The 72,089-nt window shown below is 45.1% G+C and overlaps 2 protein-coding genes across 4 annotated transcripts; both read right to left on the reverse strand.

The window, feature by feature from the left end:
- Window positions 1–28,306: 28,306 nt before the first annotated feature.
- LOC125519831 lies at window positions 28,307–30,139 on the reverse strand. The gene is made up of 4 exons (XM_048684605.1): window positions 29,714–30,139; window positions 29,217–29,375; window positions 28,890–29,105; window positions 28,307–28,739 (listed from the first exon to the last, which is right to left on the reverse strand). Exons 1-4 carry the CDS (start codon window positions 30,137–30,139, stop codon window positions 28,398–28,400), a joined length of 1,143 nt encoding a protein of 380 aa, XP_048540562.1. The 3' UTR covers window positions 28,307–28,397.
- Window positions 30,099–42,415, reverse strand: LOC125519829. 3 transcript variants are annotated; one of them, XM_048684603.1, is made up of 14 exons: window positions 42,192–42,415; window positions 41,458–41,503; window positions 41,163–41,364; window positions 40,786–40,860; window positions 40,604–40,699; window positions 40,401–40,441; window positions 39,622–39,735; window positions 37,930–38,044; window positions 37,642–37,832; window positions 37,465–37,581; window positions 37,017–37,097; window positions 36,645–36,886; window positions 30,956–30,995; window positions 30,099–30,852 (listed from the first exon to the last, which is right to left on the reverse strand). In XM_048684603.1, coding segments are annotated over exons 1-14 (1,920 nt in total). In that variant the 5' UTR covers window positions 42,194–42,415; the 3' UTR covers window positions 30,099–30,294. The 3 variants fall into 3 exon arrangements, with proteins under 3 accessions (XP_048540560.1, XP_048540559.1, XP_048540561.1); XM_048684602.1 differs by having other exon boundaries at window positions 40,598–40,699; XM_048684604.1 differs by having other exon boundaries at window positions 40,598–40,699; window positions 41,458–41,495; window positions 42,192–42,392.
- Between the last annotated feature and the right edge of the window lie 29,674 nt (window positions 42,416–72,089).

Here is a 72,089-nt window from a genome sequence, read left to right on the forward strand (position 1 = left end):
CGCGCGGTGGTTCGCAGGACGAGGAGAGGGTTTTGACTACAGCGCCCTCTCCCTCTCCCTCGCCCTCGCCCTTGCGGTGGATGTGTAGCAGTTCAATCGGTGTCAGATTGCCAGAAGCATACTGTGTATTGTAGTATCATCATTGTTGGACCTTCCGAAGAGGCGAAGAGCCAAGTGCAAGGTTCACACGAGTACTAACTGTTGAACCTCCTGAAGAGGCAAAGAGCCAAGCACAAGGTTTTATAGGAGTTGTCGTCCTAGTAGGAGCGTACTACAACTATAGCGAACGATGCTACTGTATGATGCCGCCACGTCACGTATATCCAAAGCTGTGCCACCTTTTTTTCTCAAAGAGTGTGTTGGAGCCCGTGCAACAACCACACAAGTTGCACGTACACATAACACATTTACTAGTAATAAATTATAAAGGACAAATGCCAGTATACCACACAAGTTCATCTCCAATTCATGGGATAAATTTGTGCATGACTAGTCCACATATATTCACAGCGCTACCGTTCATAATTTACCGTACTCCACTTACACATTATAGATGGGCTACATGTCCTCCTCCAGGTTCCAGTCCCAGGTGTTCTTCATGGATGGCACAATCCATAGCAGTGGGCAATGGGAATCATTGTCGCAGCTTTCTAGTCCGGTTCCACACAATGGAGACTCATCCAAGCTGAAGCGGCATAAATCAGGGATAGCGTGTCCCAGCATGTCGTTCATCCGGCGGTGCGCACTGAAGACACAACCATGCTTCATGAACGGCAGGCCTTCCATGTCATGCATGGAAGGTGGCATCCGCTTCACAATGGGGTAGTCCCCAATGAAAAGCGAGTACTCTCCAAGAGTGTTCCTCGGCACCCACGTAGCATCACGGGGGTCGAACTCGGCGCCGTTCATCTGGTAAACGCGGCATCTCAGATCTGGACACATGGTGACGTACATAGTCAAGGTCCATGCATAATAATGCTGTGCTCATGGCGGTCAGTAATACTGTGCAGCAAATAGTACTACTCCGGTATAGAGGAAGTAAAATAACCGACTTATTATATATAGCCACTGTTGGCTACATGGATGAGATAGTAAGACATGGAAAAACAAAAATGGTGGCAGCTAGTGGGTTCAAGTCTTCAAGGGCCTAGCTAGCTATACGCGTCCTCCAAGGTAAAAAGCATTCCTACTAGTACGTAAGTAGAGTACTAGTACAACAATGAAAGAGAACGTGAGAGGGTTAAAAAATGGAATACCTGGGTAGATGGTGACGGTCCGATCATGGTAGATTGTGTGACCATGTTGCACATCAGTGGTACCATGGGTAACGACTGCTAAGATAGTTGATCCCAATATGCCAAAGTCAGCTACAAGGTTCCAGGTTAGACCGAATCACGGATGCAAATGCACATCCAGGATCGGCGATCTTATTTTGATCGCGGGATGACTGGTCCCTGCAAAATAATGGAGTACCGTTAGGGATGCAAATGATGGTTTGTGCATTCCGTTTGTAATCTCCCGTACCGTAGGATGGCAACCAGATGAAACAAGTCCCCTGGCTTGTCACCGCGAAGATGCGTCCTAGATGGCGCACGGCGTCTTCGAACATGTAGGGGTACAAATCTGCCGCCGCCAACATGCGCCAGCCTCTGCCGTTACTGCCCCTTGCATTGATGGCAATCCTTATGTCGAACACTGCGATGAGATAGTAATCATCATAGCCGCGTCGCTTTGTCGGCAGGTCCGCAATTGCTATCTTCTTCAATCTCACGTAGGCATCATCATACGTATTCAAGCCCAGCCAGTCCGGAAGGCCAATCCCAATGGTGGAGAAGGGGTCTACCGGAACGGCCGCACTGCTGTGGATGTTGTGCAAAATGATGGTGGTATCTGGTCGGAGGTATGCAAGGCAATCTTCGTTGGCACTGACCCAACCCTATATATAAGATGGTGGGCAGCGGAGAAATTACGGGATGGAAATGGAATAACTAAGTACTACATGATCAAACTCCATTACTGACCTACTCATCGGACAAAATATGACTACCTCTCAACGTCGGCAACTCTAGCGGAGTCAATGTGCAACCATGGCCAGGGAGCGGTGGACTGTTTAAAAGATTGTCCCATAGAAGAACCTTCTCCTCGAGGACGCATGGAAGACCAACAAGCATGGCCTTTTTCCAAGCCATTTTAAGCACTGTCTTGAAATAGTTGGTGCAGGAAGCACCGAGTCTTGCGACGGTGAGGACGTCGGAGCAGCGTGCGATTTCTCCCAGAGGATCGTCGTCCAAGGTCTCCCAGCCCCAACGAGGAGGGGAACCGCCTGGCGAATCCATGGGAGCAGCGACGAACTGTCTTCTCTTTGGGGGGAGGGGAACTGGCGAGGAGGAGATAAGAGCGTAGTAACCGCAGGGCCTCGTCCCTTCCAACTATAGAGCGTAGTAAGAGAAGGGGTGAGGCTATTATTTACTACAAGTACTAGCATTATGGGACGTTATGGGATTGCATTATACTCTAAATAATAGCACTAGTAAGAAATTTTTGGCACTAGCTAGTAGTTTTTGGCATGGATTAAGAAATTTTTGGTATGTTTTTGCTATTTTTTGTACACGCCAACTAGTGTCAAAAAACGTCTTACATTACGTGACAGAGGAGTACGTACTCGTACTGTAGCAGTACTAGTACTACTTTCTCAACTAGTAGTGCGAGGGTACTACTGGTGCTATGTACTGTACTTCTAGTATAGTGCACCAGTTTTGAACTCTTGAATCTCAAGGCCAAGGAGCTACAGTTGGAAGTGGAGGGTACTACTGTTCTTTAGAACCATCGATGTACTATCAATGCAGGGAAAGTACACCTGCGTAGTGGCCTACTGGGTACTATCGGTGCTCTATTCAGCCGCTCCTCTCACGTAGCTGGCCTACTCAGCCGCTCCTCTCACGCACACACTAGCAGCCTGTTTATTAGCAACAGTTACTGCGGGGGCAGAACATTTGAGTTATTTGATACAGCAAGACTAGGCTTTTCGCTTCCATTTGTGGATGTGTATTGGATCTCGTCGAACTTTGTTAGTAGTTCCTTCTTTATGAATGAGATGAAGCAAAGCTTTTGCCTCCGTTTCAAAAAACACGTCAAGAGGAATTTCTTTTATAGTAGAGCCGATAATGGAGTGAAGTACATGCGTGCAATGCCACAAGCTACAGAGTAGTAGTAGAGCACTTTACGTACAAAGCCATATTGCACAGTTCCCAATGCCCCGCCAGGCTTTTCCGGCTCCTCGGGCTTAATTGGGAGGCGCTAGTTTAAATATGCTACTAGATGATGAGGAAGCTGCAAGCAAGGTGCGGCTAGGGCGATCACGCGAGCCACGAGATGCTGGGAAGGAAAACCCATTCACGTGGCTAGGCTATCCAATGCACCCAGATTGTGGTGCCGCACGTCTGTTTGACTTCAAAACTCAAACTACCCGTGTAAAATATTGGCTCACAGCAAAGTTACTATTAAAAAAAGACTGCCGTGCGTTCGACCGGGATCGAACCCACAAAACGAGGTATACACTCCCGCGACCAGTAGTAGTACTCATTGGAGTACAACGCAACCTAGAATCGCCTTTTGTCGCTAGTAGTACATTGTTCCTTAGGCTGGCCATAGTGGGGGTAACATAAGTGGTAACATGCACTTGGGACTAGCAAACATGCTTATGTGGCACATAATTAAAAAAGAGAGAGAGTGTTAGAGTAACATAGGTAGATACCGTATCATGTTAAATGTTATGCTACTTTGTGTCATGCATGGCAATAAATATGATCATCTATGATACTAGTTTATGATACTATGCACTATGGAGGTAGTATCATACACTAGTATCATACACATGTTACTAGCATATGATACTCCCCACTATGAGTAGCCTTACAAGAAACCCCTAATAATGCAAGAAACCACTAATAATGCCAATAAACTACTACCACTTGCATACGTGGCAAACTTAAGATAAGACTACCTTATCAACCATTGTACATGCTCTTACCAACCAGCCCTACCAAGAAACGACTACTCTACAAAGTGCCATTATATGCACGTTTCAACCCATGGCCCTGTTTGGATACATTTGTTGTCAATCTAACCCTGCCATCCAAACACCACTTTGGTTAGAGTTAGTTCAGGGTTAGAATCCAACCTCTGACTTAGAGTATCCAAACAGGGCCCATGTCGCCCATTAAGTCAACGCCTTCTATTCGACCGGGCGTTATAACTTATGGGACCTACATGTCAGTTTGCACAAAAATCCCCGAGTGACCTCCTACCTCCGGCCCGTCCACCTAGTCATCCTCGGCCACGGGACGCAACTACCGCCGCCGACAGAAGGAGAGGTCAAAACCGCTGGTGGTGCGGAGCCCATCTTGTGGTAGCCCAGATGCCAGCTCCGTCCGGCGCTCGCGGCCGCTAGCTAGCCAAGATAGCTTCGTCCAGCTGCTTGTCTGCAAGGTTTGCTAGCTAGATTGGCACGGCGACGCGACGGCTTGCTCGCACGCGCCACTCTAAGGCCAGCCATCTGGCTCGAGCGAAGGCCAGCGCGGCGGCTTGCTCGCTCGTGAGTCACGCTCGGGCCAGCCTGCCAACCCGTGCGGAGGCCAGCGCGGTGTCCGGCCCGTCCGGCAGAGCGGCGGCCAACTCGCTCATCACCGGCGCCACCGACGAACACGCATCGGTACTGTTTGAAGTAATGTTCAGGAAAAATAATGATTTGAGGGGGAATAACATGATAGAAGGTCAGATGTGGGTCCCTCATGTCAATGGTCAAATAAAATGTGTTGGTTTAAGCTGCCCTGTCAGCAGGGATGTGTGGGCCAACCCTGTCATAAATGGGTTTAAACTAACCTAATCGGTAGGTAGTAGTTTTTGGCGTGGATTAAGAAATTTTGGGTATGTTTTTGCTATTTTTTGTACAATAGATTCTTCCTAGGGCTGGTTGAAAGTGGTAGTTTTTTGTTAAATACTCTACATATTGTAAGTAGGAGTGAAAGTTAAGCTTTGGAAGCCAATAAGCAAGGCTAGTTACATAGTGCATATGTGTACATGATTGAAAGTAAATATCAACCATGAGTGACTAATATCTTGATGGAAAACTCGAAACTATGGAATACTAGGGGAAACAATTTGCATGGTTGGAAATACTAGCAATGTTCATGTGCATTGCAACGAATCATAATTAGAATAATACTTATTCACAAACTTGATACAAAACACTCATGTCGTTAGATGTAGATCTAATGGTCACAAATGACGGATGGCAGACACACCATCATCACCAACTTAGTCTTCTGTAGGAGTACTAGTAAGATCCGTGCATTGCACGGAACATCAAGATGCATTTTTTTATAAAAACACTCGTTGTGATTGACCCATGCGGGAGTAATCCCATGTGTAAAAACTAATGATATCTCGAGAAATATGAGATGAGGTGAAGAGGAGTGGGGCGTGGTGGTGATTGGTGGTCGGACTGAGCAAAGGCATGGGGATTGATGATGCCGGCAGCGGCCACCAGGCCAGTTTGTTCCAGAGGCTTCCTTTCTTAATTGCTCAACAATTAGGTTGTTGGAGATAAGGATGAACGAGGGAAGGCCTTGTCTGCAAATGTGGAGAGGGCTGCGGGTATCTTTTAGTTTAATTTCCATCAGTCAGATATAGATCGGACAGTCTATATTGCAAGATGGCACGCGTACCATCATCATCAACTCGGGTTTTTATAAGATAAGAAATATAAGTATGGAGATACAAACGTATTATCGATACTTGTTTCCGTAAACTAGCATCTACATTCTATTCAGCGCCTCGGCATGTGAGGCCTTAGCACAATGACTTCTCGACTGTGTAAAACAAAGGTTTTCCTGTCGCCGATAAGGAGGGGGTGACGGCGGCGCGCTTTTTGGCTTGCTCTAGTCCTAGTAGTCATACTAGGTGGTCTAAGAACATGTAGATTTATTCCTTTTCACGTCTCATGTTCGCCGTACTGCCACGACTGTTGATGAATAGACAGTAAGTTATTCACGGGGAAACCCTTGTTGAGCGTGTTTGCGAGAGAGAGAGAGAGAGTGTGTGCGTGTGTGATATGTCTAGAGACTAAGGCAATGATAACAGATTCTTTGTGTCTATGTGTGTGGAGGATAGAGAGAGACATGTACATGGGGCTTTGTGTTGTGTAACGTGGAGACACATATACATAATTAGAGAGTGAGTGTGCGAGATACACATGCGGACATGGGGAGAGATGAGGATCCAGATTAATGGGTGTTTGTGCGTGTCTGTGTGTGTTTGTGCGCGCGTTTGTGTGTGAGAGGGAGTGTGTGTATGTGGAGTAGAGAGACCACTAATGATGTAAACCTAGTATAAGGGAAGGGGGAATGGTGTGACATGTGTAGTAGCGGGATAGCATGGGTGCAGGCGGGGGCAGCAGACTATTTGGAAGAGACATCGATTGTGTGTGGGAGAGGGCTGTGAGAGCGAGCGAGAGATAGAGAGAGAGCTAGCGACGGAGAGAGAGAGAGGAAGAGAGGGGGCGTTTGTGTCCATAAATGGCGTATAGATAGGGAGACAATGTTGATGTTGTTTGAAATTGGCCTATGTACGGAGATGCAAGGGAAGCGAGTCATCGTGTATGTGATAGGGACTTCATGAGAGATCTAGAATAGATGGTGTAGAGAACAATGTGCGAGATCGAGAACGATGATACATTAGGGAGCTATGGAAAGAGTCACGACATATATGTATACAAGGAGGAGCTGGGGCAGGTCCGCATGTGGGAGAGATAGAAAGAGGAGAGTGGTGCACAAAGAGACAAAGTGTGCTTGTTTTGAAGTGGGGGTGGTGTGTGAGGTTAGTGTGCGAGAACCACATAACTAGGGAGATAGACGTTTGAGGGCGACATTTTGTGTGTATGGGAAAGATACACTCTACATAGTGCATGTGCTTGGGAAAGAGAGATGCCGGGAGACCTAGCTAGAGAGAGGGGGAAGAGATGTGTGCATGCCCAAGAGATAAAGTGATAGAGACCTATATTGGGGTCCGGACTTTAGAAGAGAGAGGGGTGTTAATGTGCTCGTGTGTTGGTGTTTGGGGGAGAGAATGACTTCTCTCTGTGTGTGGGGGGGGGCGACGAGGGGGGGGGTTGCTTCAGATAAAGAGTGAGGTGTCTATATTTGAGGGACTTTAGCGTAATTGAGATATACATGGTCAATAGTGTGTGCACTCAAGGTTGATCAATTTTTTTCATAGTTTGGACTATGAGATAACGATACTTTTGAACATGCGTGATATACTTTGATGTACCAGAATTACAAACCTAAGATTGGAATTTTGGAATTCGACTCCATCATTAGCTTTTGTAATTCATTTAAACGGGGGTACATTTTTAGCCGGGATTTCATGATTTCAAATTCATATATCAAACCTAGAGATATACACATACGAGCATGTTCAAACTTTATAATCATCCACTTTATTCATACACATACACATTTTTGCTTTTGTCATCATATTTAGGATAAACACATTTGGAATTTCATTTGAATTGGACCATATGATGGTATTTGCTTGTAGTAGCTCAATGATCCATATTTGAATTGAATGGACAATCTAAGTTTTGAGTTGGAGACATTGATTTTCAAAACTTGCACTTTTTTTGCGTGCAAAACAAACAAATTCTCGGCCATGATATCATAGTCGATCGTACAAGAGTAGAATATAATTTCAGGCGCCAAAAGCTTTCAAACTTCCCGCTCACATCGAAATATCTCGCGCTCGAAAGTTTAGCCCTGCGATATTCCTGTTTTACCCCTGCCACATGAACGGAAAAGGGCTGCTTTGGTAACTCCATTGTTTTCCCCTCTTTGCCCCCAAAATTCTTCCCCAGAGCCCCTCCCCTTCCCCTCCCCGACCCCCCCAACCACGGCAAGCCGCCGAATCTAGTCCTCCGCCGCAGTGGTGGACCTCATACCCTGACGGATCTACCTTCCGCACCTTGGAACCCCCAACTGCCAACTCACCACTTCACCGGAGCCGCTTCAGCAACTGGCTTGTACACCGCTCCAGATCTCCTTGACCGCCATCATGGTCCACCGCACCAGATCCGCTTAACCGACGCCCTCGTCCACCAAAGTGTAGGCCCTTCACTGACTCCCTCGTCCGTCCCTTCGCTGGCCCTTCATATAAGCCCTCGTCCGCCGAAACAGATCCGCCTCACCGAAAGCACTGTACAACATGCCCGTCGAAGCCTTCGTCCACTACACCGGACCCGCTCCACGGACGCCATATTCAACTCCACCGGCCCTGCTTTACCGACGCCGCAGCCTCATTAGGTTCTTTTGATCTGTACTCCTTCGGTTTTTCTCTTTATCGTGCAACTGATCACTTACCACAGATGAGCTTTCTTGTATGTCGACAAGCGCCGCAACCGTAGCACCGGAACCGCTTCAGCGACGGTGACAACCGGCCCAAACTCAACCGCAACACGAGCACCATCGATGATCCTTAGCTATCAAGTATGCCAACGATACCCATACGCCATCGAGAATCAGGTACTATTATCCAACGGCTGGCGCCTACGTTCACTTTCTTAGCATAAGCACCGCACCTTTGAATTTCTTCAGGGCATCATTCAGTTTTGCATGAGACGCATTATTCTGCTTGCACCTGTAGGGCCATACTTCTGGCAGTGAACATGTTACATGTGCTACATTACATACCAGTGCACATATAGTTAATATGCTTTAGTTTTGTCCTAAGTATTACTGTACTTCCTAGATATTACTGCCTACTATTTTACTTCTTGCATGCTATATTTATGATATGGTGTTGTTCTGATGCCACCTATTGGTTCCATTAGACTGCTTCATGTTCTCTATGCTTAATTACACATCAGCAAACTAGCATGTGGTTCCGCTGGTTTTTGTTCGTTTTACCCTACATTTTTTGATGCTAGCTATTACATCACTGCTACGAGCCTCTGTTCATTACTTTTTTGTGTGTTCTTGATCTTCCCAAGTTGCATGCCTAATTTGATGCTTCTATTAATTATGGAGCTGCCAACCCCATCAAGCAAAATATTTGTTCTTTTGCGGTTGGCACCTCGAACAAGCATAAAAATAGAGGGAAGCAGATATATTGTCGTGTATGCACACACCCTTCTTTCAGTAGTTTAGATGAACCATTGATGATCAATTCGAACCAGTGCATGCGATTAAAATTAATTTTACCTAAATAGAGGGTGCAGAATAAACTACAACAAGTAGATTTTCAACCACGGGATGCTGACGATATCTTCAAAGAACATTGCAACAGCAGCGAGGCTTCATAGCAACATATGGTAAGCCAGTGTGTTTTAGTACATGTGAAATGTAATGCGTGTGGGCTGCTTTCTTGGCTTGTGCCCTCAACCTGTAATCCTACAGAATAACAAATAGTTCAGTTGTCTGCTTTGCTGTATTGCTTGATTCGAATGCTTGTTTATTACTTGTTACGCTATACCTGACTTGGCCAATATGTCAGCAGTGCCTGCTGTACTATCGTAAAGAAATGCATGCCTAGTTCATTTGAGTCCTTAACTTTTCCTCTGAACTTCATCACAAGACTGTCTTCGTAGTTTATATGAGGCCACACTGTTAAGTGTTTTCTCATATTATTTCATCTGCTTAGATGCCTTGGTGAGGGAGTCCTAGATTAGGGGGTCTCCGGACAGCCGGATTATATCCTTTGGCCGGACTGTTGGACTATGAAGATATAAGATTGAAGACTTCGTCTCGTGTACGGATAGGACTCTACTTGGCGTGGAAGGCAAGCTAGGCAATACAGATATGTATATCTCCTCCTTTGTAACCGACCTTGTGTAACCCTAGCCCCCTCCAGTGTCTATATAAACCGAAGGGTTTTAGTCCGTAGGACAACAGACAATCATACCATAGGCTAACTTCTAGGGTTTAGCCTCTTTGATCTCGTGGTAGATCAACTCTTGTAATACTCATATCATCAAGAACAATCAAGCAGGACGTAGGGTATTACCTCCATCAAGAGGGCCCGAACCTGGGTAAACATCATGTCCCCTGCCTCCTGTTACCATCCGCCTTAGACGCACAGTTCGGGACCCCCTACCCGAGATCCACCGGTTTTGACACCGACATTGGTGCTTTCATTGAGAGTTCCACTATGTCGTCATCATAAGGAGGATGGCTCGCCTCGTTGTCAAGAACAACATCACCTTTGGGGAAGCCCTGGCTGTAGGCCAAACTCTCCGACTAGGCGGCTTCGTCATGACCGCCTGCTCGGCCTCGGCGCCGACGATGACTTCTCGGGTCATCGAAAATAGCCTCCACATCGGCTCGAAATTTGCCGAGCAGATGGATCCAATGGAGCTCTCCTCTTTGAACGAGCTCTTGGATCGCATCACCGCTCTGGGAGTCACTACAGACTATGATCGGATCGGGCTTAAACCTGACCAAAGGGAGATTAACTCTCCGCCGGTCACCCATCAGATAGCGGTGGTGGAGGAGCAATGCGGTGATTCTCCCTCTATCCCAAGGACGAACTATGTCCGGATTCCCGAGCTCCCCGAGCCGGATACTCGCTCACGGGAGGACACCGCCCTAACCTTGAATCCAAAATCAGGCCGCATACCGAACCCTTAGGGCAACATCCTAGAGCCCGAACTTCCAAGATCGGAAACTCCCCCGCCCCGGGATCATAGATTGGGTCAAGGTCTGGACTTAAATCCACCCACCCACCCAGATACAAACGATCTTTCCCACATTAGGCAAGCGCCCCAAGAGACAGTACATCACTATTGGGCCAGATTCCTCCTTGTAATGAACAAGGTCAAGGACTGTCGCGAGGAAGATGCAATTTCATTCTTTTGCAACAATTGCACGGACAAGGGAGTCCTCAACGCGATAAGTCACCGTGACGTAGCACACTTCGCTGACTTGGCGGCCATAGTACAGAAATACTATGCGAAGGAAAGTGCCTGGAAAACCCAAACGCAATTTTGGGATAATCTGGCTCTGACAAAACCCCCAGTCTGAACTAAAAGGGTGCACTCTCATAAGTCGCCCGACTCAATTACAAAGAAGCAAAAGCCCACTATAGGGCGTGGAACCATATTGGAGGGATGGCTTAACGGGCCTTGCAAAATCCATAGTACAGCGGATACCATATCAACACACAGCCTTAGAGCATGTTGGGTACTCCAGCAGGTGGCCAAAAGCGGTGAGGATCTTCTCACCCAAAATACCTCAGAGCACCTTCCCACGGATAACAATACAGTATTAACGGTCTTCAAGACCTTCGCCTCAAATAATAGGCGTAAGCGAGCACTCCGCAGCCTTGCCGAAGTCTGCCACGTGGCAGCAATAAATCCATGGAGCGACACGGCTATCACCTTAAATGCCAGTGACGAACCTAAATTCCGAACAGCCCGAGCACCAGCCACTTTGGTCCTCAGCCCAATTGTGGACGGCTTTCGGCTCACTAAGGTGCTCATGGACGGCGGCAGCGGATTAAACCTCATTTATGAGGAAACTCTCCAAAAAATGGAAATAGACAGCAACCGTATTGAGCAAAGCAGTACGACCTTCCGAGGAATCATCCCTAGTCGGGAGGTACGTTGCGCTGGGAAAATCACACTTGATGTGGTATTCGGCACTCCGGAGAATTACAGGTCCGAAGAAATTACATTCCAAGTGGCCCCGTTTAGTAGCGGATACCACGCCCTTCTAGGGCGGGAGGCATTCACGATTTTTCAAGCCATATCCCATTACGGTTACATGAAGCTCAAAATGCATGGACCCAATGGAATCATCACTCTAGTTAGTGATCCGGACATAGCACTCCGCGCCGAGAACAAAACAGTCGCACTAGCCCTCGAGGCATTATCCGAAGCCCTTGTGGCGGAGGAGTTAATCGCGCTGCGCTCCACGGTGGACAGGGACGACGTGATACAAGACAAAAGATCCAAGTCCACCTCCTTTAAACTAGCAGACAAAATAGTTAAATTCCAAGTCCATCCAACAGACCCTACAAAAACAGCATCCATTGGGGCACAGTTAGACCCCGCTGTAGACGCCGCACTACGGGAGTTTCTGCGCGAGAATTGGGATATATTCGCCTGACACCCTTCAGGCATGCCAGGAATCCCATGCAGATTGGCCGAGCATAGCCTTAATATTATAAAAGGATTCAAGCCGGTCAAGCAGACTCTTCGGCGTTTCTCCGAACCTAAGCGACAAGCCATGGGAGAGGAGCTGGCCAAGCTACTAGAAGCCAGATTTATTAAAGACATAAACCATCCGGATTGGCTAGCAAACCTGGTGATGGTACCAAAGAAGGACAAATCCTGGCGCCTATGTGTCGACTTCAAAGACCTTAATAAGGCTTGCCCAAAGGATCCCTTCCCACTCCCTCGCATCGATCAAATCATCAACTCTACCGCAGGACACGAATCATTGTGCTTCCTCGACGCATACTCCGGTTACCACCAGATCAAGATGGCAGAGTCTAATCAAGCCGCAACGACATTTATCACGCCATACGGCCCCTTCTGTTTTAACACAATACCCTTCGGGCTCAAAAACGCCGGCGCAACATATCAGCGCATGATCCAGACATGTCTGGAAAAGCAGATCGGTAAGACTGTAGAGGCATATGTAGACGATGTGGTCATTAAAACCAGATACGTCGACTCTTTAATAGACGACTTGAGGCTCACGTTCACCAATCTCCGAACATACGACATTAAGCTCAATCCGGAGAAATGCGTTTTCGGCGTTCCCGCCGGAAAGCTCCTGGGCTTCATCATCTCTAGTAGAGGAATTGAAGAAAATCCGGCTAAAATCCGAGCTTTGTCGTAGTTGGCTATCCCAACTGACCTCAAGCAAATCCATAAATTGACTGGATGTGTAGCGGCTTTAAGCCGCTTTATCTCCCGATTAGGAGAAAAGGCACTTCCCCTTTATCGCCTTCTTTGGCGCACCAAACACTTCGAGTGGACGGACGCAACCACGGACGGACTGGAAGAAATATAAGCCATCCTAGCCACCAACACAATCTTGGCCGTGCCAACTGCTGGTGAACCAATGCTATTATATATAGCGGCAACTCACCAAGTTGTAAGCGCAGTGCTCGTCGTAGAATGAGAGATGGACGGACATAAATTCCCACTTAAAAAGCCGGTATATTATGTATCCACGGTACCCACATTACCAAAAGATAGCATACGCGGTATTTCTGGCATCCCAGAAATTATGACACCACTTTCAAGAGTGTTCGATTACGGTGGCCTCCGAAGTACCACTCAATGGCATAATAAACAACCGCGATGCCACGGGCCGGATTGCCAAATGGGCCATCGAGCTCCTCCCGTTCATATAAGCCACGACGGGCCATTAAGTCGCAAGTACTGGCCGATTTCGTAGCCGAATGGACAGAAGCCGAACTCCCTAAAGAGTACGACGCATACTCCAATTGGATCATGCACTTCGACGGCTCTAAAATGCTGGCTGGTCTGGGGGCTGGCGTCGTCCTGACGTCCCCCACCGGAGATACGGTGCAATACGTGCTCCAAATACTATATACAGACTCCAACAACGCAGCCGAATACGAGGCCCTATTACACGGCCTCCGGATGGCAGTCTCCATGGGCATCCAACGCCTAGAGGTGCATGGGGACTCGAACCTCGCAATATCCGAAATAAATGGAGACTTCGATGCCAAGGATCCGAAAATGGCGGCATATCGCAACACCGTCCTCAAAATGTCAGCTCGGTTCGAGGGGCTTGATTTCCACCATGTGGCTCGGGAAAACAACCAGGCGACGGACATCCTAGCCCGTATCGGCGCCAAACGCGACCCTATCCCACCAAACATCTTCCTGGAAAGACTGTTTAAACCATCCGTGGTATGGGAAGGGGACACCGGCAAAAATAGTCCGGACCCGGCCACAACCCCAGATACCGAATACTCTGACACAGTCGGAGGCTCTGCCACCAAAATAACACCTTCAGCCCACGTGATAATGGTCGTCATCGCCCCGTGGACAGAACCATTCCTGGCCTACCTAACTAGAAAGGAATTACCCGAGGACCAAAATGAGGCCCGCTGCATAGTGCGGCGATCTAAAGCCTACAAGGTCCATGAGGGAGAGCTTTATAAGAAAAGCACAACCAGAGTCCTTCAAAGGTGCATTTCTGAAGAGGAAGGGCGGAAGCTTTTGGCAAAAATCCATGCCGGACTCGGCGGCCACCACGCCACAGCCCGGGCCCTTGTAAGCAAGGCCTTCCGTACAGGTTTTTATTGGTCGACGGCCCGGGCAGATGCACAACATCTGGTACAACATTGTGTCGGTTGCCAGCTTTTTGCAAACCAAAGCCACATGCCACCTATCGCCCTCCAAACAATCCCATTACTTGGCCCTTTGCGGTCTGGGGGCTCGATATGGTCGGACCCCTCAAAGGGGGAACCCATAAGAAAAAATACTTACTGGTCATGGTGGATAAATTCACCAAATGGATAGAAGCCAAACCTATCAAAACGGCTGAATCCGGACCGGTGATAGACTTCATATCCGGGGTTGTACACCGTTATGGTGTCCCCCACAACATCATCACTGACAACGGCATGAACTTTACAGCCGACGAGGTGAAACTTTGGTGCAGCAACATGGGCATCAAGCTCGATTATGCTTCTGTCTATCATCCGCAAACTAACGGTCAAGTCGAACGAGCGAATGGTCTTATCATGAGCGGCATTAAACCCAGATTAGTCCGATCTTTAAAGGAATCAGACACTCATTGGGTAGAGGAGTTCCACTCCGTACTTTGGGGGCTGCGGACCACGCCGAATCACACTACCAGATACACATCATTTTTTATGGTGTACGGCACTGAGGCGGTGCTGCCTTGCGACATAATTCATGACTCACCTCGAGTGCGCATGTACGAAGAAAGAGAGGCCGAGCTCGATCGGCAGGACAGTTTGGATGCCCTGGAGGAGGAGCGCGACGTGGCAAAAGCCCGTTCCGCATTCTATCAGCAACAGGCTCGAAGGTATCAAAGCAGAGAAGTGCGGGCCAAAACCTATAACGTTGGCGAACTAGTTCTACGCCTACCAGAGAAGAAAAAGAACAAGCTCAAGCCCAAATGGGAAGGTCCCTTCATTATCGACCAGGTTCTGACCGGTGGAGCATACCGTCTGCGGGATGCATCGGATAATCGACTCGAGCCAAACCCATGGAACGCTGCCAGACTACGAAGATTCTACGCCTAGCGCTGGACTCTATGTTCGTCTCCTCACCTCCATCAATTTTTTACACATCTGTTTTTCTCTCTTTCTTTCTCTTTTTTCTCTTTGAGGCCCTAAAGGGCTACACTTGTGTCTTGGTTACACAATCTTGACGCGCTAACCGCGCTCAATATACCTGGGGGATTCTCATACAGAAGCTCAATTTAATTACCCTTCCGGGCTTTATGCCCCGCACATGTGTTATTCTTCCGCATGTACCTTTTTCGCCATTATATGCATCGATATGACTTAAGTTTTGGCCAAGCTGGGTTGCCTGGCTCTTGTATTTATGCCCTACGTTCCCATTAATTCGGCTAGGGCATAAGGGGAGCACCTCTGCGATTGTTACTGCCGGGTCAGCCGGATGTGTACCTCAGACTAGGTGAAGCCGAAAGCTAGCGTTCTTAAGGGAATATTCGGTCGGTGAATAAAAGATGACTTTAATTTAAATTACTACACGCCCCCATATGTTTTTAGCCCGCGTCTTGCAGTTCGGGCATGCACATCAGGGCATGCGTACCCAGGGAAAGGAACCCCTAACGAAACTATTCTCCCTGGAAGATGTTTCTTACTATCCATGTAATATAATATAGCTAGTTGGGTACTTGTCTGTTCAAGCACTTATGACCCCTATGCTTGGTTTCCATGCATACCCCGATTTTTATATAACCGAGTGGGTATTCGGATACACTCCGGACTATCGGGTCTAGAGGTCGAAGCGAAACGGTCCGCCATGACAAATGATTTACAACCCGGCTAGGGACATTACATATGTCACTTGAAGTACACAGTCACTAAGACTGATTAAATTCTTCTTCTATACCATCCAATAGGCTGTCTAGTCTACAATCCTGTTGGGAATACTTTGCGGCTAATTCTACTTGATCATACACTAAACTGATGGGGATCTCTTTCCCATCGGGCCCCACAGGCCCGACCTCGGCCATGTGGTTTGGGTCAGCCTCGGTATATCGTGTCTTCACCATAGCCCAGGCTTCCCTTGCACCTTGTTGGCAGGCTAATATATTCCATAATCGGAAGCGCCGCCGCGCTCCCTTGAGCTTCTCTATAAGCTCCCCCATGCCTCCTGGCGGGGGCGCGGATGGCCACAAGGCTTGAGCAATACTCTGCATCACCTGCCGAACTTGTCCGTGCAGTTGTGAGAGCTCTGGTAGAAGATCGCCCGAAGACCCGGGCATCTCCTCCGCGGGATGACCCGCCAGCATACCTGCAGACATAACGCTGTTAGCAGGCTTCTTTGCCGAACTCCTTTAAGAAGTTCGTTCAAGCACTTACTAAAAATGCCGCGCCGAAGCCGTTTATTCTCCTTCACGGAGTCCGCAAGCTAGGCTCGGACATCCTTCAGTTCCACGCCCAGCCAGATATTGGCGTCTTGGAGATCATTTTTCTCCTGCCTGACTCGCGTCAGCACGCGCTCGCCAGCATTTCGCTGTCGATCATCACGCGCCGTATCCGCCTCCACGGCCTCCGGATTCACTCCGGGGCCACTTGCAACATCTATTGTTAGGTGTGCATACATGCCGCATACTACCCGGTACCGATATTCTTTGCAATAGACAAAAGAGTTACCAGGGGGACCTTTTTTGGACTCCTTCAATGCGGCAACAACGGCCTCCAGCTGGGCCTTGCACTCGTCCAGCTCTTGAGACAATTGGGAATTCTTCTCCGTAAGAACATGCACAAATATTGATCCTTAAATCAGTTGCGTCAACTGTTTCAAGTCTCAGGGGCTACTGATACATATAATCAACAGATTTGCTTACCCGTATATCCCTTACATACTGGTTCGTGGCTCTGGCTAGACCATTTTGAGCAGCACTGATGTACGCATCTCCAGAATTGAAGGCATCAAATGCCTCTGGCGAGAAACAAGCGTCACGGAGTACGGCCTGGCGACGCCTATGATTCATGGTGCTCTCCACTTCTGAATTTGTAGCGGATAGTCTATCCGCATCCTCTGTACGAGGAGCATCCGGCGTCCGCCCCATGTTGGCTTCCGCCTCTATGTCCGGCCCTGGAGCCCGACTGGTGGAGGCGTGATCAGCAGCCTCTCCGGATATAGTCCGGTGAACGTTTTTTCTATTAAAGAAGCATGGACATCATTGCATTTAAAGAAAGACGACAACCACAGAGCGAGGTTTGGTGTCATACCTCTGCGCCAGCGTCTCCGTCCTGACTGCCTTCCTTTTTGGCCTACCCGGCTTCGGTGCCTCTTGCTGGCGAGTTGCTGCGGGTTCGGCACGTCGTCCCGAATGCCTTCCCTGTAAAACACCATATGTATGGTAGGTGAAGTGTCTAAAAGGGGATACTATTTTTGGAATTGGGATTTCGGTTTTTCTTACGTGCGACGCAGGGAGCAGTCCAGGATAGTCGGCCGTTATGGCCACCATGGCGTCATCGCAGCTCAATTGATAGAATTGCATGTCTATCAGCTCCATGAATATGTCCGGATCCTCTTTGAGTCCGAGACCAAGGGCCCGGCCAGGGTCCTATGGTTGTGGAGATGGGTTGTTGACCTCCCTTACAGCTTTTCGCAGTTCCTGCCGTAAAATGGCAAGGTGAGTACCTACGACGAAGAATGCGGGAAGAATGGGAGTAAAGAGGTATAACTCACCCAGCTTGGAGGGTTGTACATGGAGAATCCATCCCGTGGCTTGATACAGATGAACTCCTCTTCCTCTCCCTTGAATAACTCGGACATAATTTTTGCTAAGCAGCTGCCGAGTCCGGTCCCTTATGCCTGCAGCAGGTGGCATCATCTTCCCCGTTAAAACACCACAGGGGGTGCCCTCGATATTGAAGTGGTTGCACTCCCCGCATTATGCATATTGACATAACCTCGACTATTGTCAATCCTGATTGAGCCAGCGCTTTAATCTGGTTCATCAGGTAAAGGACTTCTCCGTTGTCTTCCTCCTGGGGGCTCCGTGGGCGCCAGCTTCGGCGTTTCTTCAGAGGAGCATTGTTGAACTCAGGAAGACCCCGCCGAACAGGGTCTGGAAGGGGGACGTCCTCCATATAAAACCACTCCAAAGGCCAGTCTTCGAACGTCTTCTTCGGAGTACCGGACAGGTATCCGGTTTCGGTGGTGCGCCATATTTCGGCTCCGCCCACTTGATAAAGTGACCCCTTCTGTGTATGGGGCACAAGGCAAAATAACCTTTTCCATAGCTCGAAATGAGCCTCGCAGCCCAGAAATAGCTCGCAAAGGGCAACGTAGCCGGCGATGTGTAATATGGAAGCAGGGGTGAAATTATGCAGTTGGAGGCTGTAAAACTCCAGGAGCCCGCGGAGGAACGGATGAATTGGAAATCCGAGTCCCCTTAGTAATTAAGGAACAAGGAACACCCGCTCCCCCTTAGAGGGGCTGGGGAAGCTCTCCGCTTGCTCCCCGCCATTGTAGGTGGCGAGCCCGGCTCGGACGGGGACCATATACACTGGAGGGAGAAATTCCTGAGTCTGCAGCTCTACTAATTGACTGTGTGGGACGGAACACCTCTCCCAATCACCGGGCTTAGGGCTACGGGAGCGGGAGGAGGAGCTGCGGTGGTCGGCCATGTTGGAGTGGATTTTTCCGAAGCGCGCTCTGATGGATTCTCGCTATGGGAGGATGGTATGGATTGGATCTAAGAATCCCCATCCCTTTAAATAGACAATTTATTTACCTGGCTAGGGGGACGAATGTAAAAATGCCCTGGCTCCTTGTATTCGTTCGACGCGTGGAAAATAACCCTTATTAAGCACAGAAGCCAAGAAGTCCAACATTTATGGGGCCGGACACTACTTAATAGACATTCAAGATGTGGAGAAGAACCCGCCTTGCAATGCCGAAGACAATACTGCGCGCCGGACTCAATGTCATTGAATCCTGGTTCGGGGGCTACTAAGGGAGTCCTGGATTAGGGGGTCTCCGGACAGCCGGATTATATCCTTTGGCCGGACTATTGGACTATGAAGATACAAGATTGAAGACTTCGTCTCGTGTCCGGATAGGACTCTACTTGGCGTGGAAGGCAAGCTAGGCAATACGGATATGTATATCTCCTCCTTTGTAACCGACCTTGTGTAACCCTAGCCCCCTCCGGTGTCTATATAAACCGGAGGGTTTTAGTCCGTAGGACAACAGACAATCATACCATAGGCTAGCTTCTAGGGTTTAGCCTCTTTGATCTCGTGGTAGATCAACTCTTGTAATACTCATATCATCAAGAACAATCAAGCAGGACGTAGGGTATTACCTCCATCAAGAGGGCCTGAACCTGGGTAAACATCGTGTCCCCTGCCTCCTGTTACCATCCGCCTTAGACGCACAGTTCGGGACCCCCTACCCGAGATCCGCCGGTTTTGACACCGACACTTGGAAACTTAAATATAGCGGTGGTACACTCCCTTTCAACTAGGGAGGTCAACTGGGTCCCGTTTAATCCCGATAAAGTCCACTAGTGGTATGATAGTTCAAAAGAGTTTTTGTTTCTTGAGGAAAATGAACGAGGGAGCTAGCAAAAACTAACTAGATGGGATTGGCGGATGTCGTTTATTTGCCACTTACATCCCTAGTTTCATCTTACCATTTTAATTTCTTTTCGGCTGATGCTGCTTCGAACCATTAAAATATAGCTTGCCATGCTCGGCAATAATTCGTATGTCGTTTACCATGTAAGCATGCTGCCTGGATCATGCGATAACTATATCTTACTTATGTCCAGCGGAAACCTTTCAGGATGCCGTTCACACTAGGACACAATGTACAACCCCAGAATCTATTTGTGGAAGCAGTGCGCCATCCATGTTACCAGATGGTAGTACTTCAGAGGCAACACCGCCGGAGAGCAGTCTGAGCACATATATTATAGTTCTTGAGGCTCTACTAGAGGCAGAAAGAGATGGTGTGGCTCCCATGAATGAGATAATCTCGATCTTGAAGCTGGAAATTATGCAATTAGCTGCATGCATTATGCAAGCAACCCAAGAATTGGAGGAAGTAAGAATGTTGCATTTGAAGACGGAGGAGGTCCTGCTGCTTTTGCTATCTGAAGCCCAGGGTAATCCCAGTTCTTCTTTAGATAGCAGTTGAAATTGTCATTAGATTATTGTACTTGCATGTTGTGTCATGTCTCTGAATGGATTATGTTGTAAGACCCCCTATGTTGTCCATGTGTTGTAATGATCCGAATTTTTTAGGCGAGGTAATCCTTAGTACTTGTATGATTGACATAAGGTGAACTGTTTTTTGTGTGAGCATATTGTATTGGATGAAATAAATATTTGACTCAAAGTGTATCCAACCTACTGAATTTGAAGATCACGACATTTCTAAATCATAATCATATATAAAGGTGGGATAAATCTTTGTTGTGGTTTTGAAGAAATAAATAACAAAACGTAGAATTATCTGTGGATATTCGTAATCGAATAAAAATTGGATTTGGATTTAGTTTCCAGGGCCCAGGGAAAACGTGAATGCTAATTCTCCCAAGTTTTGAATGAAGCGACTAAACACCCACTATCATTTGTGGGCTGCCCGAAGCAAGTGTTTGTGAGATGGAAATTACTGTCTACCCCTGACACTTGACATCCTTATCGACCGGATTTACACTGCCGTCGATAGGGGTAGACTAGTAACTTCAATCAGACGTGACACGACGGCCTCTGAGCCCATTCAGACACGATGGGCGCCAAACGTGGGCGGCAAAACACATTTGATCCAAGCTCGTCCGAAAGACATGTGTCTCTCCCTCCATTTCCCCATTCATCCACGGTGGGTGGCAAAACAAACTCTCCTCGTCCGAAATCAATGTAGGCTAATATTTTAAATAAGGGAAGATGTGTAACTTCCCTCAGACGTGACACAACCGCCCTACCTGTCAGCCCCGTTCATACACCGTGGGCGCCAACCGTGGGCGGCAAAACACCCTCTCCTCGCCCGAAATCGTTACCGACAAATATTTGGGAGATGCGAGATTACCGTCCTATCCCCAACCGACGTGATGTCCGAAATTTTTAATGGGGCATAAGTTCGTAACTTTCCCACATTTCAGACAAGTGCGTCCCAAAGTTTGAGATCCCCCTCCCCCTCCATTTCCCCATTCATACACCGTCGGCGCCACGACAACCTCCCCACTGCGGCCAGCCTCCTCCGTCTGCCACCCCATCCTCCACCTTGCCAGAGCCGCTACCCCTACCCCGTCGTCCACTGCAAGAGATGGACGTCTCTCATCCACGCCGCCGGACCAGGATCCTTTCATCGCGTCGTCTCGCTTCATCGGCGCCGTCGTCCACTTTTCTGTTGCCGCTCCTACGACCGCCTCGTCCACGGCAACGTGATTTATCCCCCAACCCGGCCGTCTGCCATCTAAAGTCTTCTTCCCCGCCGCCGACAGCCATCGCACCCGCATCACCCTCAACGTATCAGCAGGGGCCTACACGGCGTCGCAAGAGAGGTGGTACTCTTTAATATGTGCTTAAGTTATTGATCTCACCCGGAAAATAGATCTTAAATTGTTTACTGTACTTTTCTTATCCGCACCAAATCATAGTGGCTAGTTGAATGCAAACATTGGTTGCGAAGTAGCTTTGTCCGGTTTGCACCTTCAAATCCGCCATGTCACGGTCACTATACTCGTAAAGCTTATGGTTTCCCCCCTTTATATTCACTACCATCATCATAGGTGCTTCCCTGCTTTGTGTCGTGCTAGCACTGCTCCTCGAGACCTCAACACATCAAGCGAAACAACATGCCACTCATAATTCCAAAGCTTACGTGTTGAAATACGAATCTGATATGATGCTCATATTACTAAAACAGAGAACATTTAATTGGTCACCTAATGTTCCTATATTTGTTTCAAAAAGCATGTGCGCCACCCACTAGTCCAGCTAGTTCCACTTTCCTTATTTTACTCTTGATGCTTAGGGTTTTCCCCTTTTATCTACTCTACTATGATCTGCGTAGGTGCTTTCTGTCATACTAGCATTACTCCACCCTTCAAGCTAAACAACACAACACTCAAAATTCCAAAGCTTAGTTGTTAAAATATGATTGTGATATGATACTGATATTAGTTAACAGACACATTCAATTGGTTAGCTAAAGGTCCCACTTGACTTTCCAAATGCATGTCGCGACATATAAAGAGACAGCAGAATTGCATTTCTTTGTCACTTGTTGACTGTACTTTCTTGTTCATACCAAATCTTAGTTGTTATTTCAAAGCAAATATCGGTTGCTAACTACCATTTGCGCGGTTTGCAGCTTCAGATCTGCCATCCCACTGCCACGGTCAACACTATACTCATCATGCTTACGGTTTCCCCATTTTATGATGACCACAATCAGCCTACGTGGTTCGTGTCGTAATAGCACTGCTCCACCCATTGAGCTAAACAAGCTTAGTTGTACAAATTCAAATTTGATATTATGCTGATATTAGTAAAGCTGAGAGATGTTTAATTGGTCAGCTAAATGTTCCTACTTTAGCTTCGAAATGCATGTGAGCCACATATGGAGAGACCGGAAGGAATAGTATTTCTCTGTGCGCTCTGGTTCATCATCGGTGGCCAATCAACATTGTATAGAAAGACTTGTAATATCTTAAATCTGCTTGCTCTTCTGCTCTTCTTTAAGATGATCCTCTTCTCTTGCGCTCGACTGGTCAGGTCAAGTTATTATCCCTTAGTATATTTTGAATCTGTCAGGTCAGGTCAACTTGTTCTTCTTTACTATATGTTGAAGCTGTCATCTGCGAAGTATCATCACTTCTGGAGCTCTCATATTTTGAGTAGTAGGCCACATTATATTAATGCACACACCAAATTACAGCATGCATGGCACCTCTTAGAAGAATTGCAGAGATAGCACAAAGGGGTTTACAGGGAGGAAGTATTGGATTAGAATCACTTCTGCATTACAAAGATAATCTCACTTGTTTTTATGTTTTCATGCATGTCAGGTATTGAACATTATCAAAATGAATATGAGAATGGGCGCACGAGAGGAATATTGCGGAATGATCCACTGGCTAACAAACTTGGCATGGTGGAGGATGGCCTATCTTATTCACCCATCAAGGTGCATGCTCTAATTTGGCAAGGTTGTATTGGTCGCACATATTTTGCATCTGACCTCTTGCATTACTTCTACTTTGTTACACCATCTGCTTAGTTTAAGCATCATATATGAGTATATGCCATACCTATCCATTTTCTGTACTTATTCCATGTGTTGTCATACTATGTTTTTCCAGTCAAATGTTGTTCTTTCGTAATAGATGTCCAAAAGGAAAAGGGTGATTACAGATCCTCAAGGAGTACAAACTAGGTATTTGGAAAAGGTAGTGATACCTATTAAATCAGATAGATCAGCAGCCATAGGAAACACAGGCCCAACTGTAACAGACTTTACCCCTACTCTAGTGGCCAAACCCCTATTAGAACTGCTGACAGCCTAGCGTCAGGTACTGTCTATGATATTAATTCAAAATTTGAACTCCTAAATTTCTGCATGTGCCTTACCTTCTCTCTTGTATGAAAACTAATTTCAGATGAATCTCCTTGCTCAAAGGATCATAGGATCTCACGACAATACTGGGCTCTGCATTGCTCTTGTCAGTACCTCTTGCCCTTTGTCAGCATACTTACACTCATTGTTGTTTGATTATGTAGCATCACTGTAAATGTTCGCTTCTTTATCCTCCCTTTGCTTGAAATTATAAGATCTATATTTACTCTTAGATAAATGTAGAATTAACACAATGGTTATGAAGTTTTGGATTGCTCATGTAAGTACCTGTTGTCATGTACTCCCTCTGTATCGTATTAATTAATCAATTGGATGTATTTAGAACTTAATAGTGCTAGATACATCCATTTGAGTGACGGTGGTGGTATTACTGTACATGCATCGCGAGATAGTTGATTGTCTAGCATTACTCTGCATCTTATCTGCCCTGCCCTCCACTTTCTCCAAATTATCATATCTACATTTACTCTTACCAAAATGTTGAATAAAACCAATGCCACTGCACACGTTGATGTCTGCATTCCTCTTGTTAGTACCTTTTGCCTTGTAACGCTGTACTTAATTAATTGCTATTTGATTATGTATCGTCAGTCTGCACCTGAGCTTCATTATCCTCTGTTTCTTCCAATATTATTTGATCTATATTTACTCTTTGCAAAATGTAGAATAATGACAATGCTTATAAAGAATTTTCTTTGGGGAATTTATTGTATTATCTTTCCATCAACATGGAGAAGGGCTTTGTCCAGCCCGTGTTAACATGTAATGTAAGTTCATCCTTCTCAAGCCTTCAAACTTTGTTCTAGTATAGATTTGGATAGGCATCATTTCCTCCACTTCTGTTTACATCTGATTGGATGTTTGCAACAACTACCAGTTTTAAATTATAGTTGTAAAAACATGTTCCTTATGCAGAATAGATCCATTTATTTGCTTATATAATTGTGAAACCTGTTACGTGTTTCCTTGTTTCTCTTTCAGAGTCGTATCTCTTATGCCAGGCAGAACTTTAGGAAAGATAGTGAGCCAAACCATCTTGAGGACAGCGAGATGACCCCAAGGTCCTGTCTTGATGAAGACAGTGAGTTGAAACTACTCACCAGCAGGTGTGATACAACCTCTGTGCAGTCGCTGCCTCAATCAGTTCGACTTCTTCAGTCTCAACTTAAAGCGGAAAGGCTTGCTTCATCTCAGCTCCGACTTGAAGTCAAAGATGTAATGAAGATGTCAGGGGACTGCCTTGCGCACTATGGTGCCATACAGCTAGAGATGAAGCATATATCGTTGACACAACTGAGGTCTCATCAGCTTGTTCGGCTGCTTGCGGGGCCCAAGCTTGCCAGGTCTATTGCCTTCTGAAGTGCTCTCAGTTTTGTATATTCTTTTGTCGGCGCGTTTATATGCACTGGTGGAGACCTTTGATGCCCAGTGTATGTAATCCGCAGTCATGTTGCGCTTTATTATCACCGGGTAGCGAACTTTGATTCCTAATATGCCGTAATTTCTTTGTTGTATAGTCTAGGTTTATTCTTTGGTCGGTATGCTGTAATTTAGGCCGGAAGGTTCAGTGGATCTCAGTGTTGTCGGTCTTCAGGCCGGCTCGTTACTCATATGGGCCAAAACATGGGCCTATAATCATCTTGGGCCATTAGTAGGTCTAAACCTATAGTAGTTTCCCGCCTTTAATAGGCCACGGGCTACATATTTACTGTAGTGACACTAGGCTTCCTATGGGCCGTAGAAACAATGGGCCTTCTACGGGCCATAGAATCAATGGGCCTTCTACGGGCCGTATCATCAATGGGCCTTAGACGGGCCGTATGATCGATTGGCCAAACATGGGCCAAAAACAGACCGCATTATGGCCGTAAACGGGCTAGAGTTGGAGTCATCCGTTCATGGGCCAACCATAATGGGCCGTCGTTAATAGGCCGTATTTGATGACGCTATGAAAACAGCCCAACGTATTAACGGGCCACAAACGGGCCGACTGTAACCACAGGCTGAATTTGGCCCACCAGTAGAAAATGGCAGTAACGGGTCGTAAATAACCGAATGCTGGAAATGAGCCCAAGAATAAATGGGCCCTGAGAAGGCCGAAAGATAACATGGGCTGCAAACAGCCCAATGGATTAATGGGCCGTTAATGGGTATAAAGTGATACACTGTTCATTCCGGGCCAGTTTCACCACGGGCCGTTAATGGGCCAAGAGTTACAAAGGGCCTCATCTGGGCCGAAATACGTCATGGGCCATACATGGGCCGGAACTTAAAATGGGCTAGAATCATATTGGACGGCCCAGATGACGCTACTGGGCCTAATTCGGATAGGTCGTAACGGGCTGTAAATGGGCTATATGCGAACAAGCCGTTAACAGGCTTTCCGTGGGCCGGCCCGCCACCTTTTGACCAAGTCAAATGGGCCGGCCTTTTCACAGGAATGGGCCTCTGTTGGGTCGTGCCACGTGTCGACGTATCATAGGCGCCTTCTGTCCAATGAGTGGATGACATCTGTCCCAACGGTGAGCCGACACGTGTTTCCTCCAGCCAATGATGATTTTACACATGGAATCCACATTGGTCGGGACTGTTAGCGGGTTATCGGATCCAAAACCGGACCCGATAGCTTAACGGCGTTCCGTTACGGTGGATGCCACGTGTCAGTCACCCTTGACGAAAGCACTTCTGTGACGCGCAATTTATCGTCATGGAAGTGGACACTTCCGTGTTGATAATTTTGGTAATGTCATGAAACACTTCTACGACAGCACAAGTATGACTATCTTGATTCTGTCATAAAATTGTCATGGATGTATATGCATGACAAAAAATGCGAACTACTGTGACAAACACACATCATCACGGAAGTGTATTTTTTTGTAGTGGTTGGTGATGACGAAGATCGAAGATCCCCCTCTCCGGAGCCCCAAACGGACTCCAGATCTGCCCTCCCGAGGAAGAACAGGCCTTGGCGGCGGCTCCATCTAGTGGATCGCGATAATTCTTTCTTCTTGATTTTTTTTCTGAAATAATGTGAATTTATAGTATCAGGGGGTCATCAGCGGGGCCATCAGGTGGGTACAAACCACCTGGGCGCGCCAGGAGAGGGGGCCGCGCTCTGGTGGGTTGTGCCCACCCAGGGGCCCCTCTCCGGTGGGTCTTGCCTCCAGAAATTCTTATTTTTGATATAAAAAATCTTCAAAAAGTTTCGTTCCATTCCAACTTTTATTTCTGTATAAAAACAACACCATGGTAGTTCTGCTAAAAACAGCGTCAGTCCGGGGTTAGTTTCATTCAAATCATGCAAATTAGGGTCCAAAACAAGAGGAAAAGCGTGAGAAAAAGTAGATACGTTGGAGATGTATCAGTGCGCATGTGAACCCCTCTTCCCCAAGCTTCCTGGCGAGTGCAAGTTATTGATGTTGAACCACGCCAGGTGCGCACGTGCACCCCATCTCCTTCCGAGCTTCCTAGCGAGTTTAAGTCAGTAATGATGAACCAAGTCAGGTGAGCACGTGCACCCCCGTCCTCCTCAAGCTTCCTGGCTAATGCATGTAATTAATGTTGAACCACGTCAGGTGCACACATTCACCCCCATCTTCCCCAAGCTTCCTAGCGAGTTTAGGTAATTAATGATGAACCAGGCCATAAGCGTATGTGCACCCCATCTTCCTCAAGGTGAGTGCATGTAATTATTGTTGCCCTTTTCTCCTCTATCAATATCTTCTTTGTGTTTCCTTCATCTATGATGTGTAGCCACACCGGGCAAGTAAGCCTATCTGCCATACATGACCACCTATTGGATTACCCCGATTGATTTCTTATTCATCGTCTTCTCTTGGTTAGGAACCCTAAACCATAATAAATACTCCCAACCCCAATAAAAACCTAATAGAAATATTAGCAGACATTGTTTATTGTTTGCTACTTGGCTTGCTACATTGTCACTCCTATTCTTCATCCATGCTTTGATTCAGTTAGACTCTTCTTTTGTGTAGTATAAGATTTATCCCAGACAGTGAAATATGATCGTCTAGATTAGACGCTATTGACCTGAGATGAGATGGCATGTGTGGTGAGGTGGAGTGTGTACATGATGAGATAAAAGTAGTGTGAATCAAATATTGAAGTATCGTATTTGATTATTATATAGTTGTAAAATATTTGTACAATATAAATAGTATTTCTCAGCTCATCCATACCAAGTGAAATACAAGTAGTGTGTTCATCACAAAAATGAATAATAAAAGTAGTGTGTTGATGAAGTGCAATGTGTACATGTAGAAAGAACCCATGCATATTGCAAAGAAATATAATTAAGGGGGTTGATGGTGTTGCATATGTGGTGAGGTGAAATGCGTGCATGTTGAGATAAATGGAAATAGTGGGGATCAACCGGCCAACAAATTTCCGGCAGATTGAGATGGAAGCACTGGTCGATGGTAATCAATTCAAACTTTTAAGATTACGGTAAAAGTGTGGCCAAAGTGTTAATGAACTGTATCCACCTTCCTGACTATCCCCTAAAACACATTCAAGACATCATCGTAGTAAACAATATCACCGCATTGTACAAGCTGTGGATGGTAAATGAAGCAGCCAAAGTTCCAGTCCGGCAATAAGCTAACCCTGTGATGCATCCGACGACAAACAACTGAAAGAAATTTCCCCCCGAGAGGTGTGCTACACTGAACATAACTGAACTTACGACGACAGCGTTCCTCCATTTCATCGAGGAAGATAGGGCTGTTAGAAGAAACCCGCGGTAAATGATTTCTTCTGACAATGGAGCAATCACACAGTACAGAAACCAACAGACTAGCCTAGAGGTTCCACCATCGGAGAGGATTTCCTTTAATATAGGATCGTATGCATCCTGCGATATTTCAGATTGAATGAACACAGAATTAGGTACTTCCAACAGATTATAAAGCTTCAGTCAGGAAGACTAATGCAATGAATAACACAACAGGAGATGTGTGCAATAGTCGAAAAACTGCAATTTAAGTGGTTGGACCATACTGACCTCGGGACCTATCAGTCTGTCAGCTATCAGAGATGTGAGAAAAACAATAGACATCAGAAGTCCCAACCATAATACAGTTTCTTTTACCCAGCTGGGCCTGGACGAGAACTTCCCAGCAAAGAAGGTACCAACTTGACGGCCAGGCTTTGCAGTGTACTGCAACAGTGCTAAACCCAGAGTGAGCTCTCCTAGTTGAAGCATGGCTGTGGAAACGACCTGCATTGACAGGGTAAAATTTTGCAGGTCAACAATGCACGCAACGGATGAACAAACCATTTACTAGATGAGTGCCGGCGAATAATAGATGAATGAGAAGTTAGCACTCACTGTTGTCAGTGGGTCTAGTGAGGAAGAATGTAGCACTTTGGCTACCACACCGAGTCCTCCAAAGCTCAAGGGAATGTGCAAGACAAGGAGGTATGCTGCAAATGTCCTCCATACATCCTCGGGCTCCCATGGAGTATCTGAAGAAAGAAATGGGTATTCCTGCGATCTCATCACAGAAAGACCATATTACAAGGAATGTGTTTATGACGAAGCATATGTCAGTTCCATTTAAGTACAGATAAGTACCTATTATGTTATGGAGCATTTTAATAGTACAAAATAACTGGTTTGCTCGTCGAATAAAAATAACCCTATTTTCAAAGACAATAAACAGGCAGAAACTAATATTTGTGCAGCATGTTGAGGAAGGGAGGCCCCCCACCCAATCAGCCAAAGAAGCAAAGCAGATTTCAAGAGCGAATTCTATCAGAGGCACAAAGAGCCATTTTCCATGAGGTTATGAGCAGGAAGAGAGTGGTGAGCTGCAGAGGCATTACATCGAACAGCTCGCGGTCGCAGTCCTTGTCGCCAGGAGTAGGAGGAGGTGCAGAAGAGCAAGGGCAGATGAAAGCAGAGGAGGACGAGCGCCGCAGCAGGGGCGCGGCGAGAGCTCTGAATTTCGCGGCGCCAGCACGACGGGGTGGAGCTCCAGCTCCGCCTCCGCCGTTGGTTCTACTTCTCACGGGGTGGAGACGAGGAGGCGACGAGCAACAAGCCGCTGTTACTGTCAGCAGCATATCCGAACGCGCGCGCGAGAGAGACCGCTGGTGCGTGCGAGGCTGTCGCTGAGCCTTCCCAGTTATTCGTTTTTCCGTGCGACCGCGGACGCCCGAGATTGACAGACACAGGAGCCTAAAAAACACACCAGATAACACCACCAAATAAGCGGCCAATGATGCCAAATGATTATTAACAGCATACATATATGGTTTGTTTGTTTCATACAACAGGCCTTATTGTTCTGTTCACAGGTCTTATTATCACGTCAACCTTTCTATTTTTCGCAACAACAGTAGATGGTGATTCTAGACATCCCTCCCTCTACACCGGGTGCCGGTGATCTCTCAACTGTCAGTCACTACGGAGGCAGGATGACTTTCCGGCACAGGATGAGATCCGACAGAGTCTTGCCGTGCCGGTCCACCCTTCTGGAGCAGTTCACGCCGCCGTCGAGGATATTCCTCACCACGATGTTCAATGAGCTGATGCCCAGGACATCGTAAATCTCAACTGCGACGCGCTCAAGCAGATTGTTTCGATGCTCGATCGCTCGGTCATCTGAAAATGACGAATGATCAAGCAGGGGCGAAAGAGAGCCCTTCACCCACTCAGGAGTGATCACTGTCCTGAGCCGACCAATGTCATCTGGGAAATGAGGGATGATGGACAGATTCAGATCGTTCCCCTTGTCGCCGGCTCTGCTGTGGGCCACACGGTACAGGGCGATCTCCGACCCGGATGGAGCTGGAGCAGATACAGGAGGTGCTGGTTCGTCCAGCTTTGTATTCAAGCGTTGTTGAATGCCCGCCGCAAAACTTCCCGTGTACCTATTCTTCTTCTTGCCATTTGTAGACAGTGAACCAGGAATGGCTGAGTTCTTCGCATTGGCTTGCCAGAAGATGTTTTCCCTATCAATCTGTACAAATAGAAAAGAAATTAATGCTATATCAAAAAGTATAACATGTGTTTTAACAATCCTCTAAAGGAATCCTCATCAAGTTAAGAGTGGTCATCCGTACCAGCAACTTCTGCAGAGTTAATTCGTTCTTTCGTCCAGTGCTGCCAAATGGAATTGGAAACAAACTTGTCAAATTGTTTTAGCGACTCCATGAACAAGGAGAGAAGAAAAATGCTGACATCTTCTCCATGAATATGGTAATATTAAATTTCGTTTTCAGAATTAATTTCCATGGTTGATCCCCGCGACATAGGTTAGCCATCTATGTACGTCAGTGCATACATAACTATGTTAAGATCAGCCACAATGAGACAGCACCTACAGTAATAGCTCTGCAAACACAGGACTGAGCGAGTCCTGGATTAGGGGGTGTTCGGGTAGCCGGACTATACCTTCAGCCGGACTCCAGGACTATGAAGATACAAGATTGAAGACTTCGTCCCGTGTCCGGATGGGACTTTCCTTGACGTGGAAGGCAAGTTTGGCGATGCGGATATTCAAGATCTCCTACCATTGTAACCGACTCTATGTAACCCTAACCCTATCCGGTGTCTATATAAACCGGAGGGTTGTAGTCCGTAGGCAATCAACTCCATATACAACAATCATACCATAGGCTAGCTTCTAGGGTTTAGCCTCCTTGATCTCGTGGTAGATCTACTCTTGTACTACCCATATCATCAATATTAATCAAGCAGGACGTAGGGTATTACCTCCATCAAGAGGGCCCGAACCTGGGTAAAACATCGTGTTCCCTGCCTCCTGTTACCATCCGGCCTAGACGCACAGTTCAGGACCCACTACCCGAGATCCGCCGGTTTTGACACCGACATTGGTGCTTTCATTGAGAGTTCCTCTGTGCCGTCACAATCAGGAAGGATGCCTCCTCCCGTCTTTAAAGACGGCGCCGTTGCTAAGGGAGCCTTGGCTGTCGGCCAAACCCTCCGGCTAGGTGGTTTCCTCATGACCGCCTGTTCGGCTGTTGCGCCGACGGTGACCTCTCGGGTCATCAAAAGCAACCTACACGTCGGCTCGGAGCTCGTCGAGCAGATAGATCCAATGAAGCTCTCTTCCGTAAACGAGCTCTTAGATCGCATCGCCGCCCTGGGGTCGCTACGGATTATGACCAGGTTGGGCTTAAACCCGATTTAAGAGAAATTAACTCTCCCCAAGTCACCCACCACGTTGCCGTGGTAGAGACGCTGTGCGGCGATCCTTCATCTATTTTAAGGACTAGCGACGTCCGAATTCCCGACCCCTCCAAGCCGGATACCCGCGGAGGGGGAGATATAACTCAAGACCTGAGCTTAGGATCAGGCAACGGGCCAGATTCACTGGACTACATCCAAGAATCCGAACTTCAGAGTTCGGAAACTCTTCGGCCTCCGAATCTTGGATTGGGTGAGGTTTCAGATTCAACGACACCCGCCCACCCAATCATAAGCGATCCCTCCCAAATCAGGCAGAGGCCCGAGGAAACAGTACATCATTACTGGGCCAGATTCCTCCTTATTATGAACAGGATAAAGGATTGCCGCGAGGAAGACGCAATCTCAATTTTTTGCGGTAATTGCACGGACAAGGGAATCCTTAACGCCGTAAGTCGTCGTGATATCACACGCTTCGCTGACTTGGCGTCCATAATACAAAAATACTATACGATGGAAAGCGCCTGGAAAACCGAAATAAATTTTTGGGATAATCCGGCCTTGAATAGTAATCCCCTCCGAACTAAAAGGGTGCATCATCACAGGACACCCGGGATAAACACCAAAAAGCCAAAACCCTCTATAGGGCATGGAACCGTACTGGAAAGATGGCTTGATGGACCCTGTAGAATTCACAGTACAGAGGACGTCACACCAACTCACAGCCTTAGAGCATGTTAGATACTCTGGCAGGTGGCCAAAATCGGCGAGGACCTCTTAATTCCGGAGGCCGCAGAAAGCCAGCCCAAGGACACCAGTACCGTTCTCACAGTCTTCGAGACTTTCGCATCAAACAATGTGCGAAAAAGAACACTCCGCAGCCTCGCCGAAGTCTATCAAGTTGCAACAATAAATCCATGGAGCGACACTGCCATTACCTTCAACGCAAGTGATGAACCTAGATTCCGAACAGCCCGAGCACCAGCCGCATTGGTCCTCAGTCCCATAGTGGACGGCTTTCGCCTCACCAAGGTGCTCATGGATGGAGGCAGCGGACTGAACCTCATTTATGAGGAAACCCTTCAAAAAATGGAAATAGACTGGAACCGCGTCGAGCGAAGCAGCACAACCTTTAGAGGAATAATCCCCAGTCGGGAAGCGCGCTGCACAGGAAAAATCACACTAGATTGGTGTTCGGCACGCCGGATAATTACAGGTCCGAAGAAGTCACGTTTCAGGTGGCCCCGTTTAAGAGCGGATATCACGCTTTACTAGGGCGGGAAGCATTCACAATCTTCCAAGCAATACCCCATTACGGGTACATGAAGCTTAAGATGCCCGGGCCGAATGGAATTATCACTCTAGCTAGTGATCCGGGCATAGCACTCCGCGCCGAAAACAAGTCGACCGCATTAGCCCTTGAGGCGCTATCCGAAGCCTTAGCGGCCGAGGAACTGACTGCGCTGCGCTCCACGGTTAACAGGGATGATGTGATACTCGACAAGAGATCCAAATCCACATCCTTCAAGCCAGCCGACGAAATAGTCAAATTCCAGGTCCATCCAACGAACTCCAATAAAACAGCTTCAATCGGGGCACGACTGAACCCTGATGCAGACGCCGCACTGCGAGAGTTCCTACGAGAGAACTGGGACATCTTCGCCTGGCACCCTTCAGACATGCCAGGGATCCCACGCAGGCTGGCCGAACACAGCTTAAATATCCTAAAAGGATTTAAACCTGTCAAACAAGCCCTTCGGCGTTTTTCCGAACCCAAGAGACAGGCTATGGAAGAGGAGCTAGCCAAGCTATTGGAGGCCGGATTCATCAGAGACATAAAACATCTGGACTGGCTAGCAAACCTGGTGATGGTACCAAAGAAGGACAAATCCTGGCGCCTGTGTGTCGACTTTAAAGACCTTAACAAGGCTTGCCCAAAGGATCCCTTCCCCCTCCCCCACATCGATCAAATTATCGATGCCACCGCAGGACACGGTTTGTTGTGTTTCCTCGATGCATACTCCGGTTACCATCAAATCAAGATGGCAGAATCAGACCAAGCTGCAACAGCATTCATCACACCATACGGCCCATTCTGCTTTAACACAATGCCCTTCGGGCTAAAAAACGCCGGCGCAACATATCAGCGCATGATCCAGACATGTCTGGTAAACCAGATCGGCAAAACAGTGGAAGCGTATGTGGATGATGTGATCGTCAAATCAAGACATGTCGAATCCCTAGTAAACGACTTGAGGCTTACATTCGCTAACCTCCGACAATATGACATCAAGTTCAACACAGAAAAATGCGTCTTCGGCGTTCCAGCCGGAAAGCTCTGGGCTTCATTGTATCCGGTAGAGGAATTGAAGCAAACTCAGCCAAGATCCGAGCTTTGTCACAATTGGATGTCCCAAAGGACCTTAAACAAATACAAAAATTAACCGGGTGCGTGGCGGCTTTAAGCCGCTTCATCTCCCGCTTGGGAGAAAAGACACTACCCCTTTATCGCCTCCTTCGGCGTACCGAACACTTCGAGTGGACGGATGCCGCCACGGCCGAACTTGATGAAATAAAAGCCATATTAGCAACAAACCCAGTCCTGGCCGCGCCAATCACCGGCGAACCAATATTATTGTACATTGCAGCAACACACCAAGTTGTCAGCGCAGTGCTCGTTGTAGAGCGGGAAACGGACGGACACAAATTCCCCCTTCAAAGGCCGGTCTACTACGTGTCCACTGTCCTCACTCCATGCAAATCACGGTACCCGCATTATCAAAAGATTGCATACGCGGTATTCATGGCATCTCGGAAGCTACGACACTACTTTCAAGAGTGTTCCATAACAGTAGCCTCGGAAGTGCCGCTAAACGATATTATCAATAACCGCGATGCAACGGGCCGGATTGCAAAATGGGCCATCAAGCTTCTCCAGTTCGATATAACCTATAAGCCACGGCGAGCTATTAAATCGCAAGTTTTGGCCGACTTCGTCGCAGAATGGACGAAGGCCGAGCCCCCTAAAGAGTACGGCACATATTCAAATTGGATTATGCATTTCGACGGCTCCAAAATGTTGGCCGGACTGGGGGTCGGCGTCGTCCTGACGTCCCCCACAGGAGACACAATCCAATATGTGCTCCAAATCATGTACATGGATTCCAACAATGCAGCCGAATATGAGGCCCTCCTATATGGCCTCCAGTAGCGGGACGTCATCTATATAAAACCATTCCGAAGGCCAGTCCTCGGACGCCTTCTTTGGAGTTCCGGATAGGTATCCGGTCCCGGCGATGCGCCATACTTCGGCTCCGCCCACTTGGTATATAGACCCCTCTTGAGAACGGGGCACCAGGCAGAATAACCTCTTCCACAGCGCGAAATGAGCCTCAACGCCTAAAAATAGCTCGCAAAGGGCGACGAAACCCGCAATATGCAATACGGAGGCGGGCGTGAGATTGTGCAGCTGGAGGCCGTAGAACTCCAGAAGCCCGCGGAGAAATGGATAAATTAGAAATCCCAGTCCCCTTATTAGATAGGGCACGAGGCACACCCGCTCTCCTTTAGAAGGATTGGGGGTGCTCTCCGCTTGTTTTCCGCCATTGTAGATGGCAAGACCGGCTCGGACCGGGACCATGTATGCCTGAGGGAGAAATCCCTTGGCCTGAAGCAACACTAACTCACTATGCGGGATGGTGCAACTCTCCCAGTCCCCGGGTTTGGGACCGGAGGGGCGAGGGGAGGAGCTGCGACGGCTGGTCATGTTGAAATGGACCTTTGCTAGAAGCGCTCTGATGATAACTCGCGGAAAGGAGAAGATGTGGTTTGGACCTAAATCCCCATCCTGTTAAATAGGCAGCTCGTTTATACGGCTAGGGGTGTGGATGTAAAAACGCCCCGGCTTTTCGCATTCGTTTGACACGTGGAAGACGGCCATTATTGGGCGTGGAAGCCGAGGAGCACTACATTACAAAAATCAGACATTATTCCTACAGGTACACGAGATTTGGAGAAGAACCCGCCTTGCAATGCCGAACAATCTGCGCGCCGGACTCGTCGTCATTGAAGCCTGGTTCGGCGGCTACTGAGGGAATCCTGGATTAGGGGGTGTTCGGGTAGCCGGACTATACCTTCAGCCGGACTCCAGGACTATGAAGATACAAGATTGAAGACTTCGTCCCGTGTCCGGATGGGACTTTCCTTGACGTGGAAGGCAAGTTTGGCGATGCGGATATTCAAGATCTCCTACCATTGTAACCGACTCTATGTAACCCTAACCCTATCCGGTGTCTATATAAACCGGAGGGTTGTAGTCCGTAGGCAATCAACTCCATATACAACAATCATACCATAGGCTAGCTTCTAGGGTTTAGCCTCCTTGATCTCGTGGTAGATCTACTCTTGTACTACCCATATCATCAATATTAATCAAGCAGGACGTAGGGTTTTACCTCCATCAAGAGGGCCCGAACCTGGGTAAAACATCGTGTTCCCTACCTCCTGTTACCATCCGGCCTAGACGCACAGTTCGGGACCCACTACCCGAGATCCGCCGGTTTTGACACCGACAAAGACCAACATGATTATAATTATAAGTACCTGATGCCACCACCTCCGGCTGGACCATTTGTATAAAGTGCAATGAACTCCTCAACGAATCCATCAGCATGCTCCTCCTGCTCAAATAGCCCATCCATCCGAAGTCTAACATCTATCACTTCCTTGGAAGAGTGACGACTGTCATTGTCACCTCCATTAGCTTTCACGCTATCATATCCCATAACATATGCGATAATTTTCTCTTCGATGCCGGGATATCTTTCGTTCATCCATGACCTAACCTAATGCCAGCAGAAAAGGTTTAAATGCAGGAACTGCCTTTATGTTGTCACGTGTAAATAGGTACATTCAATTGTTAACACACCGGAAATCTGAAACAAATATTGCATGCAAATACTTTCATGAACTTACTAGGTATTCTGCTGCCTGAGCGCGCCTTAAACACTCTTGTCCCCCGTATGATATCTCTCCCCAGCCTTTCCATCCATTTGGCTAAAGAAAAAAATGTGAACGACTACAGTGAGAAAGCTAACTATGAGCCTCTTGATAAACTATCTACATAATCAAAGGACCTTCCTTCAGTTCATGAACACTACTGTCTGATTCTATCTGAGAAACTTTAAAATAGTGCGCTTAATTTTAAACAATAAAGCTATCAGACACAAATTTTCAGCAATACAACACATAAAATATTTCACTTTTATTGGTGATTTTTGCGGTTCCAGTAACATAGCATGGAACAGAGTAATTACCCAACTGCGCAACATGTCAATACTAGGCACAGGATGCTTTTAGCTGGAAGAAGACTAAAGACAAACTTTAAATTAGTATAATTTATATTCTTACTAGGAAAACATACAGTAGGAAACAATTGGAGGAGTTTCTCGGGCCGACGAAGATCAGATGGTTTTGCTCCTTTACAGTGAACCTTGTCTTGTGATATTTGATGGAACTGCACGTCACTGAAATCTACAACCTGCTAACAAGTGTTCAGACAAGAAGCTTACATGGGACTGGAAATGTAAGATGACCTCACCAGATCAGGAGTGATGTAGTTTGCAGGGTCTCCAACTTCATACAGAAGCTGTTCTGCACAAGTGCTATAGCTCAGAAGACCTCCGCTACCCTTTGCCTTGCCAACACAAACTTCTCCTTTGTAACTCACTTCAGCATATGGAAGAGACAAATCCCGAAGCTGCTCAAAAGAAAAATCTCGATATGCATCTCCTGCTCTTTACAATACCAGATGTAGAACATAAAAAACATGAATCAAGAATGAAGTGAAAATTCCCACCTAATGATTTTTAAAGGATAAGAGATGTACCAGGATGCATGAAATATCCTCCAGTGAGTTGACAACCACATTCCAGAAGATGGCTAGCCAATGTCCCTTGTGCCAACTTATCAAAGTCATTCCAATTCCAACCCAATTCGTAGACCTTATATTGGAAAGGCAGTGGGAAAAGGATGGACCATTAAGTAAATAACCATGATAGGAAAAATACATATTCAGATTTACATATTTTGAGCAACTTGGAGAGAAGAAAAACATAACTAAGCCCTAACGAAATAAAGGGTTCTCTGAAACAACACCCGAAAATCACTGGAGCTATTATAAGCCCTGCTATTTCAAGAAAATAAGAATCTTTTGTGGCCACAAACTCTACAATCTCCCTTCTACAATAAAAAAATGTTATCCTTTTTGGTAGCTTAGAAGATTCTTTAAAAATTGGAAAATGTAAAAACATTCCCAAGAATCAGAATATAACATGAATTTCTTTTGAATCAACATTATAAAGTGGCATAGATTTTTCATAAGCTGAAGTTCTTTAGGAAGTTCTGTAAAGCTTAGAAATACTGGAACGCTTCTTGTAATGTAGGTTTCTTGACAAATTCTCCTGGTGTAATATATTCGCAAAACATTAACACTTCGTTCAGAAGTAATCAATGATACCAGAACTCTGAATTTTATATGATTTTGTAAACATCTATTGTTGAGAAGTTACACCTCAATTTAAAGATACGAGAAATACGGAAACTCTTCGCAGTAAAAAACAGTAAACCATAAAATTCAAAATAGTTTTGGGAAATGTTTTTACAAGGCATTTTTAGTTTTCTCCAGAAAATTCACATAAAATTACACTAGGAAAGCATGTCAACATCCTTACTGTTTTTATGGTACATCCTCAAATAATTCTTGGTACAGAACATTTATAAGAATTCATAACTTCACTTCCAAACTGATCTGTGAATTGGTCTGGATTTTCAGCCAATTTCTCTATTTTTATGATTGCTCTTAGGAATCAAACTCCTTTGCCAACTTAGTAGTGGGGGAAACAAAATAAGTATGACATGTAGCAATTTTCTGGCAGAATGGAGATTGACGGTGACAAAAATATAAAAAAAGATGGGCTGAAGTAAACTTCTGAAAACATGTAACTTACGCCATCTATGCTGAACTATCCAGTCAAGTTTTGTGCATGAATCAGCAAGAAAGAGAGAGCATTACTGAGCATTGAAGGTTGCCTACTAACAGATTTATATGTTTTAATGTTACATCATCTTGCAGAAGCCAACAGAACCACACAAATTAAAACTCAAATACAAAGATTGCTTCATATTCTTCCTGTTAAAAATGCAGGAAGATGGCCGGGCGCCGGGCACTATCAGCTTGGCTGGGGATGGGTTTATAGATCATAGGTGAGAGATAAACATTGGGGATCCCTTTAATAGAGATGATCAACTGAACACTCAAGCAAGCAATCCCCAACTTAGGTAACAAACCTAATACAGTAGGGATCTAATCTTAACAAACCGTAAAGAGATAACTAATTGGTAGATATAGCTGTAACTTCCACACATGATGTTTTTTTTTTCTTCAGCATGTGTGCAGGCAGAGGCCATAGACCAAGGCCCACGTCCTCCTATGACTGATTTTTTCATATGGTACAATTATGTTGAAAAAAATGAAATTATGAATTATTAGCAAGCATAAAAATAGCCATCAAAGGCATACCATAGGTGCTAAGAATAGTGCAGCATCAGCAACCCGAGAAGTAATGATGACATGTGGTTTGTAAGTTTCCAGGCAATGTACAATGGGGGCTGCACCAAGATATGTGCTTCTTCCCTGCACGCACAAGAAAATACCATCAAATTGAAAACCAAGATAAAACAATATGCAAATTCTCAATGCCCACCACAGAGGAAATAAAAAAAAGGGCAGCCCGGTGCATGTAGCTCCCGCTTGCGCAGGGTCCGGGGAAGGGTCCGACCACTTTGGGTCTATAGTACGCAGCCTTTCCCTACATTTCTGTAGGAGGCTGTTTCCAGGACTTGAAAACGTGACCTCATGGTCACAAGGCAGCAGCTTTACCACTGCGCTCCCCTTCCCACCACAGAGGGAAATGGCCAGGAAAATATATATGTATCAAGGCAAAGCAGCAACAATATGTTAATCCTAAGTTCTATAGTGGGTACGCTATAGAATCTCCTGATCAAACAGTGTCTAAGTCCCTTCTCATTCATAGTATCCTCTCTGAAGATTTCTGTAGATCTTTCAGTAACAATCATTTGGCCACATATGTCAACCACAAAGCTCTTATATGCCACGGACCATATGGTACATAATTACATATATTAACAAACTAACTTCAGAAGATTGGATGCAAATTGCTGATCAGTTATGGTCAGTTACTTCCCCATAAGTTAATAAGACTGAGGCTAAGAAACCAGATATTGCTATTTTATTAAATCAGATGAAGAAAAAAAATAAAATGATGATGAAGAAGTTACCTCTGCCACTCCCATTGATTCATTCGATAATACTGAGTTTTCTGCAAAAAAGACCAAACCCAAAAACAGTTGTAAGCTTATTATCAGTTTTGACTCCACACACAAAGCTATGATGACCGACATTCCTTGATTTATACACAACCTTGGTAGCACCCAAAGTATCATACAATTGGTAGTATCAAACAGATCGAAATTACCTGGACCTGAAATCGATGATTCATAAGCTACAGCGACTGTTATCTCCAGTCCCAAACTAGAAGCAAGGTCCAGTATTTCTTTCTGTGCTCCAGGTGGATCGACTAATAAATGGGAAAGACACTTACAGTATCTAATTGAGAAAACAAACAAATGAGGTAAAGGAAAGCCACAGTCAGCATTGTCTTACTTGCGCCCATGTTAGTAATTATGCAAACTTCTCTATCCAAAGCCAAGGGTAGAAGCACGGACAGCCACTCCTTAACTGCATATTGATACCCCGAAAGGTGCATTGAAATTCTTATTGAAAGTAACATAAGCAATGAGTAAAGTAAAATAAAGTAAATAATATATCCCTACTGAGAAGGACCAAAATATGTTATACATGATAAAAATCAGAGAAGTTTATCCTTGATATGTACAAAGAAGATATACAATTAAATACATGCAATAAGTACTCCATAAACTCGCAACCACAGATGCAGTTCACAAGATAACAGGTATCACCTGCTTTGATTAGCAATACAACTAAATGCATAAGTATCAAATATTTGTCAACAACTATACCTCGGGGGTCAAATCCTTTCCCTCCTGACAGCATAACTTGGTAGCGGTCTGCAAGTGTTCGCTCCGCCAAACACTCAAGTACTATGTAGTTAAGTTCTTCGACTCTCTCCAATAACTTCAAAGCAGCCATCGGCCGGTCACCCCCAAATCCAGCCCCACAGCCAACATATACTTGATTCTTGCGCCGTTGAGGATTGCTCCTCTATGAAGCAACAGATATGTTAGAACAACTGGAGCATTCGTTTCATTAATTCATGATTCGCATGGAAAATTTCCAGTTCTGCAAACAACTAACCAGCTTCACCACACAGTTCTGAATTTCTTCCAGTGCTACTGCCTCCCTGAAATTATTTCGCTATCAGAATGAAGTACATACATGTGGAGCTGCAATTATTTTCCACAAGAGTTTCGGAAAGTGCGGGATTTTTTAACATTGGCAGTCAGATGTGTGATAAACACATTCACATGCACAGAAGCACTAATTTTGGAAACAGAAATACAGCAGCATCAGATAATTCATCTGCATGCACGACCTCAAGGTTCGAAGAAATCACTTTCATTCTAATTTATCAATGACAAACTAAAGAGCCAATCCAGATGGCAGACCCATTTGAGGGTCATGGAGGTTAAGTTGAACCCCCCAGCCCCAGAAGAGGATTTGGATCCGATTTGCTCACAGGAAAGGAATGACCAAACGAAAAACTCTTGGAAGAAAAACCAAAACAAGCTAGGGCTTCCTCGAAAACTGAACAGAAAACCTGAAATTCTAACCATATTTGCATAATCCATAATTGCATAAGAAACCTAATTTGCGATCCGACTGAAGCATAACTACAATTACAAGGAAAAAGCAATTCGCCATGTACCTATAGTAACACATGACAAAAAAAATCAAAGTAGATTCCAACATCGAATCGATAGAGCCACATTAACGAACAAGAAATAGAGTAAGATCCATGTTGTGAAACTCTAATAACCATGCGATTTATAACAATTATAAGCAAGTCACTGGGTCTGGGTGGTCATTACATCAAACAGGTCGCAGGCGCCGTCCTGAGCGGTGCGAGCTGAAAGCAGCTGAAGAAGGACAAGAGCAGAGCAGGAAGGGGAGGTCCGATTTGGACAGGCCGCGTGGATAGGACGAGGAGCCCCGCTTCCAGTTCTCTCGCGAGGAGAACAAGGGCCTCTTTTTTTGAGAGATTTGGGTATTTGGCACTCTGTTCGTGGGGATTTGCTAAATTGTCACTCTCAAGATTTTCTTTATCACTATCATATGTCTCTCAATATGCAAGCTAGCCACTTCATCATGACATGCATGAAAAAAAGACCCATGTCAACATACAAACATGAATTTTCATTCTATTATGCTATATATATTTAATAAACATTTTACAACTATATAGTAATCAAACATAATAAATTATATGTATTTTTAGTTTTAGCTTTTTATATTATTACTTCAAATATTCATGTTTCATATAACAGATCCCATTGAAATATGTTGCAAACTATTTCCGCAACAACATGCGGAGTATCATCTAGTTTTCTTTAAGCTAGAGGCAAAAACTTTGCCTTTTTAATTAAAAAATACACCAGTTAGTAAAGAGCGTCTCCAACAGCGACCCGCAAACTTTCTGCCGCATCCGTCCGCGGATAAGCAACCAGTCTACGGACACGGATGCGGGAGGCGGCCTTCCAACGCTGTCGGCATACATTTTAAGCCGGACTTCGACTTAGCGGACGAAATTCATGCAAACCGGCTGATATTCATCAAAGTTTGGAAAGAAGATATCACAAATCATTCATACATAACATGATAAGTCTAGTACATCAATACCTCAAATTCGATGACGAACAAGTTTTTTAACGGATCATATTGTCCCACACATATTGGCCCTTCAGTTTCATCCAACAGTGTATGTACGTAAATGACCGTCCCTATATCCTGTGATACATCACGACAACACGTACGGGCTACACAATGTGTAGAGTAACATTGAGTGAATGAATAATTCAATCAACAAGTTAAGTAAGAAGAAGCAAAGCTTATGATCTCCTCATCTACCACATGCAACGGCCATCTTGCCTTCAGTTGAGTAACTACTTGACAAAACTTAATGACGATGGTCTAAATGGTGTACCATCGATACGATAATGACCTCATATTTCGATCATGGATGATATGCATGTCATAGGGCGTGCTATTTGTGAGTTGCATTGGAATTTTCTCGAAAAGGAGAAGAAATGCGATATAGTAAAAATAAGTATTTCCTTCAGGTAAAAACCAAAGTTACCAATCCAATAGAAGAACCACACAGAACCTCGTAAACAACACCTGCACACACAAAAGTAAATATTTGCACCTAACACAAACAAGAGGGTTGTCAATCCCCTTGGCAGTTACTTGCATGGATTAAGTCTTGTAGTGGTAGATAATAAATTGCAAACAAGAGGAAAGAAATAAAATTGCAGCAAAGTGTTTTTGTGTTTTTATATATGATAATAGTAGACCCGAGTGCCATAGTTTTCACTAGAGACTTCTCTCTCGAACACATAGCATACGATGGGTAAACAATTACTGTTGGGAAATTGATAGAAAAGCGCATAGTTATGACGATATTTAAGGCAATGATCGTGTATATAGGCATCACGTCCGAGACAAGTACACCGACTCCGGCATGTATCTACTACTATTACTGCATCAATCGACCGCTATCCATCATGCATCTATGGTATTAAGTATAAAACAGAGTGAAGCCTTAAGCAAGATGACATAATGTCGACAAAGTAAACCCAATCAATATGAATAAACCCCGTCCTTTTATACTTAATGGCAACAATACAAATATGTGTTTTGTCCCTTTCCGTCACTCGGATATAGAGCACCGCAATATTGAACCTATTACAAAGCACCTCTCCCACTGAAGATAAATCAATCTAGTTGGACAAACCAAACGGATAGATCGAAGAAAAATACAAAGCTATAACAATCATGCATAATAAAGTTCAGAAAAGACTCCATTAATATTTAGATCATGAACTCACTTCATCGGATCCCAACAAACACACTGCAAAAGAAAATTACGTTTGATAGAACTCCAAGAAGATCGAGGAGAACATTGTATTGAAGATCAAGGAGAGAGAAGAAGCCATCTAGCTACTAGCTATGGCCCCGTAGGTCTGTGGTGAACTACTCACACATCATCGGAAGGGCAATAAAGATGATGTAGAAGCCTTCCGTGATCTATTCCCCCTCCGGCAGAGTATCGAAAAAGGCATACATATGGGATCGCAGAAGAACATAAACATGCGGCGGCAGAAAAAGTGTTTTGGGTGGCTCTATGTTGGTTTTCTGATGTTAGAGATTCTATAGAGGTGAAATTAGGTTAGACGGGGCCATGAGGGGCCCACAAGGCATTAGAACGTGCCCTGTTGCCTTATCGTCTCCTCGTTTGCCTTCTGGTCTCCCTCCGAAGCTTCTAGGGTCTCTCTTGTCCAGAAAAAATCATCAAAAAGTTTCATAGCGTTTGGACTTCGTTTGGTACTGATTTTCTGGAAGACCAAAAATAGGCAAAATACAGTAACTGGCACTAGGCACTGAGTTAATAAGTTAGTCCCAAAAAATGATATAAAATAACATATAATTGCATATAAAACATTCAAGATTGATACTATAATAGCATGGAACGATAAAAAATTATATATACGTTGGAGACGTATCAGGGCACAATGTGCTTTCGTGCATGAAACGATTCATGCACTTCCTGCCAGAAGGTTCCCCCTCTGCTCCTGCCTATGAAATCCACGGATACAGCTAACCACGCATCGCACAACAACTCATCCTCCATGGTCGAGTGCCCCTCCATCTGTCTTACTCTGAAAAAATGACGTGGTGTCTGAAAATAAGCTCAATGGCATTTGACCGAATACCTACTAAGCGTGGTGGCCGCCATGGAGGTCGTCGACAGGGTGGCGGAGTGTACCTGGGTGCAAATGGCTCCACGGTGGACATCGCCATCGTAAAAGGCGAGCTGACGAGTCGGTGCTGGTTGCAAACATCTGGCAATGCTTGTGCGGCGGTTGGAGAGGTACAACGGCGGCGGTGGAGGTTGCGGGTGCAAAGTAAGGGGGTTTAGTGGCGAAGTGGAAGAAAATGGGACCGAGAGGGCTGATTTAGTGGGCATGGGGTGCCGGAGTCCAACGTGGTTGTTGTCCGGACTCCCGCACCCCCACCTTGTCTCCACTTTGCCGGAGAAAGTGTGTCCGGGTCATCGAGTGGACCGATACATGCCCCGTTTGATGGCTTCCGCGATCCGGACGTATGCGGGCGATTTGAGGGTCGGCGTTGGAGATGCCCTAAGGTCATCTATTAATGTGACCTCAAATCGGACACTGCATCTGGCCACGAATCAGTGGGGACTAGTTCATGGACACTGATGCAGAAGCCGCCCATCCAACTATAACCGCAAATTTTTCACTGTTTTTGTAAGTCTACAAGCTTAAAATAATTGTATATCAAATCGTAGTTCTAACTTAAATATTACAATCCAACAAAATTTTCAAATTAACGTAGTTTAAACTTGAAATTAAATAGCACATATGTTTTACTTTTCCTCTTTAACCGCCCACAAGTGATCAATTAATTTTTTTTCTTGAGTTGCTCGATGCTAAATTTGTTGATGCATTTGAATAAACCCATCGCCCATGTTATGATATGGAAGTTTGATAGGATCACCCATGTTCTCAAATTCAAGAATGAGGCAACATCCTCACCCTCATCCTCCACGATCATGTTGTGCATGATCACACAACATGTCATCACCCCACAAGGTCTTCGGATCTCATTGTTTGGTAGGTCCATGAACAACTGCAAAACGGGCCTGGAGAACTCCAAATGCCCTCTCAACATCCTTTTTAGCTGCTTCTTGTTTTTAGGAAAAGTGAGACCTCTTCTGACCAACTAGCCTAGAGATGGTCTTGACAAAGGTAACCCAAAGAGGATAGATACGTCAACCAGATAGTATCCCCATGTTGTATTCATGGCCATTAACAGTACATTTGTAAGGAAGAGCTTTTGCTTCAGTCAGCCTAGCAAACAATGGAGATCGCTGCAGTACATTGATTTCATTGTGATACACATGCATACCAAAGAGAACGTGCCAAATAGATTATGTGATGCAACTGCTTCAAGAATGATGGTGTGCTTCTTAACAATACTCTGGTATTTCCCTTGTAGAGTTTTTGGCAGCTCTACCATCTCCAATGCAGGAAGTCGAGAGATCCGAGCAAACCTGGCCACCAGTCCGACCCATGTACAATGGGTCGTCGCCCAGAGGACCCCTTACTCCATGATTCCCTTAGGGGACCCGATCTGTGGATCTTGGATCAATGGTAACATGAGACAAGGGACACGGTGTTTACCCAGGTTCGGGCCCTCTCGAAGAGGTAATACCCTATGTCCTGCTTTGATTATATTGGTGGTTGTGTGTCAAGTACAAGCTTGTTCTACCTCAAGATCGAGAGTTGTGTTCTAACCCTAAGGCTAGGTGAATGAGATTATGATCGGGTCCCCTCTACAGGCTAAACCCCTTGGCTTATATACACGCTGGAGGGGTACCTAGGGTTACATAGTCGGTTGTAGATCTAGGGATGCGTATGGTGGTCACCGGAGCTGTCCTTGGAGTACACGTCAAGTCTTCGGCAGAGGCTGTCTTGATCACGTCGAGGTGTGAGGCTTTCAGAGTCCTTCCTTATGAGAATGAGGGCCCATAGGCTCGGCCTGAGGACTGTGGGACAACTAGGTTGGTACCCCCTAGTCAGGACACCGTCACTTTGCAAGAGAGTTAGATTCCAGTTTTTGGATCGAATCGAAACCAAGTTGCACATTTCAACACTTATAAAAAATAGCATGGGTATGAGAACTTATTCTTACAACCATATATTTGCGAACCAGATCATCATGATATTCGTTTGTGCTCTCGAAGTCAGCACCAAGATGTGCCTGCAACATCTCAAAGTGGGGGATGTGTCCAAATTATGTTTTGACCGGCACGTGTCTTGCATCAAGAATCAATTGTCTAACCAAATACCTCATCCGTCGTGCGGGGTTGCCTTGGTAGTTAAGATAAAATGAGACAAAAGCATTGGATGTTTAATGGCTACACCTTTTATATCCCAAGAGATAGGATCCACGCTACCGCACTAAACCTTTTTCTCACCAGTGTTCAGAATAGTGTTTCATGGTCTCTCTGCCCTTAGCCTCTTCGTGGCTCGATCTCTCTGATCTTGGGTACCTGCAGGGACAAAGATCACGAACGAGACAAGAGAAAACTATGAAACAATTTTATTTCACACATACAAGACATCAAAATACTTGCACCAATCCCTCCAACAAATACATAGGGTTGCAGGGTTGTGCCTCAACCCATGACCCTACCAGATTACTCACACATAGTGATTAGATCGCAAGAAGAAACCATTTAAGAACACATCATAAAGATTGATTGATAATATGTCTTACAGTAGTTGTCGGATGCGATACACGGTTACAAGGTATGGCTAATTTGGATGAGTTCTACGGTGGTGGTGAGATGGAAAATGGCGGCGGTTAGAGTTGTTGTGGATGACGAAGATGGAGGTCTCGACGATGTTCTGCTACATTTCTGGTGCTGACCCCTTTGTAGTGTTGGAAATATGCCCTAGAGGCAATAATAAAAGCGTTATTATTATATTTCCTTGTTCATGATAATTGTCTTTATTCATGCTATAATTGTGTTATCCGGAAATCGTAATACATGTGTGAATAACAGACACCAACATGTCCCTAGTAAGCCTCTAGTTGACTAGCTCGTTAATCAACGGATAGTCATGGTTTCCTGACTATGGACATTGGATGTCATTGATAACGAGATCACATCATTAGGAGAATGATGTGATGGACAAGACCCAATCCTAAACATAGCACAAGATCGTATAGTTCGTTTGCTAGAGTTTTCCAATGTCAAAGTATCTTTTCCTTGGACCATGAGATCGTGTAACTCCCGGATACCGTAGGAGTGCTTTGGGTATACCAAACGTCACAAGTAACTGGGTGACTATAAAGGTATACTACGGGTATCTCCGAAAGTGTCTGTTGGGTTGACACGGATCAAGACTGGAATTTGTCACTCCGTATGACGGAGAGGTATCACCGGGCCCACTCGGTAATGCATCATCATAATGAGCTCAAAGTGACCAAGTGTCTGGTCACGGGATCATGCATTACGGTACGAGTAAAGTGACTTGCCGGTAACGAGATTGAACGAGGTATTGGGATACCGACGATCGAATCTCGGGCAAGTAACATATCGATTGACAAAGGGAATTGCATACGGGGTTGATTGAATCCTCGACATCGTGGTTCATCCGATGAAATCATCGTGGAGCATGTGGGAGCCAACATGGATATCCAGATCCCGCTGTTGGTTATTGACCGGAGAGTCGTCTCGGTCATGTCTGCTTGTCTCCCGAACCCGTAGGGTCTACACACTTAAGGTTCGGTGACGCTAGGGTTGTGAAGATATGTATATGCAGAAACCCGAATGTTGTTCGGAGTCCCGGATGAGATCCCGGACGTCACGAGGAGTTCTGGAATGGTCCGGAGGTAAAGAATTATATATAGGAAATGCTGTTTCGGCCATCGGGACAAGTTTCGGGGTTATCGGTATTGTACCGGGACCACCGGAGGGGTCCCGGGGGCCCACCGGGTGGGGCCACCTGTCCCGGGGGGCCACATGGGCTGTAGGGGGTGCGCCTTGGCCTACATGGGCCAAGGGCACCAGCCCCACTAGGCCCATGCGCCTAGGGTTTCCATGGGGGAGGAGTCCAAGTGGTGGAAGGCACCTCTGGGTGCCTTGGGGGGGAGGGAATCCTCCCCCTGGCCGCCGCACCTAGGAGATCAGATCTCCTAGGCTGCGCACCACCCCCCCTTGGCCCTCCTATATATAGTGGGGGAGAGGAGGGACTTGATACACCAGCCCCTGGCGCCTCCCTCTCTCCCCGTTACGTCTCTCTCGCGTAGTATAGGCGAAGCCCTGCTACTGTGACTCCCTGCATCCACCACCACGCCGTCGTGCTGCTGGATCTTCATCAACCTCTCCTTCCCCCTTGCTGGATCAAGTAGGAGGAGACGTCTCCCGTCCCGTACGTGTGTTGAACGCGGAGGTGCCGTCCGTTCGGCGCTTGGTCATCGGTGATTTGGATCACGTCGTGTTCGACTACATCATCACCGTTCTTTGAACGCTTCCGTGCGCGATCTACAAAGGTATGTAGATGCATCCAATGACTCGTTGCTAGATGAACTCCTAGATGATCTTGGTGAACGAGTAGGAAATTTTTTGTTTTCTGCAACGTTCCCCAACAGTGGCATCATGAGCTAGGTCTATGCGTAGTTCTTCTTGCGCGAGTAGAACACAATTTGTTGTGGGCGTAGATTTGTCAACTTTCTTGCCATTACTAGTCTTTTCTTGCTTCAGCGGTATTGTGGGATGAAGCGGCCCGGACCAACCTTACACGTACGCTTACGTGAGACCGGTTCCACCGACTAACATGCACTAGTTGCATAAGGTGGCTGGCGGGTGTCTGTCTCTCCCACTTTAGTTGGAGCGGATTCGATGAACAGGGTCCTTATGAAGGGTAAATAGAAGTTGACAAATCATGTTGTGGCTTTAACGTAGGTAAGAAGACGTTCTTGCTAGAACCCTAATTCAGCCACGTAAAACTTGCAACAACAATTAGAGGACGTCTAACTTGTTTTTGCAGCAAGTGGTTTGTGATATGATATGGCCAAAGTTGTGATGAATGATGAATGATCTATATGTGATGTATGAGATGTTCATGCTATTGTAATAGGATCCACGACTTGCATGTCGATGAGTATGACAACCGGCAGGAGCCATAGGAGTTGTCTTTATTCTTTTATATGACCTGCGTGTCATTGAGAAACGCCGTGTAAATTACTTTACTTTATTGCTAAACGCGTTAGCCATAGTAGTAGAAGTAATAGTTGGCGAGCAACTTCATGGAGACACGATGATGGAGATCATGATGATGGAGATCATGGTGTCAAGCCGGTGACAAGATGATCATGGAGCCCCAAGATGGAGATCAAAGGAGCTATGTGATATTGGCCATATCATGTCACGTCTATTATTTGATTGCATGTGATGTTTATCATGTTTTTGCATCTTGTTTACTTAGAACGACGGTAGTAAATAAGATGATCTCTCATAACAATTTCAAGAAGTGTTCTCCCCTAACTGTGCACCGTTGCTAAAGTTCGTCGTTTCTAAGCATGCCGTGATGATCGGGTGTGATGGATCCTTACGTTCACATACAACGGGTGTTGATGAGCCTAGCATGTACAGACATGGCCTCGGAACACATGCAAAACACTTAGGGTTAACTTGACGAGCCTAGCATGTACAGACATGGCCTCGGAACACAGAAGACCGAAAGGTCGAGCATGAGTCGTATAGAAGATACGATCAACATGAAGATGTTCACCGACGTTGACTAGTCCGTCTCACGTGATGATCGGACACGGTCTAGTTAACCCGGATCATGTAATACTTAGATGACTAGAGGGATGTCTAATCTAAGTGGGAGTTCATTAATAATTTGATTAGATGAACTTAATTATCATGAACTTAGTCTAAATATATTTTACACTATGTCTTGTAGATCAAATGGCCCACGTAGTCCTCAACTTCAACGCGTTCCTAGAGAAAACCAAGCTGAAAGACGATGGCAGCAATTATACGGACTGGGTCCGGAACCTGAGGATCATCCTCATAGCTGCCAAGAAAGATTATGTCCTACAAGCACCGCTAGGTGAAGCTCCCATCCCACAGAACCAAGACGTTATGAACGCTTGGCAGACACGTGTTGACGACTACTCCCTCGTTCAGTGCGGCATGCTTTACAGCTTAGAGCCGGGGCTCCAAAAGCGTTTTGAGAGACATGGAGCATATGAGTTGTTCGAAGAGCTGAAAATGGTTTTTCAAGCTCATGCCCGGATCGAGAGATATGAAGTCTCCGATAAGTTCTTCAGTTGTAAGATGGAGGAAAATAGTTCTGTCAGTGAGCACATACTCACTATGTCTGGGTTGCATAACCGCTTGTCTCAGCTGGGAGTTAATCTCCCGGATGATGCGGTCATTGACAGAATCCTCCAGTCGCTTCCACCAAGCTACAAGAGCTTTGTGATGAACTTCAACATGCAGGGGATGCAAAAGACCATTCCTGACTTGTTCTCAATGCTGAAATCAGCGGAGGTAGAAGTCAAGAAGGAACATCAAGTGTTGATGGTCAATAAAACCACTAAGTTCAAGAAAGGCAAGGGTAAAAAGAACTTCAAGAAGGACGGCAAGGAGGTTGCCGCGCCCGGCAAGCAAGCTGCCGGGAAGAAGCCAAAGAATGGACCCAAGCCCGAGACTGAGTGCTTTTATTGCAAGGGAAGCGGTCACTGGAAGCGGAACTGCCCTAAGTACTTAGCAGACAAGAAGGCCGGCAAAACAAAAGGTATATTTGATATACATGTAATTGATGTGTACCTTACCAGTACTCGTAGTGACTCCTGGGTATTTGATACCGGTGCCGTTGCTCATATTTGTAACTCACAACAGGAGCTGCGGAATAAACGGAGACTGGCGAAGGACGAGGTGACGATGCGCGTCGGGAATGGTTCCAAGGTCGATGTGATCGCCGTCGGCACGCTGCCTCTACATTTACGTACGGGATTAGTTTTAAACCTCAATAATTGTTATTTAGTGCCAGCTTTGAGCATGAACATTGTATCGGGATCTCGTTTAATTCGAGATGGCTACTCATTTAAATCTGAGAATAATGGTTGTTCCATTTATATGAGAGATATGTTTTATGGTCATGCTCCTATGGTGAATGGTTTATTCTTAATGAATCTCGAGCGTATTGCTACACATATTCATAGTGTGAGTACCAAAAGATGTAAAGTTGATAATGATAGTGCCACATACTTTTGGCACTGCCGCCTTGGTCACATAGGTGTCAAACGCATGAAGAAGCTCCATACAGATGGACTTTTGGAGTCTCTTGATTATGAATCATTTGACACATGCGAACCATGCCTTATGGGTAAAATGACCAAGACTCCGTTCTCAGGAACAATGGAGCGAGCAACCGACTTATTGGAAATCATACATACTGATGTGTGCGGTCCAATGAGTGTTGAGGCTCGCGGTGGCTATCGTTATGTTCTCACCCTCACTGATGACTTGAGTAGATATGGGTATGTCTACTTGATGAAACACAAGTCTGAAACCTTTGAAAAGTTCAAGGAATTTCAGAGTGAGGTTGAAAATCAACGTGAAAGGAAAATCAAGTTTCTACGATCAGATCGTGGAGGAGAATACTTGAGTCACGAATTTGGTGCACACTTAAGAAAATGTGGAATAATTTCACAACTCACGCCGCCTGGAACACCTCAGCGTAACGGTGTGTCCGAACGTCGTAATCGCACTCTATTGGATATGGTGCGGTCTATGATGTCTCTTACTGATTTACCGCTATCTTTTTGGGGCTATGCTTTAGAGACTGCCACATTCACTTTAAATAGGGCACCGTCGAAATCCGTTGAGACGACACCGTATGAATTATGGTTTGGGAAGAAACCTAAGCTGTCGTTTCTAAAAGTTTGGGGATGCGATGCTTATGTGAAGAAACTTCAACCTGAGAAGCTCGAACCCAAGTCGGAAAAATGCGTCTTCATAGGATACCCAAAAGAAACTATTGGGTACACCTTCTACCTCAGATCCGAAGGCAAGATCTTTGTTGCCAAGAATGGGTCCTTTCTAGAGAAAGAGTTTCTCTCGAAAGAAGTAAGTGGGAGGAAAGTAGAGCTTGGTGAAGTATTACCTCTTGAACCGGTAAATGGCGCAACTCAAGAAAATGTTCCTGAGGTGCCTGCACCGACTAGAGAGGAAGTTAATGATAATGATCAAGATACTTCTGATCAAGCTCCTACTGAGATTCGAAGGTCCACAAGGACACGTTCCGCACCAGAGTGGTACGGCAACCCTGTCTTGGAAATCATGTTGTTAGACAACGATGAACCTTCGAACTATGAAGAAGCGATGGCGGGCCCGGATTCCGACAAATGGCTAGAAGCCATGAAATCCGAGATAGGATCCATGTATGAAAACGAAGTATGGACTTTGACTGACTTGCCTGTTGAACGGCGAGCCATAGAAAATAAATGGATCTTTAAGAAGAAGACAGACGCGGATGGTAATGTGACCATCTATAAAGCTCGACTTGTTGCTAAGGGTTATCGACAAGTTCAAGGAGTTGACTACGATGAGACTTTCTCACCGGTAGCGAAGCTAAAGTCCGTCCGAATCATGTTAGCAATTGCCGCATTTTATGATTATGAAATTTGGCAAATGGACGTCAAAACGGCATTCCTTAATGGTTTCCTTAAGGAAGAATTGTATATGATGCAGCCGGAAGGTTTTGTCGATCCTAAGAATGCTGACAAGGTGTGCAAGCTCCAACGCTCGATTTATGGGCTGGTGCAAGCATCTCGGAGTTGGAACATTCGCTTTGATGAGATGATCAAAGCGTTTGGGTTTACACAGACTTATGGAGAAGCCTGCGTTTACAAGAAAGTGAGTGGGAGCTCTGCAGCATTTCTCATATTATATGTGGATGACATACTATTGATGGGAAATGATATAGAACTCTTGGACAGCATTAAGGCCTACTTGAATAAATTTTTTTCAATGAAGGACCTTGGAGAAGTTGCTTATATATTAGGCATCAAGATCTATAGAGATAGATCGAGATGCCTCATAGGTCTTTCACAAAGCACATACCTTGATAAGATATTGAAGAAGTTCAATATGGATCATTCTAAGAAGGGGTTCTTACCTGTATTACAAGGTGTGAAATTGAGTTCAGCTCAATGTCCGACCATGGCAGAAGATATAGAAGAGATGAGTGTCATCCCCTATGCCTCGGCCATAGGTTCTATTATGTATGCCATGCTGTGTACCAGACCTGATGTAAACCTTGCCGTAAGTTTGGTAGGAAGGTACCAAAGTAATCCCGGCAAGGAACACTGGACAACGGTCAAGAATATCCTGAAGTACCTGAAAAGGACTAAGGAAATGTTTCTCGTTTATGGAGGTGACGAAGAGCTCGTCGTAAAGGGTTACGTCGACGCTAGCTTCGACACAGATCTGGATGACTCTAAGTCACAAACCGGATACGTGTATATTTTGAATGGTGGGGCAGTAAGCTGGTGCAGTTGCAAGCAAAGCGTCGTGGCGGGATCTACATGTGAAGCGGAGTACATGGCAGCCTCGGAGGCAGCACATGAAAGCAATTTGGGTGAAGGAGTTCATCACCGACCTAGGAGTCATACCCAATGCGTCGGGGCCGATCAAGCTCTTCTGTGACAACACTGGAGCTATTGCTCTTACCAAGGAGCCCAGGTTTCACAAGAAACAAGGCACATTAAGCGTCGCTTCAACTCCATTTGTGAAAATGTTCAAGAATGGAGACATAGAGAATTTGTAAAGTACATACAGACCTGAATGTAGCAGATCCGTTGACTAAACTTTCCCTAGAGCAAAACATGATCAACACCAGAATTCCATGGGTGTTCGATTCATCGCAATGTAACTAGTTTATTGACTCTAGTGCAAGTGGGAGACTGTTGGAAATATGCCCTAGAGGCAATAATAAAAGCATTATTATTATATTTCCTTGTTCATGATAATTGTCTTTATTCATGCTATAATTGTGTTATCCGGAAATCGTAATACATGTGTGAATAACAGACACCAACATGTCCCTAGTAAGCCTCTAGTTGACTAGCTCGTTGATCAACGGATAGTCATGGTTTCCTGACTATGGACATTGGATGTCATTGATAACGAGATCACATCATTAGGAGAATGATGTGATGGACAAGACCCAATCCTAAACATAGCACAAGATCGTATAGTTCGTTTGCTAGAGTTTTCCAATGTCAAGTATCTTTTCCTTAGACCATGAGATCGTGTAACTCCCGGATACCGTAGGAGTGCTTTGGGTATACCAAACGTCACAACGTAACTGGGTGACTATAAAGGTATACTACGGGTATCTCCGAAAGTGTCTGTTGGGTTGACACGGATCAAGACTGGGATTTGTCACTCCGTATGACGGAGAGGTATCACTGGGCCCACTCGGTAATGCATCATCATAATGAGCTCAAAGTGACCAAGTGTCTGGTCACGGGATCATGCATTACGGTACGAGTAAAGTGACTTGCCGGTAACGAGATTGAACGAGGTATTGGGATACCGACGATCGAATCTCGGGCAAGTAACATATCGATTGACAAAGGGAATTGGCATACGGGGTTGATTGAATCCTCGACATCGTGGTTCATCCGATGAATCATCGTGGAGCATGTGGGAGCCAACATGGGTATCCAGATCCCGCTGTTGGTTATTGCCGGAGAGCGATCTCGGTCATGTCTACATTGTCTCCCGAACCCGTAGGGTCTACACACTTAAGGTTCGGTGACGCTAGGGTTGTGAAGATATGTATATGCAGTAACCCGAATGTTGTTCGGAGTCCCGGATGAGATCCGGACATCATGAGGAGTTCCGGAATGGTCCGGAGGTAAAGAATTATATATAGGAATGCTGTTTCGGCCATCGGGACAAGTTTCGGGGTTATCGGTATTGTACCGGGACCACCGGAGGGGTCCCGGGGCCCACCGGGTGGGGCCACCTGTCCCGGGGGGCCACATGGGCTGTAGGGGGTGCGCCTTGGCCTACATGGGCCAAGGGCACCAGCCCTACTAGGCCCATGCGCCTAGGGTTTCCATGGGGGAGGAGTCCAAGTGGTGGAAGGCACCTCTAGGTGCCTTGGGGGGGGAGGGATTCCTCCCCCTGGCCGCCGCACCTAGGAGATCAGATCTCCTAGGCTGCGCACCCCCCCCCCTTGGCCCTCCTATATATAGTGGGGGAGAGGAGGGACTGATACACCAGCCCCTGGCGCCTCCCTCTCTCCCCGTTACGTCTCTCTCCGCGTAGTATAGGCGAAGCCCTGCTACTGTGACGCCCTGCATCCACCACCACGCCGTCGTGCTGCTGGATCTTCATCAACCTCTCCTTCCCCTTGCTGGATCAAGAAGGAGGAGACGTCTCCCGTCCCGTACGTGTGTTGAACGCGGAGGTGCCGTCCGTTCGGCGCTTGGTCATCGGTGATTTGGATCACGTCGTGTTCGACTACATCATCACCGTTCTTTGAACGCTTCCGTGCGCGATCTACAAAGGTATGTAGATGCATCCAATGACTCGTTGCTAGATGAACTCCTAGATGATCTTGGTGAAACGAGTAGGAAATTTTTTGTTTTCTGCAACGTTCCCCAACATGTAGAAGTTGGATGGTTGGATGAGAGGGCACCACAACTGATGCATGCCTGATTGGGTGTACATGCCCGGTTGATGGGCACGCGCCTCCGGCTCCAAGTCATCCACTAGCTCGTCCTTGTAGCAGCCTCCGTCTTCATCGTGGTTCATCTTCAACATCCGTCTGTCTGCATCGTCATATGATGTATTGCCCGGTTGATACATACCGGCGAACAGAGAGTGGGCATCGAGCTGATCCACATTAGGCGTCCCCGGCTAGACAAGCTGGGGCAATGTCGAGTGGGGAAAATGGAGTGGCGCTGCGTTGACGTCGACACAAAACAGCACGTACCTAATGGCGGAGGCCGGGGACTGGTTGTGAGGACCCCGATCCTAAGTCACACGATCTAGCATGTAACACATCATATCACTTTGCAGGCTCACGCACGGTATTCCCACGGCTGCAGCCTTACCTAGGCCGGGACCATTGCGCCTGTTGGCTCACGTATATGATTGTATCACTAGCATCCATATGACATAGAAGCCGGGCCGACATGACTAGTCGTAAACCCAAGGTGGCACAAACTTATAGGGACAAGCATACATGACCTAGCAATGCACATGTCGGTCAGCAGCGAGTGTAATCGGGATGTAGCAAGCCATCGGGACTCCGGTAAACACCGCATGACATTTCCCCGAAGGGACAGACACAAGAGCAAAGAAGGACACATGTTGGTCAACCCATGTGTTCTGGAGCAGTAGTGAACTACCATGGCTCAGTGGAAGCACTAGGAGACATTTCCCCATAAGGAAGGCTACCAAGAATAAATAACTAGGTGTCGGATCCCACACATACCAAGCATTTCAATAACATACACACAATATGCGCGATATGTGTAAATACAACATGGCATCACAACAAAACTCTATGACTCAAAGTATTTATTTAAGAGACTCCGAAGAGCCATACATAGTATGATATTACAAACATGGGTCTCATGACTCAACATACAAAATCATAGAAGCAACAAGCACAAATGGAAGCGTATCCCGGTCTGAGTACAGACAGCTGAAAAGAAAGAAGGCTAGGAAGCATGTCTATCTACAAGACCCTTCTTAGGAACTAGATCTCTGTTTAGGATTCCCAAGCTAATCGTCGAAGCCATGTAGAACTACTAGTGAGACTGAAGTCTCTCTGCAAAAACATAAATTAAGCAAACGTGAGTATAAATGTACTCAACAAGACTTACATCAGGCTAATTACATATGCATCAGTATCAACAAAAGGGGTGGTGGAGTTAAACTGCAGCAAGCCAGCTTTGACTCAGTAGCAACAATTTAAATGGAGTTGGTTTGAATACAAGATTCAAATTCAAACTCCACATAAGGCATTTCAAATGCCATTTATTAAAATTGTCTTATACAACACCTTTAAGTTTTTCAAAACATGCATGGAAATGCCATAAACAGTTTCTTCATTTTTCTGATAATTTTTCATATATAACTTATTTTCATTGGAGTTACGGTTTAATTTCTATGATTTTTAGTTGTTTTAAATAATTTATGGAATAATAAATCATTTTTGATTTACTTAAAACTCCAGAAAACATTTACTGTGTCAACATTATGCAGGGATGACATCAGTGGGTCAACTGGCCGTCCAGGTCAAACCTGACCAGTGGGTCCCACTGGTTAGTGACCCACTCCACTAACAAAGGATGTTAGCGCTAATTATCTAATTAGCAAATGCGAGGCCTACGTGGTCACACATTATGCTAAGCATGGTAGTTAGCACTAACCATAATGCTAAACTAAATTTAGTCACGGACCGGCCCCACATGTCATGGACACAGGGGGTCAAATGCGGTCAACCAAGGTCAAACTCGCCGGAGTTGACCCACAACTCATTGTAGGAAAAGCCAGAGATGGCGAAGGCGCTCGTAAAATGTCCTTTGGCGACCAAATGAGCGGCGGAGGGGCTCTACGCGGTGCCGGGACTCACGTGCATGCAACACGACAAGCGGCGGCAGCTGGGGTGGACCTCGCTGGAAACGAGCTCGTGGCGGCGGCCGGAGTTTGGGTGAGCTCGGGGTCGTTGTTATGCTGCATGTCAGGGGGCGCGGTGGGATGCTATGGGCTCCTGGTGATGCACTGAATGTGGTGACGGGCTCGGTTCCGATCTTCAGTTGACGCGACCACGACTGTGACATGGCTGGCGGAGCCGAGCTCTCAGCCGCGGTGGCAAGCGGGGTTAGAGAGCGACTCGAGCGGTGTCGCTAGGGGGAGAGAGAGGAGCTCACAGCGGTTGTGACAGAGGCCTCGGCGAGCTCGGGGAGGGGCTGGTGATGGCAGGAGGTCGCCGGTGATCTCGGCGCCCGAAGCTTGAAGACGAGGTCGGGGAAGTTACTGCGTGGCACGCCCGGTTGTGTGGCTCGGTGAGGGGGTCGAGGACGAGGTGGCGGAGCTCATGGACAGCTCCAGGGGCTAGGGAGAGGCAGTGGCCATGGCTACGGTGAGCGGCAGCGACGACCGTGCTCGGTGGTGCTGCGGGAAGAGAGCAAAGGAGGGGGAGGGAGTCCTAGGAGAGAGGGGACAGGTGCAGGGGGTCGATGGGGAGTGCGTGGCGCCCTCGGGGACACGCGGCGGGCACACGCCCTCCTGCCCACTAGCAGGAGGTTGAGGACGGGGCGCCGCTGGGCTAGGCCAGCTACAGTGCTAGGCCGGCTGGGCTGGACAGGTAAGCCAGGTGAGTTTCTATCCCTTTTTATTTTTGTTCTCTAATTTTGCAGTTTGTTTTTGATCCAGCTTTAAAACCAAATCAATTTTATAAATCCTAAAAATATTTCTTGGCACTTTTGAAATATTTCCTACAACCCTCATTTAGTTTTAGAATTATTTGAGCATTTAAAAATAGTTATAGCATTTAAATGCCCAAATTCAAATACTTTATGGTTTAATTCAAAAATCCAAGACAGCCTAGAAAAATTTGAACCATTTTTGGCAGAGGTTTTCAACCAATTCAAAAATGATGAACTTTTCTGAAGGGCATTTTGGGTTCATTGAGATGATTTCAAATTGAGCTTGGTTGAATTCCATTTGGTGTTAGGGTTTGAACATCCTGATTTCAAGTTAAAAAAATCAAACATAATGCATGGATGCAGATGCAACTAATCACAACAAAAATTCTAGGGCTGTGACAACTCACCCCCACTAAGCAAGAATCTTGTCCCGAGATTCAAGACGTGAGGTAAGAGGAAAGGGGGTCACAAATCTATCACAGTCTTCATGATCCAACTTTCCTTCTCAGAGATGTTGATCCACTGCATCATATTGATCTTGACATCTTTGATTTCGAGATCTTCATCCAAACACAACGACAAAAGGAATATGGGAAAATCTATGAGAATCGACCTTCTTAGATCGAGCAACTCATGATAAGCTCATGGAATGAGACACGATAACGCCTCTCGAGCTAAGACACAAAACACACATTGAGAGGGATGGGAAGAATTATATGACAAGGGTTCAATTTGGTAAGCAAAAATTCCACTCCTAAGTAATATGGTGCATGGGTTTCGAAGTAGCGAGGAGTTAATTGCCATGATTCCATAACGGGGCACCTTAGGGAAGGTGACTCGTAGAATTATTCCCTTAAGTGGCAAAAAGAATTACATTTGATACACGGATCATTGAAACTCTTCATACCATACCGAGGCAATTCACAATTGATCATTTGAAGGAATTCTAAAGAATGGTATACTCGGTTTGGAAAGGAAACAATGGTTATACAATGATTCGACAAACGAAGGGCACATTCCAATTGATACCGAGGATATAACCCAGTGACTAAGTGTGCTCTCAAGAACTTGAGCATTTCCATACTCATCAAAATCTTACCAACATCCGTGCCGGGAATCCTGGCAATACATCATACTACCATAATGAATAGTGATGGATGATGCAGATGCAAAGGAAGACAACACTTTCTCAGGTTTCACCTTGGTGATGCCAAGGAAACAAAATCTGGATTATCGTCTGGGAGACATTTAGCACTCTGCTTCTAATGTTCTCCTTGATGTTCTAGCTACCACTGTCATGCTTAATAGCATCAACATGGCCATCAAGTGAAGGTCAGACTTCGAGAGCACAACGAACCCATAAGGAACAACTTCTGGAATTAGTCACATGGAATCCTCATGGAGAACATAGTCAAATTGCTCAATCAAGATATGATAACGCACAAGTATAGGGGATCGCAACAGTTTTCGAGGGTAGAGTATTCAACCCAAATTTATTAATTCAACACAAGGGGAGCCAAAGAATATTCTCAAGTATTAGCAGCTGAGTTGTCAATAAAACCACACTTGGAAACTTAATATCTGCAGCAAAGTGTTTAGTAGCAAAGTAATATGATAGCAATGGTAACAGTAGCAAAAGTAATACTTTTGGGTTTTGTAGTGATTATAAAAGTAGCAACGGAAAAGTAAATAAGAAAAGAACAATATATGGAAAAGCTCATAGGCATTGTATCGGTGATAGAGAATTATGTCGGATGCGATCGATCATGTAACAGTCATAACTTGGGGTGACACAGAACTAGCTCCAGTTCATCAATGTAATGTAGGCATGTATTCCGAATATAGTCATACGTGCTTATGGAAAAGAACTTGCATGACATCTTTTGTCCTACCCTCCTGTGGCAGCGGGGTCCTATTGGAAACTAAGGGATATTAAGGCCTCCTTTTATTAGAGTACCGGACCAAAGCATTAACACATAGTGAATACATGAACTCCTCAAACTACGGTCATCACCGGGAGTGGTCCTGATTATTGTCACTTCAGGGTTGCCGGATCATAACACATAGTAGGTGACTATAGACTTGCAAGATAGGATCAAGAACTCTCATATATTGATGAAAACATAATAGGTTCAGATCTGAAATCATGGCACTCGGGCCCTAGTGACAAGCATTAAGCATAGCAAAGTCATAGCAACATCAATCTCAGAACATAGTGGATACTAGGGATCAAACCCTAACAAAACTAACTCGATTACATGATAAATCTCATCCAACCCATCATCGTCCAGCAAGCCTACGATGGAATTACTCATGCATGGCGGTGAGCATCATGGAATTGGTGATGGAGGAAGGTTGATGATGATGATGGCGACGGATTCCCCTCTCCGGAGCCCCGAACGGACTCCAGATCAGCCCTCCCGAGAGAGTTTAGGGCTTGGTGCCAGGGCTCGGTTTTGAAATAGATATGAATAATATTTTGAACAGTATACTTTCATTGTCAACATAACAATCGAGAGATCTCGATATCTTCCATGCTACAAACATTATAGGCGGTTCCCAAACAGAATGGTAAAGTTTATACTCCCCCTCCACCAACAAGCATCAATCCATGGCTTGCTCGAAACAACGAGTGCCTCCAACTAACAACAATCCTGGGGGAGTTTTGTTTGCAGTTATTTTGATTTGATTTGCATAAAGCATGGGACTGGGCATCCCGGTGACCAGCCATTTTCTCGTGAGTGAGGATCGGAGTCCACTCCTCTTGAGAATAACCCGCCTAGCATGGAAGATACAGACAACCCTAGTTGATACATGAGCTATTCGAGCATACAAAACAGAATGATTATTTGAAGGTTTAGAGTTTGGCACATACAAATTTACTTGGAACGGTAGGTAGATACCGTATATAGGTAGGTATGGTGGACTCATATGGAACAACTTTGGGGTTTATGGAATTGGATGCACAAGCAGTATTCCCGCTTAGTACAGGTGAAGGCTAGAAAAAGACTGGGAAGCGACCAGCTAGAGAGCGACAACAGTCATGAACATGCATTAAAATTAATCAACACCGAATGCAAGCATGAGTAGGATACAATGCACCATGAACATAAATATCGTAGAGGTTATGTTGATTTTGTTTCAACTACATGCGTGAACATGTGCCAAGTCAAGCCACTCGAATCGTTCGAAAGAGGATACCACCCTATCATACCACATCACAACTATTTTAATAGCATGTTGGCACGCAAGGTAAACCATTATAAGCTCCTAGCTAATTAAGCATGGCATAAGAAACTATAATCTCTAATTGTCATTGCAAACATGTTTCTTTCATAATAGGCTAAATCAGGAACAATGAACTAATCATATTTACAAAAACAAGATAGGTCGAGTTCATACCAGCTTTTCTCATCTCAATAAGTTCATCATATGATCATCATTATTGCCTTTCACTTGCACGACCGAATAGTGTGTATAATAATAGTGCATGTGCATTGAACTAAGCTGGAATCTGCAAGCATTCAATTCAAGAGAGAAGACAAGGTAACATGGGCTCTTTGTTAGATCAACAATAATGCATATGAGAGCCACTCAATCATTTTAATCATGGTCTTCTCCTCTTGACCCCCAAAGAACAAGAAAAGAAATAAAACTATTTACATGGGAAAGCTCCCAACAAGCAAAAGAAGAACGAGAAATCTTTTTGGGTTTTCTTTTTAATTACTACAGGCAAGAAATTAAACTAACTAAAAGCTACAACTATATTTTTTGTTTTTCTTAAGGTTTATCAAACACACAAGAAGAAAGCATAAAAAGGAAATAAACTAGCATGGATGATACAGTGAAAAAGTATGAGCACCGACAACTAGCATGGGTGTGTGAACAGGAATGTAATGTCGGTGAGAAATACGTACTCCCCCAAGCTTAGGCTTTTGGCCTAAGTTGGTCTATGGCCACGGCTGGCCTGGCGGATATCCAAAGTTGTAGCTGGGGTCGTACTGAGATGCAGCGGAAATTGCCTGATGAGCTGCAGCTTGGAGGCGAGCTATCTCCGCACTCCTCTCGTACTCGGTCACCTCCTCCCTGGTTATAACATATCTCCCTTCTGCCTGAAAGTCAAAGAAAGTAGGAGCAGGGAGAGCGACGTGATAGGTGCGTCGTCTGTAAAAGATTAGTCGGTACTGGAGGAACTGATCGTTCCTCTCAACAAACTGATGACGAACCATATCATCATAATCTAAATAAGTAGGAGGCAACTCAATATCATATTCACGTATGGGTATATCAAGAGAGTTAGCTATACGAGTTGCATAAATTCCACCAAAGAAATCTCCATGAATACGATTATTATGCAACCTATGTGCAACAGTAGCCCCCAAGTTGTATTGTTTATCTCCTAAAACAGTGCTCCTGAGAACGCTGAGATCAGGTACACACATGTGACATGCTTCATCTTTACCGTTTATGCACCTTCCTATGAAGAGAGCAAAATAATGTATAACAGGGAAATGAATGCTCCCTATGGTGGCTTATGTTACATCTCTAGATTCCCCCACAATTATACTAGCAAGAAAATCTCTAAATTCAGATTTGCGAGGTTCACTAACATCACCCCCACTGTGGAAGTTTACAAGCAGTGGTAAAATCTTCTAAGTCCATTGTATAAGATTTATCATAAAGATCAAACAGGACAGTGTGAGAATCACGTGAAGATGAAAATTTGAACCTTCTCACAAAGGAATCAGTTAGGTGATAGTATTGGCGGCACTTATCTACCTCGAAGCTCTCAAGATCAGCATTACGCACATATGCTTCAAATTCCTCCTTGATTCCTACTCGAATCATGAAATCATCTGACGTCCATTCACAAGGCCACACTTGAGCGTCTCTTGGTGGTTCCTTGTCCGCATCGCGTATTGCGGGCCTCGGTCCTTGCTTCCTTGAAGAACCACCTTGGTACATTTTCCTAAACATATTTCTTCCTCTGAAAAATTTCTAAAATTTTTATTAACTCAAAATAAAAGTGAACCGTACTCAACAAAATTGATAGGAACTACTCCTACAAGTGCCTAGAGGCTATATCATGCATTAAAACTACTTTTGACCATATAAATTTGACATGCAAGCTCAAGAACAAGGTCACCTAAGCAGCAAAAATTTGCAATGAATAAAGCACTAGAACGAAAACTAATTGGACCATTGGAGGAGTCACATACCAAAGAACAATCCCCCAAAGCAGTTTTGTGAATGGAGCTTTGAGCAAGGAGATCGAAAATGGCAGCAAGATGAGCTTGAACTCGGGTTTGAGCTGGTTGGTGATTTTTTTGGGAGGAGGAAGGAGTGTGTGGTAGCTGTAATAAGTGGAGGGGAGCCACCATGGGCCCACGAGGCAGGGGGCGTGCCCAAGGGGTGGGCGCGCCCTGGACCCTCGTGGCCAGGTGCTTGCTCCCCCTGCTGTGTTCTCAGTGCCAGATATTCTCAAATATTCTATAAAAAATCATATTTAGTTTTTAGGGCATTTGGAGAACTTTTATTTTCGGGGTGTTTTTTATTGCATTGATAATTCAGAAAACAGATAGAAAAATACTATTTTTCCTTTATATAGTATAAATAACAGAAAGTAAAAAGAGGGTACAGAGAGTTGTGCCTTCTGACTTCATCCATCTCATGCTCATCAAAAGGAATCCACTAACAAGGTTGATCAGGTCTTGTTAACAAACTCATTTCGAATAACATGGAATCGGAGAAATTTCGAATAACACTAGGTTACCTCAACGGGGATATGCATGTCCCCAACAATAAGAATATCATATTTCTTCTTGACAGTAGGAAGAGGAAATTCAAAGCCTCCAATAGTAATTGTTGAAATTTTTCCAATAGAATTGATACTGTGGACTTGAGGTTGTTTCCTCGGAAAGTGTACCGTATGCTCATTACCATTAACATGAAAAGTGGCATTGCCTTTGGTGCAATCAATAAAAGCCCTTGCATTATTCAAAAAGGGTCTTCCAAGAATAATAGACATACTATCGTCCTCGGGAATATCAAGAATAACAAAGTCCGTTAAAATAGTAACGTTTGCAACCACAAGAGGCACATCCTCACAAATATCGACAGGTATAGCAGTTGATTTATGAACCATTTGCAAAGATATTTCAGTAGGTGTCAACTTATCCAAATCAAGTCTACGATATAAAGAGAGAGGCATAACACTAACACCGGCTCCAAGATCACATAAAGCAGTTTTAACATAGTTTATTTTAATGGAGCATGGTATAGTTGGTACTCCTGGATCTCCAAGTTTCTTTGGTATTCCACCATTAAAAGTATAATTAGCAAAGCATGGTGGAAATTTTAGCTTCCGGTATCTTTCTCTTATTAGTAACAATATCTTTCATATATTTAGCATAAGGATTCATTTTAAGCATATCAGTCAAACGCATACGCAAAAAGATAGGTCTAATCATTTCAGCAAAGCGCTCAAAATCCTCATCATCCTTTTTCTTGGATGGTTTAGGAGGAAAAGTCATGGGTTTCTGAACCCATGGTTCTCTTTCTTTACCGTGCTTCCTAGCAACAAAGTCTCTCTTATCATAACGTTGTTTCTTTGATTGTGGGTTATCAAGATCAACAACAGGTTCAATTTCTACATCATTATTATTGCTAGGTTGAGCATCAACATGAACATCATCATTAACATTATCACTAGGTTTATGTTCATTACCAGATTGTGTTTCAGCATCAGAAATAGACATATCATTGGGATTCTCAGGTGTGTCAACAACAGGTTCACTAGAAGCATGCAAAGTCCTATCATTTTTCTTTTTCTTCCTCTTAGAAGGACTAGGTGCATCTGCATTAGCTCTCTGAGAATCTTGCTCAATTCTCTTAGGGTGGCCCTCAGGATACAAAGGTTCCTGAGTCACTTTACCTCCTCTAGTTGCAACTCTAACAGCAAAGTCATTATTTTTACTATTCAATTCATTGAGCAAATCATTTTGAGCTTTAAGTACTTGTTCTACTTGAGTGGTAACCATAGAAGCATGTTTACTAATAAGTTTAAGTTCACCTTTAACACTAGCCATATAATCACTCAAGTGTTCAATCATATAAGCATTATGTTTCAATTGTCTACCAACATAAGCATTGAAGTTCTCTTGTTTAACAATAAAGTTATCAAACTCATCCAAACATTGGCTAGAAAACTTAGCAGGAGGGATTTCAGTTTTATCATATCTATAGAGAGAGTTTACCTTTACTACCTGTGTCGGGTTATCAAGACCATGTATTTCTTCAACAGGAGGTAAATTCTTAACATCTTCAGCTTTTATACCTTTTTCTTTCATAGATTTCTTTGCCTCTTGCATATCTTCAGGACTGAGAAATATAATACCCCTTTTCTTCGGAGTTGGCTTAGGAGTTGGTTCAGGAAGTGTCCAATTATTTTCATTAGTCAACATATTATTCAATAGAATTTCAGCTTGATCAATAGTTCTTTCCCTGAAAACACAACTAGCACAACTATCCAGGTAATCTCTGTAAGCATCGGTTAGTCCATTATAAAAGATATCAAGTATTTCATTTTTATTGAGAGGATGATCAGGCAAAGCATTAAGTAATTGGAGAAGCCTCCCCCAAGCTTGTGGGAGACTCTCTTCTTCAATTTGCACAAAATTATATATTTCCCTTAAAGCAGCTTGTTTCTTATGAGCAGGGAAATATTTAGCAGATAAATAGTAAATCATATCTTGGGGACTACGCACACGACCAGGATCAAGAGATTTAAACCATAACTTAGCATTACCCTTTAATGAGAATGGAAATAATTTAAGGATATAGTAGTAGCGAGTTTTCTCATCATTAGTAAACAGGGTAGCTATATCATTTAATTTAGTAAGATGTGCCACAACAGTTTCAGATTCATAGCCATAGAAAGGATCAGATTCAACCAAAGTAATTAACTCAGGATCGATAGAGAAATCATAATCCTTATCAGTAATAAAGATAGGCGAAGTAGAATAAGCAGGATCATATTTCATTCTAGCATTCAGAGATTTTTCTTTCAGCTTAGCTAATAGTTTCTTAAGATCACTTCTATCATTGCAGGCAAGAAAGTCTCTAGTAGTTTCTTCATCCATAACATAACCCTCAAGAACAACAGGAAATTCATATCTAGGGGGAGAATCTTCATCATCACTTTCATCAATATTATAAGTTTCAATAATTGCATTCTCTCTAGCCCTAGCAAGTTGTTCATCAAGAAATTCACTAAGTGGCATAGTAGTATCAAGCAAAGAAGTAGTTTCATCATAAGTATCATGCAAAGCAGAAGTGGCATCATCAATAACATGCAACATATCAGAATTAATAACAGAAGCAGGTTTAGGTGTCGCAAGCTTACTCAAAACAGAAGGTGAATCAAGTGCAAAGCTAGATGGCAGTTCCTTACCTCCCCTCGTAGTTGAGGGATCAATCTTGGTTCTCGGATCTTTCAAGTTCTTCATTGTGATAAACAGATATAAATCCCAAGTGACTCAAAGAATAGAGCTACGCTCCCCGGCAACGGTGCCAGAAAATAGTCTTGATAGCCCACAAGTATAGGGGATCGCAACAGTTTTCGAGGGTAGAGTATTCAACCCAAATTTATTGATTCGACACAAGGGGAGCCACAGAATATTCTCAAGTATTAGCAGCTGAGTTGTCAATTCAACCACATCTGGAAACTTAATATCTGTAGCAAAGTGTTTAGTAGCAAAGTAATATGATAGCAGTGGTAACGGTGGCAAAAGGTAACGGTAGCAAAAGTAATATTTTTGGGTTTTGTAGTGATTATAACAGTAGCAACGGAAAAGTAAATAAGCGAAAAACAATATATGGAAAAGCTCGTAGGCATTGGATCGATGATAGAGAATTATGTCGGATGCGATCGATCATGTAACAGTCATAACCTAGGGTGACACAGAACTAGCTCCAGTTCATCAATGTAATGTAGGCATGTATTCTGAATATAGTCATACGTGCTTATGGAAAATAACTTGCATGACATCTTTTGTCCTACCCTCCTGTGACAACGGGGTCCTATTGGAAACTAAGGGATATTAAGGCCTCCTTTTAATAGAGTACCGAACCAAAGCATTAACACATAGTGAATACATGAACTCCTCAAACTACGGTCATCACCGGGAGTGGTCCCGATTATTGTCACTTCGGGGTTGCCGGATCATAACACATAGTAGGTGACTATAGACTTGCAAGATAGGATCAAGAACTCTCATATATTGATGAAAACATAATAGGTTCAAATCTGAAATCATGGCACTCGGGCCCTAGTGACAATCATTAAGCATAGCAAAGTCATAGCAACATCAATCTCAGAACATAGTGGATACTAGGGATCAAACCCTAACAAAACTAACTTGATTACATGATAAATCTCATCCAACCCATCATCGTCCAGCAAGCCTACGATGGAATTACTCACACACAATGGTGAGCATCATGGAATTGGTGATGGAGGAAGGTTGATGATGACGATGGCAACGGATTCCCTCTCCGGAGCCCCGAACGGACTCCAGATCAGCCCTCCCGAGAGAGTTTAGGGCTTGGCGGCGGCTCCGTATCGTAAAACACGATGAATCCTTCTCTCAGATTTTTTTCTCCCCTAAAGTGAATATATGGAGTCAAGGTTGAGGTCGGTGGAGCGTCAAGGGGCCCACGAGGCAGGGGGCGCGCCCAGGGGGGCAGGCGCGCCCCCACCCTCGTGGACAGGTGGAGGCCCTCCTGACGTGGATTCTTCTTCCAGTATTTTTTATATATTCCAAAATAATTCTCCGTTGATTTTCAGGTCATTTCGAGAACTTTTATTTCTGCACAAAAATAACACTATGGCAATTCGGCTGAAAACAGCGTCAGTCCGGGTTAGTTCCATTCAAATCATGCAAGTTAGAGACCAAAACAAGGGCAAAATTGTTTGGAAAAGTAGATATGGCGGAGACGTATCAAGATACTACAATAATAGATCTTCTGACTAGGTGTGTCGGCCAAAACATCAACCTTGCCGGAACCTACATCATAGACCTTGGAAAAGATCCAACCATCATATCTGCCTGAGTTTCAGATCTGGTTGGCGACAAAGTGCTTTAGACTCAAAATGTATGAAAAGAAAGTTTGCAACACAAATCGACGGGATGATGTTGCGGGATTCTCGGGAAATGAACTACGATAGCAAGCTCCAAAACATGAGATGGTTTGTAGGCTACACGTGAACACAATGTCCAGGACAATCGTGACCAATGGAAATCTTACATCAATACACGACCGAGTTCTGGTTGGGAACCATCATCGTGGGTATCGAAGTCCTTGCATAAGTCATATGATTAGCTCTTATGAAGAAAATTCTTCTCCATGAACAAATCAGCTAGTGGATTGTTGTGGTAGGGAATACATATGGAATGGAGGCAATTAACCTACCAAACCACATAATACTTCACACATGCATGAAGTACTTGGGATGATTCCAGGTGAAGCAAAACTAACTTTCTTGAATTCACGGCGGCAACTTTCATCGAATGCACATGAATGTAAGGAAGTCACTTCTTTCATCAAGCATATACTTCATGAGCTAGCATGGAAGAAATGCTTACAAAAGTTTCCAACACTAGTTGGATGTTCAACATGAACTATGGGAAGAAAAAATGCTATTGATGGGCTCAACAACAACTCATCGAGATTTCCATATGGATGGAATCCCATAATTATGTGACAATGTGATAGCATTGGTCGGAACAAAAGATATAATGATGCGTGCTCGAGGAAACAACCACGGGTAAGACAACATTACGGGCATCATTGGTTCTGATTTGATTTGATGATAGCCCGCAATCAAATCAAGGTTTGGACAAGATGATAGATTCAACAACTGATCACGAGGATCAATCAATGAGGATATCATCTTTCCTCAACACACACACACAAGAATATCCCTTTGGGATGAACTAAGTCAGGCAAGCTTTTATCTTCTAACTCTCCAAGTTGTTGTTTAGCTTGAACAACTAGCTCAGGGGTATCCAACACAGATCCTTGGAGAAGGGATGGTTTGTAGGAAAGCCAACTTGATCACGAGCTCAACATAACGGTCACGAAACAACCTGGTGATAGTTCCAAGAAGATATTCAGAAAATTACGGACCACCGCTATGTTATAAAGATCGAGAACAACCTTGCTATTCAGAGCAAGACGATATGATTAAAAGAGTGAGGGATTGACAAAATCCTAACTCATTGACCGAAGAGTGCACCAGAAATAAGGACTAGGTAGCATGATCAACCTTAGAATGATAATTCAATAACCAACACGCTAAGAATGATATTATTGTCCATTAACTGCCAAGCAACGGTGTTGCTAGGAGTATTGATTTCACACATCACATTTCATCTGTCGGCATTCCAGTTGCAACAACAAAGGGACCAAGGGATGAATAATGATGGCGAGAAGTAGCACTGCATAAAGAATTCATAGAATGGTGTGCAATTCCCATGATATTCTTGACATAATGAAGGTAATACTCCGAGGTAGAAGCGAACGAAAGCTGGACTGGCATTTTGATCTGCGAAATACAACTGCTTTGACCCAATCCTCAAAATGGACAAGGTACTGGAGTTGGTTTCTCCTAGTCATTCCGAAACATAATGGCTTGCGGACCACAAGAATAACATGCATCAATGACACCAATGCGCCATTACCCTTGACTATCAACTGATAGACGAAGGTTGGAATACGACTGAAGAGGGATAACTCAAAGGAACATATGGTTTTCTGAGTTGCGGAAGCACATATTAGCATGTCGAACAAGTTCACCATATTTCTTCCGAATAACCCATGCAGAAGAGGAAGGACTGGAAGATTCACAATGTAGAATGGAGAAGTCATCACGAGCGCTCTAGTTGTGATGTTTTGGTTCAGAAGAACTTCTGCCAAGGGTGGTTCATGGTATTTGGAAGAGTAATATACCACGGACCATGAATACTATCACAAAGGTTACTGATAACCTAAAGGAACAAGCAAACACTATTAAAAGGAAGTAAGTGGAGTGAATCTTGGGTTCAAGAACCCAGAAATGGAATACCTACTAACTAAATAACATCACGAGATGCTTTCGAGAATGATGGCCAAAATCATCACACTAGGGTACAACATAAAGGTTGAATCTCTAGGTGGTTCTCTATGATGTCCTAGTTTCCTGATATATTTAACATTTATGTCGAGGCGATGGAGTACCTCAACTCAGCAATTAGTGTGGTTAATCTATCCCAGAAGGACATCGGAACAGGGAAGAAATAGGTTGCAATGCATCAGATTGTTTAGAAACCTTGGATAACTCGGACAGCATAACGGCTGTACCGGCATGAATATGAGGCAACCTGCAAGACAACTGACAAAAAAACGAATGGATTATTATGGAAGCACCGATTCAGGAAAGCTACAACTTTCCAATAACTCTTCAGCATAGTAACTCGTCATCCTGATAGATAGATGAGAAAGCCTAGTTCTTAAACCCCATAGAAAAGAAGAGGATGACTCATAACCAGAGGGACATGAGGATAAGGAGTAAAAAGGGCCTTACGTTCCCTTCCACAATCAATTCCCTTATATAACTAAAGCATTTCTAGACTCGGCTTCAACTAGTTTGGCTTGGTAATCCT

Source organism: Triticum urartu, chromosome 7, assembly GCF_003073215.2.
Source record: "Triticum urartu cultivar G1812 chromosome 7, Tu2.1, whole genome shotgun sequence".
Taxonomy (NCBI): domain Eukaryota; kingdom Viridiplantae; phylum Streptophyta; class Magnoliopsida; order Poales; family Poaceae; genus Triticum; species Triticum urartu.

Excerpts from the sequence above, each read along its gene's own strand:
- LOC125519831 (XM_048684605.1), bottom strand. The coding sequence starts at position 30,139 with ATGTATGCTGTTAATAATCATTTGGCATCATTGGCCGCTTATTTGGTG. Across the intron at positions 29,376-29,713 it reads GCGACCGCGAGCTGTTCGAT|GAATACCCATTTCTTTCTTC; the intron begins GTAATGCCTCTG and ends ATGAGATCGCAG. Across the intron at positions 29,106-29,216 it reads CACTAGACCCACTGACAACA|GTCGTTTCCACAGCCATGCT; the intron begins GTGAGTGCTAAC and ends CTGTCAATGCAG.
- LOC125519829 (XM_048684602.1), bottom strand. Across the intron at positions 40,700-40,785 it reads AATTACTAACATGGGCGCAA|TCGATCCACCTGGAGCACAG; the intron begins GTAAGACAATGC and ends CCCATTTATTAG. Across the intron at positions 37,833-37,929 it reads AGGATATTTCATGCATCCTG|GAGATGCATATCGAGATTTT; the intron begins GTACATCTCTTA and ends TGTAAAGAGCAG.